This window comes from Dipodomys spectabilis, unplaced genomic scaffold (assembly GCF_019054845.1).
Source record: "Dipodomys spectabilis isolate Male_0828 unplaced genomic scaffold, ASM1905484v1 ptg000054l, whole genome shotgun sequence".
NCBI lineage: Eukaryota > Metazoa > Chordata > Mammalia > Rodentia > Heteromyidae > Dipodomys > Dipodomys spectabilis.
This window is the reverse complement of record NW_024870731.1, coordinates 927,832-993,706: the sequence shown is the minus strand read 5'-3', so window position 1 is coordinate 993,706 and position 65,875 is coordinate 927,832. Positions and strand designations below refer to the sequence as shown.

Sequence of the window (65,875 nt, the reverse complement as noted above, 5' to 3'; positions counted from 1 at the left end):
ACATGGCATGGCCTCATGCATGCAAGACAAGCGCTCTACCACTGGGCCACCTTCCCAGCCCCTTTTCACCGTTTTGAATAGACTGCTTATGGCTTAAGCATCTGGACTCTACCACCTTAGTTAGCCTCCAAACACTGCACCTATGCTGATTATATCTTTCTTTTGACACATACAGCTTTTTCTGAGTAATAAATCAGATTGTTCTCCTGTTAAAAGAAACTTTTGGAAAGGCTAGACAAAAAAGCTGACAAAGTGACAAGGCCAGTTAACATGAATGACATAGGAGAACATACACTGGCCGTGGGCCAGGAAAGTTCCATTTGGAGCATAAGCTCAGTTGTGGCCCATTACAGGGAAGGAAGAATAACTGGACTCCAGGCAGGAAGGGGGTGTCTAGAGCCTTTTGGGCAACTGGGTAGAGGAGGCATAATGGACTAGTTGGGAGTACCAGTCAGAGACTACTATAAATACAAATAGCAGGTGGCAGAGGCAAGACTGTAACTTTCTGTCCAGTTAGAAGGTAGACAGGTATGGACATTGGATGGACAGGCAACTCTTTTTCTTATCTCCTGGCTCTGATTAATTTTGAAAGGATGAGTGTAAAGTGAATCTATTTAGGATATTATGTCCCCTTACTCCTCTCCATGATTTTCTGTTGTCAGGACTGACTTTGTCTTGGCTGTGTGTGGGTGGGTGGTGGGTGTTTGGGGGGTGGGGGAGGAGGGTCCTCAGCATCCATTGCTAGGATAGCTTGTCCCAGTTGGTATCTATCAGGTTTGGATTCAAGGCTTGGGCATTGTCCTTGAACACTTTTGCTCGAGGCTAGTGCTCTACCACTTAGTCACACCACTTTTAGCCTTCGGTTGGATACTGAGAGGTAAGAGTTTCCAGCCATGCCTCCAGTCTGGCTCGTTGCTGATTAGCTGGGAGATGGAGTTTTAGAGAGATTGTGCCTGGGATGACATTGAACTGTGGCAAAAGGAGTCTTTGTCTCAAAAGCCCTTTTTATTTCCAATTAAAGCAACAAGGAGATCAATAGAGATAGAGGTGACCTATAACTTGTTAACAATTCACTAACAATTACTTATCAGAGTTTTGTAATAACAAAACCCAGTAGATATTTTTTAAACAGAAACTTATTGACAGTCTAAATACCACCCCTTGCCTCTGGGCAGCCTGCTTAAAGTGGCTTATCAACAACATTTCACTTTTAACAAATGTACAGACTTTTTCTTGAGCTAAAGCAGTGTAGCCTGTTTAACACATAATCTAAGTTCTACAAACTGTTTCCTTACCAAATGAATTTATGTGACTGGAGTCAGCTCAAGTCACTGCCAATTAGGACTTTGAACAGATACAAGGAGTTTGGGACTAAAATTATCCCTCACATTTTACAACCTTAGCTTTGACTACCCACTCTCACAGATGACTGACACGTTCCTGCCCAGTTAGACATGGGCATTAGGCATGCTTACAGACTATCTTCCCATGACATCCTGGCTCTGATCAATTTTTGAAGGTCCAAGCATAAATGACTCCAGGTTCTGACACCATTTTTGCCATCAGATGTGCTAACGTTGCTGGGGTCCCTGGAGTACCTTTCTCCATGCTAAGATAAATGCATTTTGTCATTCTCCTCAGTCAGTTGCTAGACTTGAACTCAGGGTTTGAGCACTGTCCCTCAGTTCTCCAGCTCAAGGCTAGCACTGTGCCACTTGGAGCTGCAAAGCAACTCCACTTTGGTCCTCAGCTCCACCCATTCCTGAGCTCTACCCTGCCCTGGAGTTCCTGCCCTACAGTTGGCCACTCCCTCTTTCTGCCCAGACCCACTGGAGCACCCACCTAACTTCCTGTCCCCAGATCTTCCTGCTACCTGGACAGGGAGGTGCCATGTGCTCCCTCTGGGGGGAAATATGGCTCCTCTAATATACCTTACAATAACCTTTCTCCTGTGCCTGCTTGCCTCTGGGTGGTCCCCTGGGATGGCTGTGAGGGGTCCTTTCATTGGATTGGTTCCCTGTGGGTTTGCTCCCCCCTCCACTTTGAATGGGGGTCTGACCAGCTTCCCCAGGACCTAGCCTGAGGTCCTACACTCCTGTCACCAGAGAACCACCAAGGTAACTTTCTCCTGACCTAGCACTCTACCTGGTGCCCATCAACACTGGCTAATTAAGTCCTGTCCTAGGTTTCTGATTTCTGTATTTCCATAGTAAGGCCACCTGGGCCTTCAACACTGGCTAAATAAATCCTGCCCCAGGTTTCTGATTTCTGTATTTCCATCGTAAGGCCACCTGCGCCACTGACCGCCCCCCCCCCTACCCCCACACCCCCGACTGACAGAAATCTTGGCCAAGTACTCAGAACTCACCACTAAGGCATACCGTGGCCAAGGGCCCCGTGGAGAAAATGTGTCCACGTTTCCCATTGGCCCCCACCCCAACCTGTTACCAGCCAAATTGCACTGCTGAGGATGCTCTGAGAAAGCTTTTGGTTCCAGATCACTTACTCCTATTGCTTCCTCTAATGTTTTCAGGGTGTCTGCTTTGACGTTGAGGGCTTGGATCCATTTGGAGTTGATTCTGGTGTAGGGTGATACATAAGGCTCTAGGTTTAGTTTTTTGCAGGGTGATTAACCAATTTTGCCAGCACCATTTACTGGAGAGGCTGTCTTTCTTACATTCTATTTTTTGGCTCCCTTATCAAAGATTAGGTGGCTATGGGTCTGCATGCTCATTTCTGGGTCTTCGTTGCTATTCCATTGGTCCTCGTGTCTGTTCTTGTGCCAGATTACTATGGCTTTGTAGTAGAGTTAGAAATTTGGTACTGGTATTCCTCCAGCGCTGTTCTTGCTGCTAAGGATTGTTTATGCTATTCAGCATCTTTTCCTGTTTCATATGATTTCTTGGACTAGTTCTATTTCCATGAAAAATTGGGTTGGGTAATTGATAGGTATCACATCGAATATGTACCTAGCCTTTGGAAGTATTGCCATTTTCACTACGTTAATCCTCCCAATCCAGTAGATGGGAGGTTGTTCCACGTCCTGATTTCTGCTTTGATTTCCTTTTTCAGATTTGTAAAGTTTCCATTGTAGAGGTCATTCACTTCTTAGTTACCTCCTAGGAATTGGGGCCATTACCAAAGGAGTAGCTTTCCTGATTTCATCCAAACTCTTCTCCTTGTTGGCATACAGAAAAGCCATTGCTTTTCTACCCTGCTACTTTGCCAAAGTTTTGAATCAGCTCAAGTATTTTGGAAGTGGAGTCGATCAGCTTCTTTGTCTTTCTGAAGAGTTTCTCTTGTATCCTCTGAGTGTGTCTCTTGGTGAAATAGCTCCTCCATGTTGACCAACTTTCTGAGCCCCTTGGTGGAAACACTTAGAAGGGGGCTGAGGCAGCAGCTTTGTGGCATAGTATTTTCCTTTGGTTTGTGCCAGGAGTTGGGCTTGAACTTAGGGTCTTGTGCTTTCTCTTGGATTTAGTGGCTCATGACTAGCACTAGTCATTTGAGCCATAACCCCACCTCTGGTCTTTCTGCAGAATAAATGCGGATATGAGTGTCTCAAACTTTTCTGCTTGGCCTGCCTTTGAACCTCCACCCTCAGACTCCAGCATCCCAAGTAGTGGGATTTATAGGTGTGAGTGACCAGCACCCTGTCTGTAATGTGTTCTCCTATCAGTCATGAGGCACTGTTTATTTCTGGAACTCTCTTGAGTTCTCTCTTCTGTAAAGATGGTTAACAGAAAGGATATAGGTGAGTAACATGCCTGAGCTGTGAGCATACGTAGGTCTCTGTTCCTGTTACTGGAGTTTACCAGCTATTGCACACTTCCAGGCCGAGTTAGGACAGCTGTTTTCTCTACCTAGAAGTTTCTTTATCCTTCTTAAAAAAACAAAAGAGAGAAACATTGCTGAGTGCTGGTATCTTACACTTGTAATTTTAGCAAGTCAGGAGGCTAAGATCTGAGGATATTAGTTCTTGAAGTAAACACCAGTAAAGGCAGAAGTGGAGCCATGGCCTTTATGGTAGAGAAGTAGCCTTGAGAGAAAAGCCAAAAAACCCTCAAGGAGGCCAGAAGATCCCTGCTGAGAGCTGCTGGGGTTTTCTGCTTCAACAGTGCTTGAGGGGAACCAGGTGCTGGACCACAATTCTGGCCATCTGCTCCAAGCCACCAACCTTGTGCCACCTCTTCACCGTGTCCTCAACCTGCCCGGAGGCCTCTGTTGTCAGCCCAGTGCTAACCCATTGCTACTCCATCTCTCTTAACTGCTGCCCTGAGGAATGCAGTCTCCTGCCAGGTGTGCCTGAACTGCTACCAGGACTCAGAGGCCACCATCAACCACCAGATCCATCTGGAGCTCTACCCCTCCTATGTCTACCTGCCCATGTCTTGGGACTTTTGCCGAGATGGTGTGGCTCTGAAGAACTTTGCCAAGTGTGGCTCTGAAGAACTTTGCCAAGTACTTTTTTGCTAGTCTCATGAGAGAGAGAACATGCAGAGAAACGGATGAAGCTGCAGAACCAGAGAGGTGGCCGCATCTTCCTGTAGGAGATCTAGAAACCAGAGTGTGATGTCGGGGAAAGCGGGCTGAAATTGACGGAGTGTGCACCTCACTGGGAGAGAGTGTGAATCAGTCACTGCTGGAACTGCACGAACTGGCCACTGACAAAAATGATCCCCACTTGTGGGTCTTCATTGAGACTCATTACCTGAGTGAGCAGGTGACGTCCATCAAAGAACCATGTTGGTGACCATGTCAACAACTTGCACAGGAGGAAGCCCCGATCTGGCATGGCAGAATGTCTCTTTGACAAGCTCCCTCTGGGAGAAAGTGATGAGAGAGAAGCCTTGAGCTGACCCCCAAGCCACACATGACTTCCGGTCACAAAGGCAGTGCATGCATGTTGGCGATTATTATTACCTTTTCTATACATTTTACAAAACCTCCTAAGTTCTTTCAACTTGTACCATTTCGTCAAATAAAGGGATTTGGTACAAAGCAAACAAAAAGCTCAAGGAGAGCGTGCAGGCCCTGAATGTCAGCTCTAGGACTTGTGCAAAAGAAAACCCAAAGAGAGCACATCACCCCTAAACTAGGAGAAGAGTTCAAGGCTTCATTTCTGATCTGAAAGCATCTCAGGTCTTTGAGATACACTGTTAATTGGTTGCTACTCATGGAGTCACCTTGTCCTTTTCTTAGTGTTTAGAACTCAGGACCTTGCAGTTAGCTGTGCTTAATAGGTTCAAACATGTACTGCTGGAGTTCCTCCCTCAATCCCTCCTGTGTGTGGGCAGTATTGGAGAAAGGACTTGTGTGTGTGCTGTTTCTCTTCCAGCATCAATCCTCCAAGGCCTCTGGCCTCTGAATAGCTCGGAGTACAGACAAGATGCACAAATTAGTGTCACTGTCACATTCTTGAACTCCCACCAAACATCAGTACCCAATGCAGAAATGAAGAGTACTCAGAACCTATATGATCAAATTTTGAGAAAATCAATTTAATAAGTTTGGTGAGAAGCAAAAAAATATAGAAAGCATATTAAGTATCATTTCCAATACGAAAAACAAGTCTGTGGAGCTTGTTGGAGGTCGCAGCAGAGGAAGGAACCGTTGTCTCCAGGCATGTTCAGGCAGAATGGCACGTGTTCCAGGTGAGCACCACAGCCTTTCAGCCTTTCCATTGGAGCTGAAGGAAGAAAGGGAACTCAGGACTGAATTGTACAGGACAACACCTGACAAGTCACAATCTCTTTCTGAAAGTCTATCCCTTTAGCTCCCTCTCCCTCTCCCCTTTTCTGTTTGTTTCTCCACACTTCCCTTTCACCCAGGAAACCATAGATCAGAGGGGATGAGCTAAACAAAAAAAAAAAGGACTTCCTTGAAGTATAGATAAACACAGAGCACAGCTCAGTGGCCACCTACTTTTTTCCAGGCTGTCAGGAGGAATCAGTGTGTGTAGGAAGGACTCTAGGCCTGCTGCAGCAGCAACAACATAAATTTCGAAAGCAGCTGGTGATGTTCTTCTTCCAGCGCCTCCAGCCCCTGAGTCGCTCATTTGTTGTGGATGTTGTGGGTTGAGCGGATGGTAGGGAAGTTTTGGCAGGTGCAGGACTTGGGGGCAGCTTGCTGCTCTCCTCCTCCCCAGCTTGGTCCTTCCCGCTGGGATCACATGTTTTTGGACATGGGGCAACAGATCTTATCTTCCTCCTCCTCTTTCTGTACTGTACCCATGAGTTATATACTACAGGGGGAAGAGAGTGGGGTCTGCTGCCCGCCTGCCTCTCCTGCTCAGGGGCCGAGCTGGTCATTTCATTGTGTTTGGCCATGGGGAGTGCTACTTCGGCTGCTGCTGCTGCTGCAGCTGCTGGTACCAGGGCAGCCTTGCTGCTCACAGTCTTGCCCTCTGTGTTGGAAATATGGGGTCTCCAAGGGAGGCAGGGTAGGCACACGGATCTCCTGCCTTTCCTGCCACCACTCCCCTGCTGCTGCTCAGCAGGCAGGCCTACAGCCCGGTGGCCCAAGGGAGCACTGGCTTGCTTCAAGTGTAGAGCCTGGGCTGTCCTGCATACGGGGGAGGGGCAAGGCGGAGGCGCAGGCAGTGCATGCCTCACCAGGCCCGTCAGGTCTTGGCCCTGGTCTTGCTGCTGCTTTAAGATTTTATAGGTTGCCATGGAGGCAGACAGGGCTGCCCCAACCTGGTCTGGGTCAAAACCCAGGAAATAGGCCATGACGTTTAGAATGGCCGGATCTGGCTCGGCCAGGGCACTCTGGCTGGGGCGTGGTGAGCGTGCCTGTGTTGCCTTTAACCAAGGGTGGCACAACACTTGCCTCACAGCAGGTCTCTTTTGAGGGTCAGGTGTCATCAGATACCTTAAGATATGTTGCAGTTCGGTGGAAAAGCTTTTGAATATTAGACACCTGCCCGCTAACACTTGCTGTTTTAGGACGCGCCAGGACCTGTCATCAAAAGGGATGTCGCCCATGACCATGAAGTAGAGTAGTATCCCCAAACTCCAGACGTCCACCTTGGGACCCTGGTATTTCTGCTGCTTAATCATTTCGGGGGGGCAATAAGCCATTGTCCCGCACCACCCGTCCAGCTCCTGCTGGGGCTGGAACCGCATACTGAGACCAAAGTCGCATAGCTTAGCTGTGCCCTGGCTGTCCAGCAGGATGTTTTCTGCTTTAATGTCGCGGTGAACGATGCCGTGGTCGTGGCAATAATTGACCGCCCTCACGATCTGCCTAAACAGAAACCTGGCCTCCTCCTCCCTCAGTCTGACCACCTTGTACACATAGTCTGCTAGGTCTCCTTCCTCGAGGTACTCCATCACCAAGTTCACCCGCTGCTCTGCCTCCACCACCTGGTACAGTTTGATGATGTTAGGGTGCTCCACAGACTTTAAGATGTCCAGTTCTGTGTCAACAGATGGGCAGTTCTCCTTGCTGATCGTTTTCACGGCGACCAGGCTGTCTGTAGGCAGGTGCTTGGCCAGATAGACTGAGGCAAAGCCCCCCTCGCCGATGGTTCTCAGCACCCGGTAGTGAGCCCTGAGGAGCTCCTCGTGTGAGGAACTGGCCTCAAGGCCCTGCCGGGACCTCTCCTCTCTACTCTCACTACTCATCCTACACAGCACCCTAGCGATGCTGTCTAGGGAGAAAATAGAATCAAACAATGAAATAAAATGTATAAATGTATAATAAAGGAATACAATGTAAGTAAAATATGAATAAGTATAATAAACGAGTAATAAAATGTAACTACCTAACAAACTATCTATCTAACAATATAATGTAAATATAGAAAGAATAATAAATGAACAATATGCTAAAATGCTATCTAAAATGCTATCTAGTAAAAAAGTATAAGAAGAAAGTAGAGCAAGAAAAGAAAAAGGAAAAGTGAAAGAGAAGAGTAAAAGAAGAAAAGTGAGAAAAAGAAAAGAAAAGTAGAGGAAAAAGTCAAGAAAAAGGAAGAAAGAAGTAAGATAGGAAAAAGTAAAAGAGGCAAAAGAGAAACCAAGTCCGAGAGAGTCAAAGCCAAATCGCAATCCAAATCCAAACACCGAAAGTCAAAGCCAAATCAATAAACCAAATCCCGAAAATCAATCACTCACCAGCCACCAACCACCTGAACTCCACCCCTCCAACTACCTACAAGAGTCCACCAGTCAGCACGCGATATATATATAGCCAGGGTTATTGTGACCTCATGAAGGTGTCTGTGATGTCAGAGCTGCCAAGCGTCTCTGCCCATGTGGGTGTCGCCCCCTGTGCCCATCTCAGTTCCTGGCCTTCAGGACGCTTCTTAGATGAGCATGCCTGGACTGGCCTTGCAGTCAGGGCCTGGGCACTGTCCTTTAGCATTTTGACTTGGATTGATTTCATTATTGTTTTCATTTTAGTGCCAGCCCTGGGCCTTGAACTCTGGGCCTGGGCACTGTCCTTGAACTTCTTTTTGCTCAAGGTTAGCACTCTACCACTTGAGCCACAGACCTACTTCCCGCTTTTTCTCTTTCTGTGTTACTGAGGAATTGAACCCAGGCAAGCACTCTAGCACTAAGCACATTCCCAGCCCCTGTCCCTGAGCTTTGATACTCAAAGCTGGTGCTCTATCAGCTGAGCCACAGTCCCACTTCTATCTTCTTGGTGCTTCATGGGAGATAATAGTCTCAGGGAATTTTCCAGCCCATGTTGCCTTTGCATTAGCATCCTCATATGCCAGCCTCCTGCTTAGCTAGGATTACAGGCCTTACAGTAGCCATATGCTTACAACACACTTATGTTAAACAGAACTTAGGTTCTGTTCAGTAAGAGTCTACTCTAAGTTTTCTTAGGTGGTTATGTAGATTGATATTTAATATTTCAACCGATGGCAGTCTAGCGAGAGTGCCGATATCAAGACTCCTAGAGTGCTCATATCCGTATAATCCTAGTTACGTGTGGGGTTGGAAGTGGGAAGATTGCAGTTGGAAGCCAGCGTAGGCCAAATAGTCCATGAGAGCCCATGACAAGGGAGCAGGTTGGCATCAGGGTGCATGCCTCTCATCCCAGCCAAGGTGGCAAGTGACAAATAAGATGAAGGTTCTGGCTGCTGCCTGCTACAGAAGCAAATCCCTTTCTCAAAAACTACCAGCACAACACTGTTCAGTAAGAAATGTACTCATTATCTAACTTAGGTAACTGCACCCTCTCTGTGTATCTCCTTTACAGGAAAATTTAAAAGAAAAAGAACAAATGATGACCACCAGCACAGATATGGCATGACTCACTGTTTATAAGGTCAGCTTAAGCTCAAACACTTCATCAAAACTCAAACCTCTCTTATTCCTCAATATTCTTGTTGCTTCTGCTTTAATATTGACATTATCTTGAAGTCGAATGATCACATGAGGGCTACTCTAAACACAGTATTTTTTCATTCTGTTTGGATGGATGTCAAACACGTGTCTGATATGATATTTAGAATATATAAGCAGATTCATTGTGAACTGTGCTGTATCTAGCTGAGGCAAAGATACCCTTCAGGATTTCCTAGAAGCTTACCATTAATTTTCTCATCAAAAACAAGGGAAGCCAGAGAGATGTAGGTCAATCTATTCAGCCCCGAACATACTAATGATCAAACCCAAAATCTTGTCCACAGTAGTTGTTCCAGCATCTGGGTCCCCCAGAAGTGACACAAACACTGCGGAATTTATTTCTACCTACAGTTCTGCCCTGAACAACTGGGTTCTACTTTCTTACAAGTATTTCTTAGAGGTCTGAAGGAAGAACTCTGGGAAAGGTACAGTTATGGATGTTTATGCAAAGTAGGCCTCTTCATTTTCTACATAATAAAGCAACTCATGCAACCCGAATCCCTAAACAGTAGTACTTTGAGACTCCCATTGCATTGCATGCAGTTGGCAGCTTATGGCTTCATTCAAAAGGATGAAACCCAGGGCCTTCAACATGTGAGACAATCCTTGAACCAGCCCCTGCGCAGTCCTAACCCTAACGTGCTTTTTTTTTTTTTTTGAATCCTGGAGTCCACATTCCCTGTGACAAACGCAGGGCAAGAGGCTGGCACTGCCTTAAAAATGAGCACTTTGAGTGCAAAGACACATGACTGCAGCCCTCTGTGGTTCTTCTCGGTCTGTCCAAGGGGTCTCAGAATGTCAGTTAACTGAAAAGAATCATCTCCTGCTAGGCAAGGGAAGTCCAGCTGCGGCTACCTGAACAGCTGCTCTCATGTTGAGATAATCTCCACTGTGATTATGATGCATTATGATGGACTGAGAGGGACGAGAGCACAGGGAGAAGAAGGGCTCTGGTGAGAGGCTGTGGCTCAGTCTTCAGCTCTCCTATGTGGAGGAGGGTCCTTAGATAGAATAGCTTCTAGGAATGGGGCTTGGAATAGAAGCAGTGTCTTAATCCTGTGTGGTTCTGACTGGCGATTGCTCATCTATCTTCAGTAGGGCCCTTACTTAAGTAGACAGGAGAGTTGAGTTTGGGAGATGTAGTTTGTTGTGTTGAGGTGTGTGCCAGATCTGGAGCTTGATCTCAGAGTCTAGGAGCTGCCTTTGAGCCTTTGTCCTTGATTAGCATTAGCACTCTAGTATGTGAGCCACAGATTTACTCCCCGCTTTTGGGGAGGTAATTGGAGAGAAGAGTCTTATGCCTGTCAGCCTGGCTTTGAACTGAGATTCTCAGATCTCAGCCTCCTGAGTTGGTCAGATTTTAGGCTGGAGCCACTGGCACTGGGCCCCTGTGGTGCATTTGCAGTTAGGAGGTAGCTCTCCCTGTGTCCATTCATCCTGCTTGAGAACCACTGTGAGTGGTTGTTCCTTCTCCTCAGCTAAGGAAGAAGGCTTTCTGCAGTGTTTTCATTTGCATAAGACATAATGCTTTGATCTCTTTCTTGCTCTCTCATTCTCTCATTCTTCTTTTTGCTCAACTTTCCCCTTTATCCACTCATACTTGACCCCCTCATTTTATTTATTCATTTATTCAACACACCCAAACTCATACACAAACACAACCTACACCTAAACACAGAGAGACACACACACAAAGAGAAAAACAGGGAGGGAGATGGAGAGGGAGAGAGAGAGAGAGCATCCCTTCCTGTTTTCATTCATTTTAAGTGGAGCGATAATAAAATACTCCTTCTAGAGTAGTCTTCTAGTTATATAGTCAATAAATTAAAAAACTTCTTCAGTATTCTTAACCCATGAACACTTCCTATATTAGCATTTATTTTTCTATTGGCTTCTGCTGATGAATCTTTCCAAAGATTCATTTGTATTTGTTATTTTACATTTTTCACAGATGTGGTTGTTTCCACTGAGGGTTCATGGGTTTACTTGAAGTTTCCTTAGTTTTAATGAACATGGTTGTGAAGGTAGCTTTAGTGCAGCCTTGCAGCATTATTTACCATAGCCAAGACATGGAGTCAACCCAAATGCCCCTCCGTGGATGAACGCGTCAAGAAAATGTGGTATATTCACAGTGGAATTCTATGCTTCCATCAGAAAGAGTGTTATTGCATCTTTTGTAAGAATATGGAAAGCCTTGGGGAAAAATATATTAAGTGAAGTAAGCTGGACTCAAGGAAACATAGGTTGCAGGGTTTCTCTCATTTGTGGTAGCTAGAATGTTGCTTATACCTCTACAAGTAAACACACTGGGTGGTAAGGAACGGGTTACAAATGACTTCCCAAGTGAACACTTTGGGTGGTACCTAAGGAGTTAGAAATGAAATAATTGAAGTCTGAAAGACTCCAAGGAGAGCACAGACCGTGTAATTCTGGTGAGAGGCTAGAAGAATTAAGAGGGGAAGGGGAAGGAATTTGGGCAAGAATCTCTAGTATATACAACAGCATTGAAAAATATGAGGGAAGGCACCCTGTGCCTGAACGCAGGGTGAAGATTTTGATGTGATGACAGAGATTGAGATGCATTGTACATATAAACTGCTTTGCTAAATGTCAAAAAATGTATTATATAACCTAAAGTTAAGATAAGGGAAGGGCTGGGTACGGAGGGGCTGATGAGAACGTTGAAAAGGGTAACCTTGATCAAGATTCACTGTATTCATAAACTGCTTCAATGAATGGCAACTCCTTTGTACAATTACTTAAAGATAATTAAAATATTTTTTAATGAAAGGGAAAAAAAAAAAAAAGATTGCATAGGCCTTGGTGAGTTACTGAGCCCCCTGTCAGAGGATTAAAGCTTTGGTGGGCTGCTGAGCCCTCATCAGAGTCAAATTTGGTCCCAAATTTAAAACTGCACTTCTGTGAGCTCTGGAGCAGGCAAAACTCTCTCCCTCCCTCCCCTCCCCTTAAACTCTGTTAAGGGCTAAAATTAGCTTCTGGTTACTCTCCCTTCTTCCAAATAAAGGTATTCAAAAGGTCAATTGATAGGTAAAATGCTCTTGATAATCAGGACAAATTTGGGCTCCAGGGAATCCCCACCCAGTACTCTTCAATACAAGTATTAGAAATACTAAATGCCTTGGAAAAGCCCTGGAAGAATGTCACCCAGCAATCATTCGTTTATACTGGTTGATATAAAAAAAAAAATGGATGAGTTTAAGTTTAAACTCCCCCCAAAAGGTCAACAAGTTTGGGTATTACCAAAAGTGTAAAAGAATTATATTGTTTTAAAGAAAAACAGCTTAGCTAAAAGGTTTTTGGTTCTTATTAAGCATGGGGATTATTAAATTCTGTTAAATCTTCTCTCTAGCATTGACCATGTGGTGGATGTGCCATCTTGGCATTGTGGTAGCTTAGTTGCTGTTTTGTACCAACTCGATTTTTGACTTGACTTGATTCTGTGACCCTCCCTGCCAACATGGTCAGCCCAGGCACCCTCATGCCAGGCTGCAAGTCTCTTCATGTCTTGTCTCCTGTTTACTAAAAGTTTTCTTGTTGTTGGTAAAGTTTGTGTTTTAAACTGACCACATTGTTCCATCATTCAGGCAAAGTAATACTGCTAAAATTTCAAAAACTTTAAATGGCCGATTTGAAAATCTAAGCATGCTCTGTAGTACCCTCATGCTCATAGACCCCTCCTTACCCCCCCCCCCCACGCCAAAGACCTCTAGGGGGCCCTCACTGATGTAAATATGGGAGAGTAGTTTATTAGAGCTCAAGCTGGAGGCAGCAGGCCAGAAATGTGAACCCTAACCCCTTGCCCAGCAGAGTTTTTATTGGGAACATGAAGCAGAGGGAGGGGCCATTACAGCATTGGTTGTGTGGGGTTATGTGATTGGTTGGTGATTTGAGGACCCAAAAATTTCCCCCTGCTGACGCTAACTGCCCTGGAATGTTAACACCTGGTTAATGTATCTTTTTGTCACTTTGTAGTCTGTAGCCTTTATAAACCCTGCCTGCTTTCAGCTCGGGACTCTCTGTTCCTGCCTGTTCAGTGAGCCCCATGCATGCTTGGTGAATAAATCCCCTTGCTCTTTGCATGAGAGAATGTCTCTTGGAGTCTTCCTTGTGTGCGGGGAGCTTCTCGACCCTTACAACATGTGGCTCATGCTACATATCTTCTTGACTTCTGATGCAGAAAATCTTTTCATCTGCTGATTGGTCATTCCTGTATCTTTTTTTTTTTACACACAGTATGCTCAAGCATTTGCTCATTCTAAAATATGTTCCCTTTGTCTCATATGCACACACAGCATGTGATCTTAGGGTCACTGAAAATGAACAAAAGCATTTGTGAGAACAAGAAACTGACAGGAATAAAGAAGATAGCAGTTTTCTTTGGACCAAAGAATATCAGGACCTGGGAGAAGACACAGAGAGAGCACACTCTACTCTGGATGAAGAATTGGAAAGACAGCGGCCGCTTGCTGAGGAAAGGGCGGAGCTATGGACCCCCCCAAGGGCTCTACAAGGGCAATCATGTTGGATCAGAGTGACTTGCCACACTGAATGAAACTGGACCATATTTGGATTCAACCAGACTTTGAGCATCCTATATGATATCCTTTTTTCTCTCGTCTATGTCACTCATCATCAGGGCAGTGGTTCCAAGTTTTGATACTCATATTTAATTCAGCGGCACTGAAGACCTAATGAATGGCTGGACTCTCTCTATAGGCAGCACATTTAACCATTTGTTCTCAGAGTTCTGAAAAGTACAAGGTGGTGGTGTGTTCAGAATGTCTTTTGGTTTTTATGATGTAAAGTTTTGAAAAATGTAAAAAACCTGAAAAAATAAAATATATTACCTTTCATTGACCAGTAAGAGTTCTATGTGTGTTCCACACAACAAAAGCATTTGAACAACTTGCATGCTTCATAGACTGTGCCAGGCTGAGGGTTTATGTAGGGGCTGCCAGTGGCTGGGGAGCACTGTGCCTTAGGGCACAGATGTGACAGAGTCTGTGCTGTGGGCAGAGAAGATGTATAGCAAGCTGCGGCATTCGAGTACCCATTGTGTTTTGTTCCTGAAGGAATGTAAAACAGGTGGGTGAGGTAGCCTCTTGGATATTGGTAAAGCCACTGCACATTGTTCGCAGTGTTACAAAAACTGCACTGCAGTATGGAGCTCTCTCCCTCCTGGAGAAGCAAGGTTGGAGGGACTTTGCTCCACCTGAATTCCTCTCACACCTGAGTAAAACAGAAATAATCGGAGACATGACTGTCACTTTCACTGCAAAGATCTAATATTGCTACCACAGATTATGAAGACAGATTTTTTTTGTTTTTGGTTGGTCCTGGGGCTTGAACTCTGGGCCTGGATGCTCTCTCTCAGCTCTTCAGTTCAAGGCTTGCGCTCTACCACTTGAGCCACAGCGCCACTTCTGATTTTCTGATTTTTGTTTTTGTTTTTGTTTTTGTTTTTTAATTTAAGGTAAGAGTCTCATGGGCTTTCCTTGCCTGGGCTGGCTTTGAACCGCAATCCTCAGATCTCAGTCCCCTGAGTAGCTAGGATTACAAGTGTGAGCCACAGGCTCCCGGCGAGGACAGAATCTTGTGAGAATTGTAAGCACATCTGTCTCCCTTCCCTCTATATGCTACAACTGAGAAACCCACTTGGGTGCCCTAGATGTGGAACCGCCCATCTCACAGCAAACCTGGGTGCACAAAGTCCCAGCAGAGAGCCCAACAGCTCCTTCCTGCCTGGCTGGTTATTTGAGACAGATGTATGTAACCCAACCCTGTTCCTGCAGCCAACCAGCTGAGTTCTTTCACCCCTCTGTGCAGGAAGCCCCTCCTCCTTAACACTTGAATGAGAGTCTCCATTGGAGAATGATGGAGGGGACCAGGGAGAGGGTAACTCAGTGGTCATTGCAAGGACTTTGCTAGGAATAGAGAAACTCTTGAAAAGTCTGTGATTTATGATGTCTGAGATTATTTCTGATACTGAATAAAAAATGCTTAATCACAACTCCTCAAGCTGTAGAGAGGGAAGGTTACTTGAGGTTCAATTTGATGTATAGAAAAGCCACTTTTGTTGTTCTTGTTTTTTTGGGGCCTGTCCTGGGGCCTGAACTCTGGGCCTGGGCGCTGTCCCTCAGCTCTTCAGGCTAGTGCTCTACCACTGAGCCACCTTCCCAGCCCCCAGAAAAGCCACTTTCTTTGTAGCCAACAATGCTGACTTGTAGCCAAAATAAATAGAAATACAATTGGCAATATTATAGTGAACTTTAATATCTCCTCCCTGCTCTTCCAGGGTTGAATGTCAAACTTCATGCTAAAAGAGAAAGATTTATGTTTTTGTGAATTCAAAAATTATCATGCACATTTTTGGGGGGGGGGGGAGGGTCCGGTCGTGGGGCCTGAACTCTGGGCCTGGGCACTGTCCCTCAGCTCTTCAGCTCAAGGCTAGCACTCTACCATTTGAGCCACAGCGCCACTTCTGGCTTTTTTCTTTTTTTGCTTCTGTGGTGCTGAGGAATCGAACCCAGGGCCTCAGGCATGCAAGGCAAGCGCTCTACCACTGAGCCACCTTCCCAGCCCCATCAGGCACATCTTTTAAAAGAAGGAAACTATTATGGGAAATGAATATAAAATTCTTCCTGGCCTGCTTGGAACCTTGATCCTCATATCTCGGCTCCTGAGTAGCTATCATTAGAAGTCTGTGCCACCAGCTCCTAGCTAGGTTTATGTTTCTTTTACATTTATGATAGAAATTAATGCCTGGATTTCACCTCATTCTTGTTACATGGTTAATGCAGGGTATACAATTTGTTATCAACTCGTGAATATATGAAGTCAAATACTCATACACCTTTTTGGGGGGGGTGGGTGGAAGTTAGTCCTAGGATTTGAGCTTAGGACCTGGAATTTGCTGGGCAAATATTCTACCACTTGAACATCACTGGGGCTCTTTTTACTTTTTACAAATAGAGTATAATATATTTGTCCAGGCCAGCCTCAGACTATGATCCTACTTATGCCTCCAGCATAGACAAGAATATACCACCACACCGGCCTTGTTTTTTGTTTTTAATTTTTTTTTATTGTAAAAATACTGTACAGAGGGGTTACAATTACATAGGCAAGATAATGAGTACATTTCTTATCAAGCATTGTAGCCTCCTCCTTTGTTTACTCTTCCCATCCCATCCTCCCCCCGTCCCCCCACTTAACCCTCATCCCCCCTACCACCAAAGCTGTAAAGTTCATTTTCGACATAACAAATTGTATGTCTCATTGTTGCAGTGGTCCACCTGTATCCCTATTTAAACGATTTGTTTTTTCCCTTCCCCTCCACAAATTATAACAACATCAACCCTTGCTTTCACTGTATTTGATGATGTTATAATTTGTGGACGGGCTTGTTTTTTGAGATGAAGTCTCACTAACTTTTGCCTATGCTAGCTTCAGTCTATGTTCCTAACCATCCTCCTCCATACACAGCTAGCAAGAATTACAGGTGTGAATCATTGTACCAGATTCTCAAGCACGTATAGGCCCTATCTCTTTCTTTGGGCATAACCAAAGTGAAAAGGAACCACAGAATGAACTCTGGGCCCTCAGCTCTTCAGCTTAAGGCTAGCGCTCTACCATTTGAGCCACAGCGCCACTTCTAGCTTTTTCTATTTATGTGTTGCTGAGGAATTGAACCTAGGGGCTTATGCATACAAGGCAAGCACTCTACCACTGAGCCACCTTCCCAGCCCCCAGAATGACACTTTAATGAAAGCAAGAGCTTTTCTTTCAATCTGTGTTTCTATTTACCATCATAGGATTCAGCAAAAATTTATATGAAAAATATTGTTGAAGAATGATTTAATAACATGCCTCCTGACCTAAAAATCTGGCAGGTGTGTGCCATGTCTAATAACAGTAGAGGAGAAAACACACTCATATATGTTCTTGACATGACACATGTAAACTAAACATTCAGAAACTTCCATGAACAGGTATCTCAGGTAAAATCCAACCCATGTATCAAGAAAATCCTCCTGGTTCCTTCAGAACATGCACACTAACTATAGTATACATTCAGAGAGTAAGAAAATCAAAACAGATCATTTGTAATCAGAGTACTAGAAAAGACAAGAGAAACGATATTAGCCTACCAGTAGAAGCCAAACATGTTAGCAAATACATGTTTTTCCCACACTCAGAAGATAGAAGCAGGAAGACTGAGTTTCAGAGCAGCCTGTCCAAGAAAAAAGTGCCAGTAAGATTCAAGCTCTATTGACATTTGTCTCTAGAAAAATAAATCTTTGTAATCTGAAATGAATAAACTGTATCAACCCTTCACATATACATCCATAAAGGATCACATATTTACACTAAAACCAGGTTCTTCGAGGTTTTGAATTATTATTCCTCATAAATTAATATTTAAGACAATGAATAGGTGTGTCTCAACAGTTATTTTTGGAGAATTTTAGGTTCACTTTACAAGTGAGTGATTGAAGAGAAGGTATAGAATTTTCACTCAGGGATCCTGCACCCTACATACATGGCCTTTCCCATTATCAATATACTATGCCAGAAATGTGTTTGTGATTATTGAACCCACGTAGACATATCATTGTTAGTCAGAGTCCATAGGTCACATTAGGGTTCAGTTTTGGTATTGTTTGCTCTATGGTGTAGATAAATCTCTATGAAAAGTGTCTATCATTAGAGCATCACACAGAGTGGTTTTACTGTGCTGATGCTCTGACATTAGATAATAGTGATGACTGAATATTTCTGTGAATATATTCAAAAGAAAATTTAATGTTTGTAAATTTTGTGTCTGTAAAACTATTATTTAAAATTGACAATAATGAAAATACTGTTGTGAATGATAACTGAACTGGTTTTAACACTGCAGTGGAGGAAGGAACTCAGGTGTAGGAAACCTACCAATATCATTTAAAACTGAGGCTGTAATCATCTTTCAGTCTAAAAGAGGAAGATGGCTCTATGGGGTCCCAGACAGAGGGTTACCATGATGTTACACCAAGCTTTTATGTCAGGGCCCTTTGAGATCCTAGACCTCAGAGACTTGTTGGAAGTTTGCTTCCTTTCTTTGAAGAACTTTAGAAATTAAGGCAGCTTCCAGCCTGCAAAACCTACCTCAGCACATGTAGAGCCCAGATATAGAAAGAACAGATGTTCCTAGATCTGGAGGTCTGGGGAAAAGTTGGGTAGGTTCTTTCCAGAGGAAGTGCAAGAAGGTTCTCCAAATAAGCAGATCCTTTTAGCTTCAGTCAGACTTGACCTTCCTCTGTAGAGGTGCTATGGTGTGGAGAAACACATTTACTACAGTGAACTAGAGTCCATGGGCCCCCTGCTCTTATATATAAATTCTTCCTTTGCTTCTGGATTTGACATACTGCAAGAAAGTCATAGACAGACTTGGGTCATTCTTTAACATTATAATAATTACCTCCTAGACCAAATGGAAGACCAGTGAGGTGTATCTCAGTGTGGGCTGGACACACTATCATCTCAACCTGTACTGACTACACCTGCAATTCCCTGGACAACTGGGAAAAGAGGTGTCTGTGGTCAAAATGAGATAGAAAGTACCAAATATTTTAGCAGACTTCAAAGAGGTACCTGAGGCCCAAACACTGAGTCTTTCCTCTTTTATCATCTTCAATTGTAAAGCAATATGACTACTTGAATTCACCACAAGCCCACATCTAATAATGTCCAAGCACATCGAGTTAAGATAATTTGAGACATTTTACAGTTTTCTATAAGTACAACGCAGCATGTTCTGCACACTTTTCCTGATGTACTCAAGAATACATGGTCTTCTGGAACCAGGGGATGCTGAGAAATCCTCTATTCTCTCCCCTGTCTGGTGCCTGGGTATCTCCTAGACTTTCCTATGATCCTTTCAGAATTCTCTGTGTTCTTTTTTTTAATCTGTGCTTGCTGCTTCTGAGTTCAGTTACTCCTAGTATCTATAATCCAGTGCTGCAAATATTCAAGCCATTATCTCATAAGCATTGCTCAAAATACATGAAAAACAGTGTGAGATGATATGCTCAGGCCTTAGGATGACCATCCACGTTCAGAGTAGTTCTTGTCCAGACTTGTGTGACAGGCAAATCAGTGTTTCTCAAAACTGACAAAGGTATAGATCTTCCTGTGAGGTACTCTTCAAAATGAGCATTTAATAAATTAGGTACCGGACTGGGAGGGTGGCTCAGTGGTAGACTGCTTAACTTGTATGCATGAGGCCCTGGGTTTGATTCCTCAGCACCACAAATAATAGAAAAAGCCAGAAGTGGCACTGTGGCTCAAGTGGCAGAGCTCTAGCCTTGAGCTAAAGAGCTGAGGGACAGTGCCCAGGCTAAGAGTTCAGGCCCCATGACTGACAAAAAAAAAAAAATGTACCTTCATGTGCAAAAATAAAACTACATGTAAGCCTGTCATGATTGCTACCAAATACAAATCCCAAAAGTAGTAAATAAGGAAATTTTAGACTAAAAATCTTAGCATGCTGAAGAGTCAGAGAAAATCTATTAGGAAAGAGCTATAAATAGTTGAATGACAGACCAAGTATTTTTGATATATTATTTGACATATTATTTCAGTCAAACCTTCAAATTCAAATGTGTACATTTTTGTATATTTATACATGAGAAAATCAAAGAGAACAAGATTAAGAACAGTGTTTATGCTTATAGGATTATTTATCATGACAGTTTAAACTTTCTTTAAACTTTGCAAAATGTAGAGACCACAGGTGTATACCTTTTTGTTCATAGCTCAATAAAAGCATTAAGTTGCCAGGTACTAGTAACTCAACTATACTCCTGGCTATTCAGGAGGATGAGATGTGAGGATCACAGTTTAAAACCAGTGTGGGCAGGAAAGTTCATGAAACTCTTAAACCAGAAACAGAGCTGTAGCTCAAGTGGTAGAGCACTAGCCTTGAGCAAAAATGCTCAGGGACAGTGTCCATATCCTGTGTTCACACACACACACACACACACACACACACAAGTTAGAATGAAAAGAAAAAAAACAAAGTATTTTGAGTAGATTGATATTGTTTTTAATTTATCTTAAGGAAAAATTTCAATTAAACAAACCTTCCCTGCTATTATTCTTAACTCCCATAGCATCTAAAGCATAGCAGAAATGCTCTGCCCAGGGGTTTGTGCTGCAGCTCAGGCCTTGCTGGGCTCCAATAGGTTTGGGTGCAGGCTGCAGGAGTCTGGGGAGCATTGTGGGTTCATTAAGCAGAGGCTGAGTCACTGAGCTGGGAGCATCTGATGTGCAGGGCTGGCCTATTGAGATGCACTGTGAGTCTTCCTTCATCTTTATCACCAATGGAGTATGCAGACACAAGTAGCTCAGGGCCCTTCCTGGAATACTGTCTGTACCACCTGAAGTTCTGAGAAGCACTGTCTCTGTAAGTGCAGTTGAAAGAGGTGGTGGCTTTGTTTGAAACACCAAGGGACTCAGGACTCTGCTCCACCTCCTTCTGTTCACTGCTCACCCCTGTGCAAAAAGACAAAGGTCACACAAAGGACAGTGGTGGATAGTGGATACTCCTTCTACAGAATCTATATTTCCATGGGTTTTCCACCTGCCCTTAGTATGAGGGGGAAAAAACCCTTCATGTTTCTCCTCAGAGGCTCAAGATGTTAAGCACAAACTGCATGTTCTCATAGAAATGCCACACTCATAGCTCATGGGAAGCCACAGAATCACAAGTTAGACACTCAAGGTTCTTTTCCTTTAGTTCACTGACAACTCAGATAACAAACCCTAAAAGAACCTGGGGTGATTCTAGTTATGGAGCTCTATAAAACACAGCAATAATCTAGTCTACCAATTAGAAAAAGAGAAAGTTTTCTACAGCACTCTTCGCCAAGCGCCTCCCTTCCCGTCTCACACTCAGAAGTAGTGGTTTCCTCGTTGTCCCTGAGGAGACACTGCCACATCCTGTGGCCTCCCAATCATGTTTAGAGAAATATTCAACTCGCAGATTCTTCTTGGATGGACTGTTAAAAGTAAAAACTGAACATAAAGTTAAATTAAAATTTACAAGACATTTTCTCCAAATAAATCTGAGCAGTTTCTGTGCATATGCATTTCATATCAGATGTTAGCTCTTCTTTTAGTTACAGCAGCAATTTCCAAAAAAGAAACAACAGTGTCCTGCACTGAAAAATCATTCCTAACTCTTCTACTATGGAAATCTGGTAAGATTTATGGGATTGAGAAGCATTTCACATTGCGAGGCTCATCAGGTAGCCTAGGCACCCCGAAGACACTCGTATCTTCAATTTTTAAAGTTAAACAAATCTTTTCAAAATGGAATGTCTTAAAATTTCCATCTCACCATGCAACATTTATTTTTACTTTTATATTAATTTTACAAAAGAATGGATTTGTTGTGACGTTTTCATACATGCATGCCATGTATATTGGTCATTGTCATTGCATCAGACCTTCAACCTCCACCCTCCCTGACCCCCTTCCTTCCTTGTGGCTCTCCTTCTACTTCCATATCTTTATTTTGTAGAATCCACAAATAAGTGAAAACATGTGACACTTGTCTTTCTGAGTCTCATTGAACACAATTATGTTTAGTTCTATACATTCACCTGCACATGGCTTTATTTCATTCTTCTTTATGCTTGGATGTTAAACAAGTGTGATATTTTCTTTATTCATTTATCCACTGCTGAGCACAAAGGCTGATTGCACAACTTGGTCATTGTGAACCATGTATCAATATACATGGGTGTTCAAGTCCATCTGTTGGCTGCTAACTTTCATTCCTTTAGGCATATATCCAGAAGTATAGCTTGATCGTATGATCATATTATTGGTCAGTGAGGAATGACCACACTGATTTTCATAGAAGCTGGATTAATTTACATATTCAGCAACAGTACATGTATTTTATTCCCCTGCCCACCATCCTCTCCAGCAGTTGTTGCATTTTGTTGCTTTCATGGGCATTTTAACCAGGGTAGATAGAATCTAAATGTAGTTTGATTTGAGCAACATTTTTTTAACAAGGGTAGGACTTAACAATTGCTTAGATTCTTCATTCCATTTTCCATCAATGGCACACCTTCTGGAAAGAGGACTTTGGTTGATGCAGTAGGACTAGAGCTGGTTCCAATACCTAGACTGTGGATATAACTATCTTACATGGAAATCTGTCCTGATTATCTTATTCCTTACCTTCTCTTGAATATAATTGTGTTATCTAGGAGTTGACCTCTAAAAGTTATACAGTGGATCTTTTCTGTGTGCATGTGCACATGAGCGCACACACACAAACATCTCACAAAATAATGAGAAAACCACCAGAGGGAGGTATATGTCAAGAACCTACAGAGAAACAAAGGAGGAACCTGTTGGTCTTCATTTTTCCCATGACCTGATTCATGTCCTTGCAGACGCTGGGGTAAAAGACAAACAAGGCAAAAGCCCTTGCCTACTCAAAAAACATGAAATCAGTACAAACCCAAGATTGGTTAGTTAGATCTTTCCCTTTCTCACCAAAAACTGCACTGGAAACAGAGTGAAAGGAAAGCTACTCATAGTAAAATCCTTCCTCCAAGAGTTCATCACACATAACAGAATAAATATCTGTGTCTCAGTAAATGAGCTAAGGACAGTTACCACAGCCTAGCCAAAGTGTAAAAATGAGACATAAAGTTTTAAATACGGGATATAGTACCCTTTAACGGGTACATCTTTCTAGAAAGCAGACAAAAAATAATATGAGTAGAGTAATGTGGAAGCAGACTCAATAGCCACATCAGGGCTGGCAATATAACCAACTCATCTGCCGTCAGAGCTGTCCTGCAGCACTCCTATGCCTGATGATGTGAAAGGAGATAGGACTCTTCCCAGAGTCCTAACTGCATTGCAGTTATAAACATTAAGCTGATGAAGTCTACAGGTGTCCTCCCTGTGTTAAACAGTTTGTTTTCAACAAAGGTAAATTTTCAGACACATCTTATGAACTTCAAAGTACTAAAAACCCAGTTTTGAATCCATGTCAATTATCTTCAGATAAATTCTACTACAAATGGTATAATTTGGTCCATTGAATTATATATACTGTGTTACTTTAAAAAGAAATAATGAAGATATTTATGTAGGTGGAAATCTACAATACACATCTTTTCCTAGTCTGTTATATATATATATTTTTTTTTTTGGTCGGATGTGGGGCTTGAACTCTGGGCCTGGGCACTGTCCCTCAGCTCTTCAGCTCAAGGCAAGGGCTCTACCACTTGAGCTACAGCGCCACTTCTAGTCTGTTATATTTTTGTTTCACAAATTTGTCTTTTCAATTATATAAGAAAAAGAAGACATAAAAACATAAAACAAAATACTGTATTTCTAATTATCTATGTAGCCATGACTTATTGTTCATTACTTTCTATAGTTCCAAACTGGTGCCCAGTGTTGTTTCATTTTAGCCTAGATGACTGATTCCCTGCAGTATTTCCTGTAGATAAGGTCCACACATGATGAGCTCCATAAGCCTTGAATATCTTGGGAGAGCTTAGTTTCCTTTTTATTTTTAACATTTTGCAGAGACTTTTGTTGAATTTTTTTTGTTTTGGGTATTATTTTCAGTCCTTTTCAGTCCACTGCCTTCTGACTTCCACAATATCTGATAAAAATTGACATTTTAAAGATCCCTTGCATGTCACTTCTCTAACAATGTTTTCATGATTTTCAGTTTCTCCTTGTCTTCAACTGTTGGATTACAATGTATCTCAATGTAGACTTCTTAGTCATTATCCTTATGGTACACATTGAGCTTCATGGATATTTACAGTCAGTCTTCCACAGAATTGGGAAGGTTTTGGTCATTTCTTCATTCTTCATTCTCCCGTCTCCACTCCCCTTCTAGGGTTGCTATTATTTAAGTCTCCATATCTGATATCTCCACAGTTGATAGTGCCCCAAAGTCTAAGGCTCTTCTCACTTTAAGGCTTCTCTCACTAAGGTTTACGTCTATCTGTTCCCACTTCCAGCTGGATAATGTTAATATATCTACCCCCAGGTTTGTGGGTTATTTCTGTTGAATGTTTAAAATATGCTGTTGAATCATTCTTGTTAAAATCTTTTGAGGATATTTTCCCTTCATGGTCATCTCATTGCCCTGATTGAGTTCTGGGTTATATCCTTTGCATTAGTCCTTCAAAAAAACTTTTCACAGATCAAAACAGCGAAGCTGTGCTTAGACTATGAGCCCATTCTATTTCCATTCACAGCAGAAATCTACAGTGGGAATGTGTATGCCTATTTGTTAGACTCTCTTTAAGCTGGGCACAGGTGGCTCACACCTGTAATCCTAGCTACTCAGGAGGCTGAGATCTGAGGACCAACCTGGGCAGGAAAGTACGTGAGACTCTTATCTCTAATAAATTACTCAGAAAAAAACTGGAAGTAGTGCTGTGATTTAAGTGGTAGAGTGCTAGCCCTGAACACAAAGAGGCTGCAGGGACAGCACTTAGGCCCTGAGTTCAATCCCCAGGATCAGCAAAAGAAAAAAAAAATTGTACATCAAAGGGAATGATTAACAGAATGAAAAACCATCCCATAGCATGAAAGAAAATCTTTGCCATCTATTCACCAGGCAAATGATTAATATTCAGAATATGCAAAGAGTTCAAGGAAAAACTCCAAAAGAACAAGTTATCTAATTATTAAATGAGCAGATGCATTAAACCAATAGTTTTCTAAGTAACAGTGGGTAATACAGGAAGAGATATAGTCATGTCACCATATCTCTCAAGAAACCTAGCCATAAGGAAATACAAATCAAAACTACCCTGAGATTCTTATCTCACTCAAGACAAAAAAAAGAAATCTATAAAATAAATTAGAAATATTTGTGACAATGCAGGGCAAAACAAAACAAAAAACTAGCATACATTCTTCATGGGAGTATAAACCAGTGCAACCGCTATGGGAATTAGTATGCCGGTTCCTCAGAAAGTTAAAATGAGACCTAATTTATCACCCTCTAAAATACTCTGTCACAACCTCTAAGTGTAAATCAATTTTCAACATAGATACTTAACCATCTGTTTATCTTTGCCCTGTTCACAATGGGAATTAGCCTATGTGTCCAACAACTGATGAATTGGTCAAGAAAATGTGGTAATACCTTATAGTAAAGTTATTTGCAGAGTAGAACTTGGAACTATTCAAAGTAAATGAGACAAGCTAGGCTCAAAACCAAATATCACATTTTCAATCACGTGTAACCTAGACCCAAAATATTGATGATGATAATGATGATGGTGATTATGATGATGATGATGATGATTGTGATCATTGTGTTGCTGCCAATGATAATGGGAAATGTGTGTAAAAAGAAGACTGGTAGAGATCAATGGGTTTGGGGAGGTGGAAGGAAAGTATACTAGGATGTGAGTGAAGAAGATTGAAGTAGATTACACATATACATATGAAGATAGCATAATGAAACTCACCAAATACTGTCTGATAAAGTGATATGAGAAGAAAGGAGTTAAGGGGCTATAACAGAGGGTAAACTTGTTCAAAGGACAGTGCATACAATATTCCTGCAGAACTACACCTGTAGAATTATCATACTGTAACCCTGTAACCCTGTATACTACTAATGTATGCCAAAAGATGTAGGTCTAGAAGAAAGAGAAAAAAAGAATTATATATTTAATTTAGTGATGCTGACTTATTTCTGGTCTGCAGAAAGGTAAAAAGGTCTTGTAATACTTCATTTTAAAAGAGAATTTGAGCCAGGCACTGGTGGTTCACGCCTATAATCCTAGCTACTCAAGAGGCTGAGATCTGAGGATCATGGTTCAAAGCCAGCCTGGGCAGGAAAGTCTGTGAGACTCTTGTCTCCAATCAATCACAAAATGAACAGAAAACCAGAAATGACTCCGTGGCTCAAGTGGTAGGGCTCTAGCTTTGAGTTGAAGAGCTGAGGGACAGTGCCCAGGCCCAGAGTTCAAGCCCCACAACTGACAAAAAACAAAAGAGAATATGAAATTAAGTAAACATTTTGTGTCCTATCCAAATCATAGTTTGCTAGGTCCAATTTTTTTCTGACATAGTATGAATGGGCTCTTATGCTGCGATAGGTAAAACTTACTTTTTAATATGTGAAATATTTGAATATTTAAAATAAATTTTTAAACAATAAATTAGACATAGTGATACATTCTTGTCATTCTAGCCCTTGGGAGTCTGAGGCTGGAGGATTGTGAGGTCTAGGGATAGTGAGACAGTGTCTCAAAAAGGAAACAAGATTGGGCTGGGAAGGTGGCTTAGTGGTAAAGTGCTTGCCTCGCATGCATGAAGCCCTGGGTTCTATTCCTCAGTACCACATTCACAGAAAAAAAGCCAGAAGTGGTACTGTGGCTCAAGTGGTAGCGCGCTAGCCTTGAGGAAAAGAACTCAGGGACAGTGCCCAGGCCCTGAGTTCAAGACCCAGGACTGGAAGAAAAAATAAAAAACAAATGACAAAAAAGACAAGACAACACTACAAACATGTATATACATATGTATACATATGTAGGTATGTTATTTTTAGCAAAATGTATATAAATATGTACATACATATATACATACAAATAAAGATATGTATATACATGTAAATACTTCTCCAGCTGTCACTCAAGGTTTTGAAGCCTTTACATAATGTGACAAAAATAATTCTTTGTGAGAAAGAAAATCACTGGAATGGAGGAAGCAAAAGCAACAAGATCCAAGCAACAAGATGCTAGAGAATGCCATGTGTATTTTCTAACTTTCCTTATCCTGCTGAAATTTATAGGTCCTGGGATGATCATACATATTTCCCTTATCATCATCCACAAAAGAGGACTCTTCTCTTGGGCATAAGAAGAGCTAAACTTACATTAAAGTAACAATAATGTTCAATGAACTGTTGAGCCTATTCATGTATTCACAATGTTGAAATTATGTGGATTTGCTAGCAAATCAACTTGATTTGTACACATTCCATAAAGACCAGAAGGCTCCATATTTATATGGAATAATACACTATTGAATTTCTTCAGCACACACCCAAATAGATCCTCTATAAACTTTGCATAATTGAATTCTTTCAACTAAACAAAAAATTATTTAGTCTGCAAGGCTCAAGTCCAAGGAAGATGGAAATGAAGCTGCACTAACAGTGCTTCATCCCTCCTCAGGGGCCTGGAGCTCAGTTTTGGACTTTGGGAACATAGAAGGCGATTCTCCTAGACAGTGCTTGTGCTCACTATGGATAAGAAATGGAGATGAGGGTTGTGGATGGACTACAGAAATGGAGTGGTAACACAGGATACTTTCATTAGAAGGATGAAGATGGGTGCAGAGCATGACCCACTCAGCCTGGGTTCAAAGCCTAGCTGAGCCATTAGCACCTGTGTGACCACAAGAAGGATGTAAGGTTTAAATGTGGCTTTACCACATTAAGTGGCTGGGCATTGCAGTTCACACCTAGAATCCTCTCTACTCAGGAGGATGAGATCTGAGGATCGGAAAGTCTTTAAGACTTCACTAAACTACCACCCCCAAAGAAAGAAAGAAAAAAGGAAGGAAGGAAAAGAGAAGAGAAAAAGAAAAGAAATGAAAAGAAAAAGAAAGGAAGGAAGAAAAAAAGGAGAGAGAAAGAAAGAGAAAGAAAAAGAGAAAGAGAGAGAAAACAAAGAAAAGTCTAGAAATGGAGCTGTAGCTGTAGCTGAAGTGGTAGAGTGCTAGCCTTGAGCAAAAGCTTAGGGACAGCACCCAGGCCCTGAGTTCAAGTCCTTATACTGGCGCGCGCGCCCCCCCCCCCCCACAGAATGAAAAGATTATGACCTCTAAAGAGCGAGACAATCCATGGTTAAAGATGACAAAAAATTATATTTAGCCGGGTGCCGGTGGCTCACTTCTGTAATCCTAGCTACTCAGGAGGCTGAGATCTGAGGATCATGGTTCAAAGCCAGCCCGGGCAGGAAAGACCATGAGACTCCTATCACCAATAAACCACTGGAAAACCGGAAGTGGCGCTGTAGCTCAAGTGGTAGAGTGTTCGCCTTGATCTGAAGAGCTGAAGAGCTGAGGGACAGCGCCCAGGTCCAGAGTTCAAGCCCCATGACCGACAAAAAAAAAAAAAATATTTACACTATTTACACCAGAAAGGGGGCCTGTGACTACCTTGTCCTGCACTATCCTTAAGGATCCTCTGAGTGTCTCTGAACTTGCAAAACTCTCATCTTGCAGCCTTCTCTGAATATTATTCCACTGCCTGTTTCACTTGAGAGTGATGGATCCAATGGTTTTCCTCTGACTTTAATAGCCAACGGTGTAGTTAGCACTATCGAGTAAGGTTCTTGCCACTTGGGTTCCAATTCAGGAGCATGATGCCTTTTTACCCACACCAGCTGTCCAGGCAAGAAAGAGTGTGGGGAGTTTTTCTCAGGAGGCTGGTGGACTTTGGCTATCAAAGGATACGCAAGCAAAAGAACATGTTGCAAAGCCTGCAAGATTATGGTTAGATATTTCTGTTACTATACCTTCCCCAAGTTTTATTTCAAAGGGAATGAATCCTCTAACATAAGGGGTGCATCTTGCTGGAAGGAGAGCAAAGGGGAGGAGGCTTAGCCAGTCGTGGCCAGTCTCTGTAAAGTTAGTTTAGTTAAAGTTTCCTTTAAGATCTTTTTCATTCTTTCCACCTGCCTTGAACTCTGAGGTCTATAAATATAATGTAACTTCCAATTGAAGGCCTTAGAACTTGGGCCATGAAGGCCGGGCTATTCTCATTCCCCACTGCTAAGGGTAAGCCAAATCGAGGAATTATTTCATGGAGTAATTTTTTAACTGTTACCTGAGGAGTTTCGGTTTTTGTTGGGAATGCTTCGACCCAGCCTGAAAAGGTGTCCATTAGTACTAACAGATGCCCATACCTCCATACCCCATACTCCCCCAATTCACCAGGTGAGGTTCCTTACGTATGCACCCTCTTCACATGTTCCAGCTTTCCAGCATTTTGGCAACTTTCTACATTAGGCTTGTCAGGCTGAGGCCCCACTGGTTTTCAAGACAGTTTTAGGCAGTGGCCTGGGGCAATTTATCAGGGTGCCAAATAACTAGATACAAACTGGCAGATATAAACAGACAGAAGGCTTGAGCCTATAATGATTTTTCCCAAGTGCAGTCTCCACAATTACACACTTGTTACCACTGTTTTTGCTTCTTCCTTTAATCTTAATGACTAGTAGCTCTAGAGGCCCCACTGGTTTTAGGGTGGCCTCCTGATCAGCCCAGTTGTTTCCCTGAACTTCAGAGGTCTCTAGTTTCTTTAACTCCTGTTTAGTACTCTGAACCTTAAGTCTGGAGCTTGGAGACTTCTTTTGTATCCTCTTTTTCTCTCAAGCTCACTTACATGATCCCAATCTCCTTCTCCTTAACCTGCAGGTGTTCTGCAGAAGAGTTCTTTTAACTGTCCAACTGCTGCTCCTTCTCACAGCACCTTTGCTTGCTCTTCAGCTCCTCCTTTAAATTATCAATGGTGCTATTGAGAGGTTTTTTGTTTTTTGGGTTTTTTTTTGTACCTCCACCCTTGGGACATGCTGCTTCTGCATTACAGTTATGGTGATGATCTTGGCAGTCTGTTTGGCCTTTTCCTCTAGTAGCTTCTCTTTGTTTTTTCATTCAGTATATTTTTGTGACAGATCTTTCAACTGTTTAGTTGTTCTGTTTTTCTGCCTAATGCTCCTTCCATTTCCTGGGCATTCCCCATCGGAGCATGTGTGTCCTTTAACTCTATCTGAAGAGTAACAATCTCTTTCTTGAGGCTGATGCTTTCCTGTTCACTTTTTCTTGGCCTCTTGTTCTCTGATATAGCACTTCTATGTCTGCTCTGCTAACTGCTCTTTCAATTCTTTCTCTGTTGCTTTGAATTTCCACTCACACTCTTCAAAGCTTCAGCCCAATACATTCTTTTTTTTTTTTTTTTTTTTTGGGTCCGTTCGTGGGGCCTGAACTCTGGACTGGGGTGCTGTCCCTCAGCTCTTCAGTTCAAGGCTAGCGCTCTACCACTTGAGCCACAGCACCACTTCCGGCTTTTGTTCTTTTTGCTTATGTGGTGCTGAGGAATCGAACCCAGGGCCTCAGGCATGCAAGGCAAGCGCTCTACCACTGAGCCACCTTCCCAGCCCCCAATACATTCTTGTATCATGTCCAGCTCCTTTTTCTGGGCCTTGATTTCTGCATGCAGCCTCAGGATCTCTTCCTGGCCATGCTTGTAGTCAGCAAGGATGGCAGCATTGGCATCTTGTGCCTCCCTCAGTCTCTGACTTGTGACCCCCAGCTTTGCCTCTTGCTCACCCAGGCTGATGTACTTGGATTTTATTTGATTCTGAGTGTTTTCCAGGTTCACTTTGAGGATTTGTTCTCATCTTTGACTCTTACAAGTTCCTGATTTATATCTTCAAATCTTTTCTTCATGTCAGATAATTCTCTTGGTTTTCTCCAGTGTGTTGTTCAATGTGCTTTTAACCCCTTCATGGGTTTTGACTAGCTCGTATTGGAGATTCAGAGTCTTTTTTAAAGCCAGTGTTTTCAGACAGGAGTGTGCGAATTTTTTCTTCACCACATTTTTTGTTAAGTTCAGAGAGCTGATTTTTAAGTTCAACAAGGTTGGATTTCAGAGTCGTGAGCTCCTTTCAATGTTTCTCAGGCGGTATGAACGCAGTTTCCAGGTGGCTTACTTAATCTGTCACTTTCCATCTTTCTCCTCCTTGGACATTCCTTTTTCCAATGTCTGTTTTGCTTGCAATAAGCACCCTGGTCTAGTCCTAGAGGTTCCCTATTGCCATGTACAAATGAATCATACTGTCTTCACTGAGGGTTTCTTGATTCCTGTCCTGGTGCTTCTAACTCCAATACTAACTCCCTTCTTTGACTGTTTTTCTTCCAGGGTATCTCTATGATCAAAAACCCACTGGGTGACTGCTATCAACACCTTTCCCTCAAAACCTTCTAACTTTTGAAGCTTTCTTCTAAAATCTGGGGCCAACTGCATAATGAAGGCCATATTTAGGGCTCTTTGATTCTCTGGGGCCTCAGGATCTATAGGCCGCCAAAAGATGTTCTAGAAAAGCAGCAGGGGACTCACTGGGGAGCTGTATAGTCTCATTCACCTTAAATTCGTTGGTTTCCAGGCTGCTTCCCATATCTTTGTTAACAGAGTCTGGTGATAATTGGCAAGCGCCTCCTTACTTCAGTCACTGTTGTAGTCCCAGCTTGGGCGAGTCTAAGGGAGAACCTTCTGGTCCAAGGACTGCCTTCAAGGCCCTGCGCCAGATTTGCTCCCTTTCCTTCCAGGTGATAAGCACCTGTAAAAGTTGCTGACAATCATCCCAGGTGGGCTGGTGTGTGAAAAATTCTGTTGCTAATAAGCAGATGAGCCCCTAGGGTTTTCAGAAAAGGGTGGATTTTGCTGTTTGCAGTTATACAGGTCACTAGCTGTAAAGGGAACATACACTAGAAAGGGGGCTTGCCTACCATCTGTCTCAAGAGTAATAAGGGGACTGTACCACCTTGTACCACCTCAGGCTGGTACAAGGAACCCCTTTTGGGACTTAACATCAGAGGTACTGATGGCACAGAATAGGAGGGAAAGTACACCAGTGGTCCTCCTCCGGGGGGCTCCTGTAACACTGGGGGATAAGATCTTTAGTTACAGTTTTGCTTACGAGAACTTTAGGACATTGTTCTCTAATCCTGGAAAAAAGGAGTATTCAGAGGCATATACAGGACACAGAACTAGTAACAAGCACATACAGCCTAGTAGCCATAGGCACTAACCGACATGTACCACATCTCCCAGATGACCTCCCAAGGAGGTACCAGATCATCTCTCAAGGAGGCCCCAGATGTCCACTTGAGGAGGTCCCAAGTGGCTTCTCAAGGTGGCCCCAAATGACCTCCAGTGAATACATTCTTGGACCTTGCTCTCCATCCTTACCAAGGAGAGTTTGCAGTGCCGGATCTGAGCCTACAATACAATGGATAACCTGGATGCCAGGCAGGCACCTCCTTCAGCCAGTCACATGGGGCCCCTAAAAGAAGGCGCCCTCTGCCAGAGGCCACAGACACCACTGTGGGGAATGTCCCTTTGGCATCTGTAAAGGATTCACCCAAAAAAACCTGTGCCCATGCTGACAGCTGTCTCTGCAGGGACACTGGAAATCCCCAGAAGCATGAGGACACCTTCTCAACATATATCTTTGCTTCTAATTTCAGTACCTGAGCTGCTTGTTCAAGTTGTGGTGCCAAAGATGTCTTGTGATCTCTGTCTTCCTCACCCAAGGGACACTGAGGCCAAGGCCAGGAAGATGCTGAGAGTTCAAAATTCAGGGAGAGCCTATGGATCAGGCCAATGAGAGGGATCAACCTAACAATGGAGAACAAGCACCATGTAGTGTACATGCCTCCCATCGAATGGCCATGTCATCCCCAGCTTGCAAGGCTGCATCATGGAAAGGCTGGGAGAAAACCACTTCCCCAGCTGCCCAGACCCCCAGGAGTCAGGGAAAGGAGTAGAAGATGAAAAAGCCCACAGCTTGTCCCCCAGCAAGCCATGCTACAACAAAACTGTTTGCTTGTGGAGCCCCCCCAAAAGAAAGCATCATTGCCACCCTTGCTTCCCTAGCTGCTGCTGCTGCCAGTGCCAGTACCATAGGTCCACGGTGAGTGTCCCCTGTCTGATAAACTTCCTTGTATGGAAGTCCAGAGATATTTTGACAGTTGTAAGAACACTCAGTTTTTTAAGAGTAAAATCTCTAAGACAGAAGCCTCAGCAAAGTTGGTGACAGGTGGCAGTGACAAGACTGCCTTTCTTTTTCTCTCATCTGATTCAGGGACTTGTTACTGTCTGTCCTTGCTTATCTGCACTTAAAGATTCCAGCTCTTCCTAACACCACTAATGTGGAAGAGCAGGATGCCAGGCCCTGATTCTGTCAGCACTCTAAACATTAAAGAGGGACTGACACCTACAGTTTCTAGTTCCCCTTTAGGTCTTCTTGCAGACTCTCTTCCTGCCTGTGTAACTGCTTTTAATTCCAGGGATTCTAAATGAGAATGATCATTTATTGAGAGCTGCAACTCCTATTTCTCTCTCCCTCAAACCTCCTTACCTGAACAATTACCTCTCCTGCACAAGGTAATCCCATATCCCTGTGTATTTAGATTCTCTCCTCTTCTTCTCTACTCCTCCTGTGGTTCCACTGACCAGGAAGGAACAATGTGAACAATGGCATCACCATCACTGCATTTACTATTCTCACTCCCAAGGCAGCCTCTCCTGTGACCAGGAAGCAGCTGACTAGGGATAATGACATTGCTGATATGGATATTCACACCTCTAAGGCAATGATTTTCAGCTCTCCAACAATCTACAGCATTGACCCTTATCCATTTCCCCAGATCCCTGTAGACTGCACCAGGGAAGCTTTGATGGGGCTAGCCCCCAGTGAGTAACCCACCACCACCCAGTGTTCCCTGTTCTTCCCTAGTTTTAAACCAACACTTTGTCCTTCAAAACAGTCCTTGGCTCTCAAAACCCACACTGTGCAGCAATATAGTGCTTCTATCCACATGTGTTCTGCTCCTTTTATCCTTCCCAAATGGGCCCAGCCATTTTACCCATTCCTGAATGCTGTTCCTTGCCACCAATTATGAACACAGTCCCTAGGTGATCTATTGACCAACTCCCTGGTCTTAACGCACATACCTCTCCTGTTTTTTCTTTCCCTGGTAGAGAATTTTTTAGAAACTGGAAGTCACATGCCCGTCCCCACAGCGCCGCACCTCCAGCCATGAGCTCCACGCAGTTCAACAACGTCGAACAGACTCTCGGCGGCCGAACTCAAGAACCGGCTCCTTCCAAATATGACCCCCAGAAGGAGGCTGAGCTCCGCAGCTGGATCGAAGGGCTCAGGGGCCTCTCCATTGGCCCCAACTTCCAGAAGGGTCTGAAGGACGGGGTGATCTTGTGCACATTCATGAACAAGCTGCAGCCGGGCTCTGTCTCCAAGATCAGCCGCTCCATGCAGAACTGTCACCAGCTAGAAAACCTCTCCAACTTCGTCAAGGCCATGGTCAGCTACGGCATGAACCCTGTGGACCTGTGTGAGGCTAACGACTTGTTCGAGAGTGGGAACATGACACAGGTTCAGGTGTCGCTTCTCGCACTGGCAGGGAAAGGGCTGCAGAGTGGCGTGGACATCGGGGTCAAGTACTCAGAGAAGCAACAGCGGAACTTTGATGATGCCACCACAAAGGCCGGCCAGTGTGTCACTGGGCTGCAGATGGGCAACGAAAAATGTGCCAGTCAGTTGGGTATGACAGCCTATGGCACCAGGAGGCATCTCTACGACCCAAGAACCACATCCTGCCCCCCATGGACCACTCCATGATCAGCCTTCAGATGGGCACGAACAAGTGCGCCAGTCAGGTGGGCATGACGGCTCCGGGGACCCGGCGACACATCTATGACACCAAGCTGGGGACAGACAAGTGTGACAACTCCTCCATGTCCCTGCAGATGGGTTACACACAGGGTGCCAATCACAGTAGCCAGGCCTTTGGTCTGGGCCGCCAGATATATGATCCCAAGAATTGCCCACAAGGCTCTGCGGCAGATGGCGCTCCACCTGGTGCCACTGACTACCCCCAAGAGGCCTCAGAATATCTGCCCTTCTACCAGGAGGAAGCACCCCAGAATGCCAACTCCCTATTGCACTACCCTGTCTAGGGTTTGGGGTTTTTATGGTTTATCTTTCTCTTTTCTCATTCTTCTTTTTTAAATATTTAGTACCGCCCGTAGAGAGTCTGTGGGCGATTGGGGCTGCTTTGACCCATTCTGACAGGACTTCCTTTGCAGGACTGAGCCCTGGATAGATATGAGGGGTCAATGGGTGGGGCATGTTGCCTGGCAGCAAATTTCCCAGAAGGCTCTAAGACAGTGAGGGCCAGTTAAGGACCAGCCCTCAAATGACTTCCTGTTCCTTCATCTCTTCATTAGCTTGTGGTTTCTGTAGGGCAGAAGTTTAAAGGTAGGTTTAAGGAAAGGAAACTCTGTGTGTGTGTGTGTCTGTGTCTGTGTGTGTCTGTGTGTTGGTTTTGTTTTAGGTTTTGTGTGTGTGTGTGTGTGTGTGTGTTTGGGGGGTCCGGTCGTGGGGCCTGAACTCTGGGCCTGGGTGCTGTCCCTCAGCTCTTCAGCTCAAGGCTAGCGCTCTACCACTTGAGCCACAGCGCCACTTCCGGCTTTTTTCTTTTTGCTTATGTGGTGCTGAGGAATCAAACCCAGGGCCTTGTGCATGCAAGGCAAGCGCTCTACCACTGAGCCACCTTCCCAGCTCTTGTTTTAGTTTTTTTTTTTTTTTTTTTTTTGCCAATATTGAGGTTTGAACTCAAAGGTTCTGTCCCTCAACATTTTCTGCTTAAGGCTAGCAGTGTACCACTTGAGTCACAGCTCTACTTTTGGTTATTTTGTGGTTAATTGGAGATGAAAGAGTCTCGTAGGATTTCCTGGCTGGCTGGCTTTGAGCTAGGATCCTCAGATTTGAGCCTCCTGAGTAGCTAGGATTATAGGCATGAGCCACAGTGCCCAGTTTCTTTCTCCTTCCTTCCTTCCTTCCTTCCTTCCTTCCTTCCTTCCTTCCTTCCTTCCTTCCTTTCTTCTTTTCCTTTCCTTCCCTTTCCTTCCTTCCCCTTCCTTCCTTCCTTCCTTCCTTCCTTCCTTCCTTCCTTCCTTCCTTTTTCTCTTTCTTTCTTTCATAAGGTTAATAGAGAAGGATGCTGGATAGTTGACCCCCCTGGAGTGGGAGGAAGTCCGAAATATCGTAGGCCTCTTAAGAACTGGGTTCCCCTAGGAATCTCCCTGACCATTCCCAACAGCCTAGAGTTCCGAATGTTTCAGAGCACACAGAGACTTTCACAAGTGCCTCCTCGGGCGCCTCAGGTCTTCCCGTTCTGAGTCTGACCAGCTCCATTCTGCCCTTCCAGTTCAATCTGTTCCCCCCACCCCACCCCAGCCCAGGGGGCCTTGGACTATTCAGATAATGTGAAATTCTGAGTGTGGACCAAAAGCAATAAAAACCTCCATTTGTTTAATAAAAAAGAAAAGCAAAATGGAGGAACCTGCCCAACATAAACTTAAAATAGAGTGAATACATTAAGCTCTGTACTTTTGACCTTGAGCCCTCACCTGGGTGTTTCTAAGATTATGGGTCATTTCTAGTAGTGGGCTTACAAGACTTCTTTTGGTTGTCAGTTTCAGAAGCGGTTCTGTTTTAATCACCTCAATGCAGTCCTTGCTGTCATACTACTTTACAGTGCGTAATTATTTTTACTTTAGTGCCTTCACTTTATTCTCACATGTAATCTCTGAGGTTGACATTTCAGAACAGATGAACCGGTATTCAAGAGGGTAATCATTTCATATGTTTTGACTTAAAAGGATTCATTTGAAGTCCTATAACTTCCACTTTCATTTATCCAGTGAGCAATTACAGATGCCTGTTAGTCCAGCACTTAGAAAAGTGAAATAAAAAACACAAGCTTCACTTTGGTTTTTAAATTTCTATCTTTAGTCTTTATTGTTATAATAAAAGTGATGTACAGAGGGGTTTCGGTAATGAGTATGTTTCTTCTGGGATAATGTTACCCTTTCCCTCACTTTCAGGTTTTCCCTCCCATCCCAACTCAACAATCCTCATTTTCTTTAGGTCTGGATTTATAGGGGATGCAGTTACATAATCATACAACAGTGTGGAAGTTCAAGCTCCTTTTGTGTATAAACTGTGAGAGGTGAGGTTTAATTTTCCTAATTTGTATTTGGACAGAAAAACATAATTCCATAGTCGGCACTTTGAGTACAAGGAGAAGAAAAGATGAGTATCTTGAATAATTCTTAAAAATTGTTTTTTAAAGGTCCCATTTGTTATTGTTTTCTGGGCAGAATCTTTGAATGAAAGATATCTTCTGTGAAATGGGAAGTCAAAATGAGAAGATACACTTTGGAGAAAGAGGGGAGAGAGAGGGAGAGGGAGTAGGAGAGAGAGAAAGAGAGAGAGGGAGAGAGGGGAAGAGAGAAAACGGAAGAGAGTAAAAAGAGACAGAAGCAGACCGTGGAATTATTCGAAGGCACACTCTGATCTTCCTAATCCTGACCAGAGCTGACAATGTCTAGGCTTTGGGAACAGATTTAAGACAAAAAATGTCAGGGAAAAAAATTAAAGGTACATGACTGCATAGACCGATGAAAAGAAATGTAACATTTTTATTGTTAATTATAAGAACCTATAGTGGGGGGAGAACAAAAGGAGGGGGTAACAATGTTCGACAAGAAATGTACTTATTGCCTCACTCGTTTAACTGTAACCCCTCTGTTCAGCATCTTTACAATAAAATAAAAAATACATAAAAATACAAAAAGAATCTATAGCCAACATTCTTTATGGTGGGGAAAAGAACATTTCCACTAAAATCAGGAACATGATAAGGATGTCCAGTCTCTCCACTCCTCTTCAACAGAGTACTGGAATTCCTAGCAAGAGCAATAAGGCAAGAAAAAAACAAAGAGGATCCAAATAGGGAAGGAAGAAGTAGAACTATACCTTTTCGCAAATGACATGATCCTGTACTTAAAGGAACCTGTAGACTCCTCCCCCAAGGTACTAGAGCTAATCCTAAACTTTGGCAAAGTATCAACAATGAGAAGATTGAAACTGAAACATTTGCAATAGCATCAAAAATAAAAATACCTAGGAATTATCTTTTTAAAATATATATATATTTATTGTAAAAATTATGTGCAGAGGGGTTACAGTTAATGAGTAAGGTAATGAGTACATTTCCTATCCAGCCTTGTTACCTCCTCCTTTGTTTTTCCCCTACCATCCCTTCCCTCCCCACCTCCACAACTCCTCCCTCCCCCCTACTGTGAAGTTGTAAAGTTTTTTTTCAACATAGTGTCTTGTACATCTCATTGTTACAATGGGTCAACCTGTATCCTTATTTCAGCATTTTGTTATTTCCCTTCCCCTCCCCAAATTAGAAAAATGTATATACAAGATGCAGGGCACCAGAATCATGATACTATTCAGGATGACATAAGCAAACATTAGGGTTCCAAAGCACAGTTGATACTTTCTAAGCAAAGATGCCGAAACACAACAAAGCAAAGAAAGACGATAAATGGGATTGCATCAAACTTAAAAGTTTCTGTTCAGCAAAGGACGCAGGTAACAAGCTAAGTTGAAAGATTACAGACAAGAGAAGATTTTTACCAGACATACACCAGACAAGGGCCTAATATCCAGAATATAGAGAGCTCAAAAAATTAAACCCTTAAAGAATAAGCCCTCAAAAAACAAAAACCCAATTAATAATTTGACTAATGACTTAAAGAGAGACTTCTCAAAAAAAGAAGTAAAAATGGCCAATAGACACATGAAGAACTATTCAACATCTCTGGCTATGAAGGAAATGTAAATCAAAACAACACTGAAATTCCACCTCATCCCAATTAGAATGGCCATTATGGAGAGACTAACAATAACAGATGCTGGCAGGGATGTGGCCACTGCTGGTGGGAATGTAAGCTTGTTCAACCACTCTGGAATGCAGCATGGAGGTTTCTCAAAAAACTAGACATGGTTTACTTGGGCATTTATCCAATAGAGCACAAATAAAGACATATTAAAGCTTCCAGCACAGTCATGTCCATTGCAACACTGTTCATTTACCTTAGCCAAGATATGGAATCAACCTGGATAAATGGATTAAGAAAGTTGATATATATGTGTGTGTGTGTGTGTATATATATATATATATATATATATATATATATATAATGGAATGCTACTTATCCATCAGAAAGAATGATATCATGCCATTTGTAAGGAAAAAATTGTACTAAGGGAAGTAAACAAGACTCAGAGAAGCAAAGCTTGCATGGTTTCTCTTAGTTAGAGTATAAGTAAACACACTGGATGTTACGCAAGCAGCTACAAATGAATCAACTGATGTATAATAGAGTATGGGAGAACTCAAATAGTATAATTCTTTAGAAAGACTAAGTCAAAACTCAACAAAATAAGCTTCAGGAAATGGGTAGTTGAGGGGAGGGTGAGAGGTGGCAAGGCAGAGAGGAGCAGATAAATGAAGGGGAAAGAATGCAGTGAAGAATTCATTGTATATACCACAAAATCAAGAAAAATAAGGCATAGAAAGAGGGTGGATAGAAAGGGCGTGATGAGGGGATGACAAATCAAGATGCATTATATATGTCAACTGTTTTGTTAAATGGTAAAATAATTCAATACATAGCCTACAGAATTAAGAAAGTGTGGTTAAAGGCTGTGGATTGGGTGAGTGTTGAAAAGCTGAGACTGAGGACACAATGTATTCATAAACTGCTTTGTTGAATGGCAACATTTTTGTAAAACTACTTAAAGAGAATAAAATATTTTTCAAGAAGAAAGTTTCTTCCTGAAAACAACCATAAAAAAACATGCTATGGCAGAAATAAACTAAATATTTAAACTCTTTTAGTTTTATTTTGGGAATTTCATTTTAAATTCCAAGTACTAAAAGTCAATGATAAAAAGATTAAACAGTGATATCAAAAGCCCTTTTCCTAGCTGAGCACCGGTAGCTCATGCCTACCTACTCAGGAGGCTGAGATTTGAGGATCCCGGTTCAAAGCCAGTCCAGGCAGGAAAGTCCGTGAGACTCTAATCTCCAAGTAACCACCAGAAAATTCGAAGTGGCGCTGTGGCTCAAGTGGTAGAGCACTCGTGTTGAGCTGAAAAGCTGAGGAACAGTGTCCAGGCCCAGAGTTCAAAGCCCCACGACCAACCCTCCCTCACCCCCCCCCCCAAAAAGCCCTTTTCATGTTACTTCCCTGAGTTGCTATGTTCAGTCCAGAATTTGCACATAGTGGTGACTTGGAGGTGGGGCTGAGGAGCAAAGCCAGGTGGAGCTCTGTGTACATGGTACATCCTTCTGCTTCCTTTGCATGGAATGATTTTTAGAAGATTACTGTGGGTGAAATTCCTTTCTTGACTGCCCATTGGTAATCAGAAGTAAAAGCCCTGTGCTTTTACTAACAAAAATACATATGTAATGTTTTTGTTTTTACTTTTTAGTGAAAAGGAAACATGTTATATATGTTATACTCTAATCTTTGTTACTAATTAAAAGCCATCCTTCCAGTATTAACATCAACATCAAATCTATATTTTATATTATATTTAATATTTTATTGATTATAATAATACACATTTTAGCCTTTCTACTGTTTTATTTGATAGTGTGCTACCAGAAGCTTTATACATGCGTTTTGTCTTACACATATTTTCTGATGATAAAGTCAGTATTGTTGGTTGAGAACTATGCATATTCTAAATTTTAATAAATGTTTCTAAGGTATTCTAAGTTTGTAGTAACTCATATTCAAATTCACAAAGTATGAGGACAACTTATATTCATGAGCTATGAATGTTATTTCTCTTTAAAGTTTTGTTTTAATATAATAAAGAATAGCTTGCTACTTTCCCATTAATTTCTATCCACTATTATGAAAACTTACTATTTTGTATTCTAAGATACAAACCTAAAGGATAGCCCTTAATTATAGCAGAAATGTAACTCTTCAACTTATATCTCTTTTTAGATTTACATTTTAGGATACTTGAAGATTAAATTCTATTTAGGGTATTGGTAAAGAAGTATGTTTTATGTCCTGAAGTAAGTTTTTTTATGTCCTTAAGACCTGAAGTAAGTTGAGAAATGTTCCCCCTTGAGCCTAAATCTTGCAGTTCATTTACTAAGGTAGAAAAGACTTTATTTCCCAACTGCTCAGGAATCCTTTAGTTTTTAGGTTTCTGGGAAAAGTACAAATGCTTTTAGTAATGAGAAGATGTTTCCATAATATTGTAGTTTCTGAAAACAGCATCATAAACATACCATTTTTATGACCTGGTTTTATGAGTTCATCATTCCATACTGTCATAAAAGTGGAACAAAATATCTCCAGGATATTTAAGCTTTCTTTCTCCTTACATGTAATGAAAATTACTACAGCGGATAGTTTTGATTCACTAAGCAAATTCGAAGACATGGAACTTGTCAGGGTTAATGAATGCTTACTTAGCTTTCTTTCAGGAAACAACAACAGCTATTTTACCATAGATTCAATTGCAGAGGGAATATAACAAATCACTCTCACCATTCTAGTTCCTTGCACGTGTATTCTGAGAACACTTTTGCTGGTGGGAGGCAGTCCATGACTTTAACCACTAGTGCTATTTAAAGCATCTCTCACTAGCATCATCTTTCCTTTTTTTTTTGGCCAGTTCTGGGGCTTGAACTCAGGGCCTGAGCCTCCCTACTCAAGGCTAGCACTCTACTACTTGAGCCACAGCACCGCTTCTGGCTTTTTCTGAGTAGTTTATTGGAGATGAATCTTACAGACTTTCCTGCATCATCTTTCTTTTTTAAGCGATTTTTTCAAGGTTGCATAGATTTAGTAAGATAAAATTCTGTCCCCTAGTCTGGCAGGTAACAAGGGAAATAGATTCACTCTGAGTGTCGTCACTTTAAAAAGAACAGGTCAAACATAGCTTATAGAGGAGATAGTAGGAAGTTTTAGAATCAGAAATATATGAAAAGTGGTGGAATGAAATTGAAAACTTCGGAGAAGCTACCTGTATTAGTGGGACATACTGAAGAAAGACTTTATCAGAAGGGACCAGAGGCGTTCTCTTCTGCTGTAGAAACAGACTTCTCCAGCTCTTTCCCAAAGACTGGAACCCTTATATCTTCCAAGGGATGCCTAGTCACGCACTCAAGAATATTAATCAACACAATGTATTTTTCAGGAGGCTTCAGTGGTGAATTAAACAGGAAATATCTGTTTATCAGGAAAGAAGATGAAGTGCAGGCTGAATGGCCTGCACTCTGAGGTGTTTTGGTATGATCACATTGATCCTTCTAATCTTCTTAGTTCTATAAGTTTGTGATTTTTTAAAATTCTGGATAGTTCTGTGGTAAGTGGCAGATACTTACAAAATATAGAAAATACATTTGCAAAATAGATTTCTAGCAAGGAATATAGACTCTGGTCTTGAGGTAAATTATTTTCTCCCTGATAATTCTGACGTTTTCAACTCATTAAATTCACTGACTTTCTGAATTGCAAACAGTAGTAAATACTATCAGGAATCTTTTAATCTAACTGTATGTTCACTTTTGAGAATCTCGGTTTAGAAAAAGAAAGGGACATAAAAACAAGAGGTAAATTTGATCAAATCTTAAGCTACCAGGTTTTCACAACTGATGCTAATATGGGGTCAATTTTTAATTTTTTGTCAGTTGTGGGGTTTGAACTTTGGGCCTGGATGCTGTCCCTGAGCTCTTCAGCTCAAGGCTAGCACTCTACCATTTGAGCCACAGGGCCACTTCCAATTTTCTGGTGATTAATTGGAGATAATAGTCTCAAGGACTCTCCTGCCCTGGCTGGCTTTGAACCGTGATCTTCAGATCTCAGCCTCCTGAGTAGCTAGGATTACAGGCTCGAGCCACTGGTGCCCAGCTGCTAATTTTTGGTCATAGGTTTACAAATTAAAATGTGAACTGTTATGCATCTTAGTTACTATTATAGAATCAGAAAGTTGGTATTTGTTCATCAAATGTCTTAAGCCCATTATATATATATATATGTGTATATATATATATATATATTACATATATGCATATATATAGATATATATTACCAACTATATATAGTTGGTTGTGGGGCTTGAACTCGGGGCCTGGTCACTCTCTCTGACCTGTTTTTGCTCAAGGCTAGTGCACTTTGAGCCACAGCACCACTTCTGGTTTTGTGGTAATTAATTGGAGATAAGCGTCTCACTGACTTTTCCTGCATAGACTGGCTTTGAACCACAACCTTCAGATCTCAGCCTCCAGAGAAGCTAGGATTATAGGTGTGAGCCACCAACACCCAGCTTAAACCTATTATATTTAAACATGAGACAATTTGTTCATTCCCTTCCAAAATTTGGAGGAACAGTCTTGAAACCCTTAGGCCTAGAATCAAAAGACACGTGTTTTCAGCCCTAGTCTAATTGCATCCCCGTCATATCCAATATTCCAACCACAAAACCCATCTATTTATTTTGAGTATATGTTTGCTCGTGTTATTTAAGAGAATTTCTTCCATCTCTCCATCATCATTTCCTTGCTGGTGTGGTGCTCACCAGCAGCCTCACACAAGTACAGGTCTTGTCAGGCTGTTTTCTTGGTCTCTCACCAATAGATAAGACACTTCTGTCTTTAGAGAAACTTGGAGTACCTTCTTGTCCTGTGGTTCCTACCTAGCTTCTCAGCCTAATTGTGCAGTCATTTACTGTTTTTAAAATTCAAACTAGGAGTTAAGTTTAGAAACCATATTCAGCAAAGAACTCGTTGCTGGGGAATGTTTAACATCTTGATTTTAATCTGAATTGTTCTTTTTTTTTTTTTTTTGGGTCCAGTCGTGGGGCCTGAACTCTGGGCCTGGGCACTGTCCCTCAGCTCTTCAGGTCAAGCCTAGCGTTCTACCACTTGAGCCACAGCGCCACTTCCGGCTTTTTTTCTTTTTGTTTATGTGGTGCCCAGGAATCGAACCCAGGACCTCAGGCATTCAAGGCAAGCGCTCTACCACTGAGCCACCTTCCCAGCCCATAGATATTTATACACATATATTTTATTTATTTATTTTTTTGTCGGTCGTGGGCCTTGAACTCGGTCTAGGCGCTGTCCCTGCACTCTTCAGCTCAAGGCTAGTGCTCTACTACTTGAGCCACAGCGCCACTTCCCTGAATTAAGTTCTGACTAGAAAAAAAGTATTATATGTTGTTGATACCTTTAAATTAATAATTGCACTTTTTTCTAATAGACACATAATCATTTTTAAGCACCAGGAAAAATATTTGATGGAAAGTAGGAATACATGCAGTACATTTTTTTTCTTGGCCTGTAAACATGTAATAGGCACTGGAAGCAATTGACAAGTAGTCAACCAAGGAAAGAAATGTACAGTTAAGGTGTTCAGTCTGTGATGAGGTCTTTGTTTCTAGAGGCTGCCTGCTGCTATTCCACACCTTATCTACTTGTGCCGACTCTTGCTCAGTAGCTATGTTCGGAAAGAGACGCCTGGTGGGCTGCAGGGGAAGGGGTGTGCCAGGCCGGGCCTGCGGGGAGCGATGTTCCTCTGGAGGGGTTTTCTTGGGGGCTGTAGGCACTCAGGGGCCGGCGGCACCCGGGTAAGGTGGAAGCTCCTTTGGGCGGTGGGGGAAGTCACCCGCTGGGGTCTCGGGCTGTGGGAGGGCGCGGCTGCGCCGCAGGTGGCCGGTGGCAGCGGGTGCCGAGAGGCCTGGCTGGGGCGCGGAGGGCTAGTGTGGGTGAGGCCGGGGGACCTGAGAGCCACTGGTGCGCGCGGGCCCGGCCTTACGCGGGTGGGCGGGGCCCGGGACGCCGCTCAAGTTTGGGAGGCAGAGACGGGAGTCGAGGGAGTTGTCTGGCCGGAGGGGGGTCTGCTGGAGAGACTGGCATGTCTGCCCCTCTCTGTAGCCTTAACCCCGTGGCGGCCGCGGCGGCTGGAGAAGTGTGTGCGGACCAGCGGTCTCTCAGCGGCCGGGGCGTGGCGGGCGGCGGGGCGCGGCGCAGTCCCGCGGGCGGGGATCGTGGGGCGCGCGGAGCCCCGCGCCGCGGCATGGAAGGCTTTCTGCGGTAGGGAGGGGGCAGTGGCCCCAAACCGTTTGTGAGGAGGGGAGAAGGGCTGAGGTGGGCAAAGCCGCTTGGTTGGGGTTTGGGGAGATGCAGGGGTGACCTTAGGGGGGGAGTCCAGCAGAGGCTAAGAGAAGGCACCCCACCTGGCCTGGGGGCCCCTGTCCAGCAGGGCTGTTTGCTGCTCCGCTTTGTTCTTGTAAAGGTGGTTTGGTTGTCACTAAAATGAGAGGGAACCGTGACTGGGACCCCTGAGGAAGGACCTCCCCACCCCACTCCCTTTTTTTTCTGAGCAGCACAACTCATTCCCAGTAACCGCCTTAACTCAGGGGTCAGATTTATCCTTGCCATTGAATCTATTCAGTTTTTTGGGGGGAGAGGTTCAGACTTGGGGAAAGTGAGAGCGTCTCTCAGAAGCACTTCGGGTACCTTTTGTACAGAAATAGCTGAGCAAATAAAAATCCAATGACCAAGTTTCCTCCTCGCTTCAGTCAGGTAGCCTTCCCCTGAAAGTTTCTTGTGCCCCCCACCCATGGAAACATCTTCTAATTTTCATATTGCTATCAAAACACTCCATTCCTATACGATTTCAGGATGGCAGGCCTCTTAACAAAAAAAAAAAAAATGGAGATTTTTTTTTTCCTAGAGAGATTTTCTGAGGAGCTTCATTTAGGATCTTGATGCAAATGACAAGGAATATATAAAAGGCACAGCTTTAACACTGGGTTGACAAAGAAAAGTTGCTGAAATTGAAGTTGTGGGATACAGACTAATTAATCATTGAAGAATAATTGATTACACATTAATGGAGATGAAGAAATTGTGAGGTATTGAAGTATCATTTATTTGAGGGATTAATAATTGAGAAAGCAATTTGGATCTTACCTGGACTCCCCAAAATGGGTCAGATAAAGAAGTTTGGTCTGGCATGTTAGTTCTTTCTAGCTGTAATTCTGTTATTCTGTCATGAAAACAAATAATTGCAACTTTTACTGTTAAATCTACCAAACTTAACACCAAGTAACATCCACTGTTCTAGCAAAGTGATAAGCGTACTGTTAGATGGTGATATTTGATTTACGTGTATTTCTTCCATTTGTTGTGACTGGCTTGCCTATCAATTGACAAGGACTGTTCTGGTTTGTCTTTGTATTAATTTCTATGTAAAAATTGTTTGAATCAAAGACTAACATTGAGATAGGTTCTGATTTATATTAAACTTAGCTATATTTAGGAAAAGAAGTCCTTTTAAAAATATATAAATAACCCTACTCTGAGATTACTATATGTGCTCTGTGGATCATAACTGCCATGATTTCATATTTTACTCTTTTTTTTTTTTTTTGGGTCCGGTCGTGGGGCCTGAACTCGGGGCCTGGGCGCTGTCCCTCAGCTCTTCAGCTCAAGGCTAGCGCACTACCACTTGAGCCACAGCGCCACTTCCGGCTTTTTTCTTTTTGCTTATGTGGTGCTGAGGAATCGAACCCAGGGCCTCGAGCATGCAAGGCAAGCGCTCTACCACTGAGCCACCTTCCCAGCCCATATTTTACTCTTTTTATGTTTACTAATTCTTTCCCACAATGCCTCAAAGCTACGCTTACTTAAACACTAAACAAGATTGGATAGTGTGTATGCTTTTATCATTGGAAAACAAGTCTCCAAATTCTGAAGACTTCATACAGGGGCAAAAAATGAAAATGAGAAGCACTTAGAGAAGCAATTTATGTTTCCCTCCAGTATATGGGGTTTAGTTCCTCAAAATATATTCTGGTGACCATGCATAATTTCCCTTTGTTAGGTTAATAGCCCCTAAGAATCCTAAATTTGAGCAAATGTTCTCAATTTTGGAAAAGTTTCAGTGAATAAAAAGGCAGAACTGGAGCCAAGCTGGTATATAAGACAAGATATTTCTTAGTTTATCTCTGCTCCCTGGGGCCTCATCTATTTGTGACCACACTTCTAATTGCTGCTTCTTTGTTCAAAACAAACCACTCAGTAGATATCAAACAAGCCTGGCCTTCCAGGCTGACTTTGCTCTGGCACAATAATTTTTTTTTAAAAAAAGTAATTACTTGAATTTGAGAGAATGCAGACATTTTCATAGGAATAGTATTCAACTTAGGAACTTCCAACTAAACCTTTATAAGAATGAAAAGCATAATAGAGAAAGGAATTTATCCAAGCTCCTTCCCCTAACTTTTCTTTCCTGTTTCAGTTCTTGATCATATCAATCCCTGGTTATTTTTTTCCCTTTCCTTTGGTGAGCTTTCACTGAGTTCTATGGGATTTCTTTCCCTTAAACTCATATGTTAAAATGGTGCCTCAGAATGCCTGGTGACTTTGACATAAGATTTTTTTTTTTCTTTTTTTTTTGGGTCCAGTTGTGGGGCCTGAACTCTGGGCCTGGGCGCTGTCCCTCAGCTCTTCAGCTCAAGGCTAGCGCTCTACCACTTGAGCCACAACGCCACTTCCGGCTTTTTTCTTTTTGCTTATGTGGTGCTGAGGAATCGAACCCAGGGCCTCAGGCATGCAAGGCAAGCGCTCTACCACTGAGCCACCTTCCCAGCCCCAAGATTTTTTAATTATTTAAATTTTATTGTAAAGATGATGTACAGAGGGGTTACAGTTACATAAGTAAGACAATGAATAAATTTCTTTTTGAACTTCCTCTTTCATTTTCTCCCTCTAAGTTGTAAAGTTCATTTCCAACATATTGCCTAGTGAGTATCACTGCTGAATTGGTTCATCCTTTGTCCCACCATTTCTGTGATTCCCCTGCCCTCCCCAAATCCAAAAACTTATATGTAAGACAAAGAGTACAGAAAAAAAAAAAAACAGTGGCAAAAGAGAATAAATCAAAAGAAAAAAATTGTAAACAGTACAATAAAAAAACCTCTTGTTTCTATTTCTTGGAGTTCATTTTGGTAAGCATCATTTTATATGGTGATATGCACATAGCTATTGAGCCCTTGTGATCATGAAACATTGTTTAAATATAAGTAATGAAAGTAAGTTAAGGTTATAAACATAGACTTTAACCCAATGTATTGGGTTTTGTTTTGTTCTGTTTTTTTTTTTTTTTTTTTGGATCCGGTTGTGGGGCCTGAACTCTGGGCCTGGGCACTGTCCCTCAGCTCTTTAGCTCAAGGCTAGCGCTCTACCACTTGAGACACAGCGCCACTTCCAGCTTTTTGCTTTTTGCTTATGTGGTGCTGAGGAATCAAACCCAGGGCCTCATGCATGCAAGGCAAGCGCTCTCCACTGAGCCACCTTCCCAGCCCTTTAACCCAATGTAATAGGGGATGCTGGGCATATAGGCCAACACTGAAGAGAGATGGTGTGAAAGATACAGGAAGAAGTGCCATCTACAAGTACAGGAGAGAAATCTTGGACACATTCTTCCACCCTGCCCTCAAGGAACCAATCCTGCAGAGCACTGTAGTACATACTTGTAATTCCAGAACTTGTGAGACAGGGACAGCAAGATGAAGGTTCACAAGCTACATAGTGATACCTTGTATACCAGGCACAAATCCTGGGTTTCACTACAAGCAATGGAAAGAAAAGATGGAACCAAGGCACCAATGCTCCCAATACCTTGATTTCATATGCCACCACCAGAAATGAGACCACATGTTCTGCTGTGTAAGACATGCAGCTCCTGATACTGTCACAGTTGCCCAAAGTATGCAAACACAAGTAAATAGAGAAGTTCCTTCTAAATGACAAGAAAGAGAAAACGAAGTTCAGATCCAGAAAGAAAGAGTGAATGATGCTCAGATCCAGAGAATGGTTGTCCAAAGTGACTGGGAAAGCTCTATAACCCATGCGTTCCAATCTCATAACTCTGCTCCCTCAAAATGCTTTCAGGAATCATGTGTCTGTACAGTAGTTATGTATGGCATGTCTTAGAACAAAGGAATCTAGAGACCTTGGTGGCACTTGTATTGTTACTCCACCTGTCTGCCCCTAACCTGAAGGAGTAAATGATCACAATGAGTGAGTAGATTAGAAGGTTAAACAAGGTCAATATATAAGGGCCAATTTTATTAGCAAATTTTAAAAAAAAATAATGTATTTCTATGTATGGGAGTAAATCTCATATAGGAAGTACAAGTTCTCTCCATTGAGAAAGAAAAGCATTGCTTACAGAAATAAAGGCTGGAACATTATGACTAAGGTCTTTGCAGGTATCCACTCTTCCCCACATGGATGCACACTTAATGCACTGTGTACCAAAATCCAAAGAGAAATTGAAGATAATTTTTATTATCTTAAGTAGTTGTACAAAGAAGTTCCCGTTCTACAAAACAGTATATGAGTACAAAGTGTCTGACAACATTGTCACCCATCGCTCCTAACCCATCCCTTCTCTCACTTTTTTCTTTAATTGAGATTAGGTGATTACACATATTTCACAGTATTGTGGAATAGTGATACTTAGTTAAAGTCACAAACACATTTTAACCTTCACAAGGCAAATTGTCATTATTATGGTCTATACAGTTTGTGAATTCTATGAGCTTTGACAATGCGTTATTTTTTCCACATCAGGTGATGTTTACATTTCTTTCATTTGCTTAGTGTGACCTGTTCCCACTTATTCTGTTCCTCCTCCTGACTTCCCTCTGTTCTGTGTATATATCTACCATATATATGGCTAAAAACATGGAGTCATTTAGCAATGATATGACAGAATGGATGGTTGTCCTTTGTTTCTTGAGTCCTGTTACTTTGACATATCTTCTTGTATTTTGACTTTAGCATCCACATATCAAGGAGACCGTGTGCCGTTTGTCTCTTTGTTCTTGGCTTATTTCACTCAAAATAATCCGCTCTAGTTCCATCCATTTCTCTGCAAATGCCATTATTTTGTCCTTTCTAATGGCTGCATAATATTCCACAGTATATAGGTACCACAATTTTTGGATCCACTCATCAATAGTGGTGCATCTGGGTTGTTTCCAAATCTTGGCTATTGTGAACAGTGCTGCAATAAATATTGAGGTGCATGTGTCTTTGTATACTGGTTCCTGTTGTTCAGGGTAAAAGCCTAGGATTGGTATGGCTGGGTCATAGGGGAGGTGTATCTTTAGCATTCTGAGGTACCTCCAAACTGTTTTCCAAAGTGGTTGTATTAGTGTACATTCCCACCAGCAATGCATTAGGGTTCCTCTTTCACATCCCCTCCAGCATTTGTCCTTGGCTGACTTGAGGATGTGGGCCATTCTGACTGGGGTAAGGTGATATTTCAGTATTGTTTTTATTTGCATTTCCTTTACAGCCAGGGATAATGACCATTTCCTTATATATTTCTTTGCCATTTTTATCTCTTCTTCTGAGAAGTCTCTCTTTAGTTTCCTTGCCCATTTCATGATTGGTTTGTGATTTGTGAGGGCTTAGTTTCTTGAGTTCTCTGTATATAATGGATATTAGACCCTTGTCTGATATTTTGCTGGTAAATATTTTTCCCAATTAGTTGGCTGTCTTTCTAGTTTGGTTGCTATTTCTTTGTCTGTACAGAAACTTTTTATTTTAAGGTAGTCCCATTTGTCCAGTCTCTCTCCAGTTTGTTGTGACCCTGGGACTTTGTTCAGGAAGTTCCTGCTTGTGCCTATAAGTTCAAGTGTCTCTCCTACTCTGTCCTGCAGTATTTTCAGAGATTCAGGTTTGATGCTAAGGTCTTTAATCCATTTTGAGTTGATGTTAATGCACGGTGATAGGCTAGGGTCCACTTTCAGTTTTCTGCATGTGGCCACCCAGTTTTTCCAGACCCAACAGTTGAAGAGGTTATGATTCTTCTACTGTACATCTTTGGCTCCTTTGTCAAATATCAACTGACTGTACATATACGGCTTTATTTCTGGGTCCTTTAGTCTGTTCCATTGGTCTTCAGGTCTCTTTTTATGCCAGTACCAAGCTGTCTTTGTTATTATGGCTCTATAGTAGAACTTGAAATCCGGGATCTTGATCCCTCCTGCATTGTTTCTTTTGCCTAGAATTGCTTTGGCTATTCTAGGTCTTTTGTTGTTCCATATGGATTTTTAAACTGTTTTCTCTATTTCAGTAAAGTACGTCATTGGGATTTTAATGGGAATTGCATTGAATGTGTATATAAATTTTGGAGGTATGGCCATTTTCACTATTTTAATTCTGCCTATCCAGGAACATGGGAGATCTTTCCATTTCCTGGTATCCTCTATGATTCCTGTTTTTAGGCTTTTATCATTTTCATGAAATAGACCCTTTACATCTTTGGTTAGGTTAATTCCTAGATGCTTTATTTATTTTTTTTAGGTTATTGTGAATGGGGTTGTTTCCTTGATTTCCCTTTCTGCTTGTACATTGTTGCTGTACAGAAAGGCAACTGATTTTTGTGGGTTAATTTTGTTTTCTGTTACTTTGCCAAAGTGGTTTATAAGCTCTAAGAGTTTGGGGATGGAGCCTTTGGGATTGTTAAAGTATAAAATCATGTCACCTACAAAAAGAGATAGTTTAACTTCTTCCTCCCCTAGATAGATCCCTTTAATGTCTTTTTCTTGCCTTATTACTCTGGCTAAGGATTCCAGAACTATATTGAATAGGAGTGGAGAAAGTGGGTATCCTTGCCTTGTTCCTGTTTTTAGGGGAATTGGTTGTAGTTTTTCCCCATTAAGTATAATATTGGCTGTAGGTCTGTCATATAAGACTTTTATTATTTTAAGGAATGTTTCTTCTATTCCTATTTTTTTCCAGAGCTTTTAACATGAATGAATGTTGTATTTTATCAAAAGGCTTTTCCCCATCAATGGAGATAATCATGTGGTTCTTGACCTTAGCTCTGTTGATGTGATGGATTACATTTATTGACTTACGTATGTTAAACCATCCTTGCATCTCTGGGATGAAGCCTACTTGGTCATGATGTATGATTTTTTAAATATGTTTCTGGATTCGGTTGGCTAGAATTTTATTGAGGAGCTTTGCATCTGTGTTCATCAAAGAGATTGATCTGTAGTTTCTTTTTTTTGTTGGGTCTGCCTGGTTTGGGATGAGTGTGATATTGGCTTCATAGAATGAGTATGGGATTACTTTCTCTTAAAAGCTTGAGGAGTATGGGTAGTAGTTCCTTTTTAAAGGTCTTACAGAATTCCATAGTGAATCCATCTGGTCCTGAGCTTTTCCTTGTTGGAACATTCCTGATTACTTCCTCTTTCTCATTATAGGTTATTGGCATATTTAATTGACTTTAATTGAACCAAGAAGTTCAGTTTGGGCAATTTGTATTTCTCTAGGAATTCATCCATTTCTTCTAGGTTTTCCTTCCTTAGTTAGTATAGAATCTGGAAATATTTCTTTATAATTGTTTGGATGTCTTGGAAGTTTGTTGTAACTTTTCCTGTGGCATCTTTGATCTTATTGATTTGGGTCTCCTCTTTTCTTTTTTTAGATAATCTTGCCAGTGGTACATCAACTAAACCAACTTTTTGTTTTATTAATTTTGTTTATAGTTTTCTTAGTCTCTATCTCATTAATTTCAGCTCTTGTTTTGGTTATCTCGTTCCATCTAGCAACTTTAGGTTCAACTTTTTCTTGTGTCTCTAGCAGTTTTAGTTGCATCATGAGATTGTTTATTTGGTTTGTCTCTGTTTTCTTGATGTGCACACTGAGAGCAATAAACTTGGTCCTCAGGACTGCCTTTGCTCTGTCCCATAGGTTTCTTTGTGATGTGACTTCATTTTCATTGAATTATAGGAACTTTTTAATCTCTTCTGCGATCCATGTGTTGCTCAGCAGTGTGCTGTTTAATTTCCAAGTGTTTGAGTTTTTTCTACTGTATGCCTTGTTATTGAGATCTAGTTTGATTCCACTATGGTCAGATAAAATACAGGGGATTATGTCCATCTTCTTGTATTTGCTGAAATTCTTTGTATGAACTAAGATATGATCTATTTTAGAAAAAGTTCCATGGGCTGCTGAGAAGAATGTGTACTGGGTTGTTGTGGGGGTGGAAAACTCGGTGTATGTCAGTTAAGTCTGCTTGAGATATGACATCATTTAATTCAGAGACTTCTTTGCCAATTCTTTGGTTGGTAGACCTGTCTTTTGGTGAAAGTGGAGTATTAAAGTCTCCTAGTATTATTGCATTTGGATCCATCATTTCCTGTAAATCTGAGAGTATTTGCTTAACATATTTGGGTGCACAGATGTTTGGGGCATATACATTGACAATGGTGATATCCTCTTCTTGGATTGTTCTAATTATTATATTATTGTTCTATATTATTATATAGTGACCTTCTTTGTCTTTTGTAGTGATTTTAGTGTAAAGTTAGTGCTATCAGATACCATAATGGCAACTCCTGCCTTCTTGCTGGGGGCATTTGCATGGTAGATCTTCCTCCATCCTTTCACTCAGAGTTTGCTTTTATCTTTGGCTGTGAGGTGAGTCTCTTGAAGACAGCAAATTGATGGATCTTGTTTTCTGATCCAATCTGCCATTCTTTTTCTTTTGATTGGTGAATTGAATTCATTAATATTTATGATTATTATAGAGAGGTATATTGTAACTCCTGTCATTTTCTACCTTCCTAAGTTTTTCTTTTTTTCTTTTCCTCCTGTGTTTACTAAGTTGGTCTCCTAACAATATCTATCTGGTCTGGATCCCTGTTCTATCAAGCAAACGGTCCCTATAAGGAGACTGGAGTTGCAATTCTAATATCAGATAAAATAGACTTCAAAGTAAAATTAGTGAGACTAAACTAAGAAGAACATTACATACTAATAAAGGTATCTCTTCTGCAGGGGAGTATAAAAATTCTAAATATCTATACAACAAATGCCAAAGCACCCAAATTCATCAAACAAACACTACTTACCCTAAAAAACACACATAGATCCAAACACATTGATTGTTAGTGACTAACACATCACTGTTACCTCTAGATAAATCAACCCACAAAAACTCAACAAAGAAACTTCAGAATTAAACAATAGGCCAACAACTAGACCTAACAGACATCTACAGAATGTTTCACCCAGCAGCATCATTATACATTCTTCTTGGCAGCACATGAAACATTCTCCAAAATATATATCACACTTTAGGTCACAAAGCAAATCTGTGGAAATTCAGAAATATAGAAATGATTCCTTGCATTCTCTCAGACCACAATAGAATAAAATTAGCACTCAACACCAAAAGCCACCATAAAAAATTCTGTAACTCATGGAGACTGAACAATACATTATTGAATCACAGTAGATCACTGAGGAGATCAAAAAGGAAATTCAAGCATTTTATGATATTTAATAAAAATTAACACACAAAATAGCATCTCCTCTGGACACAGCAAAGGCAATACACAGAGGAAAATTTGTAGCTCTGAGTGCCTACACCAACAAATTAGAGAAATCTTGAACCAACAATTTAATGATGTACCTTAAGCTTCTTGAAAAAGAGATACAAGCCAAACCCCAATCTAGTAGACAGAAACAAATAATTAAAATCAAATCAGAATTAAATGAATTAGAGTCCAAAAATCATAGCAAGGATAAACAAAACAAAGGGTTCTTTGAAAAAATTAACAAATTTGACAGACCCTTATCAAATCTGACCACAAAAATAAGAGAACATACCCAAATAAATCAGAGATGAAAATGGGAATGTCATGACAGAAATAAGATTCAGAAAACTATAGCTGAATCCTTTGCAAATCTTTATGCTAACAAATTCAAGAATCTGGAAAAATGGAAGAATTTCTAGCAAATTTTGATAACCAAGAAGATCTAAACCAGCTAAATAGACCCATATCAAGTAATGAAATAGAAACAGCAGTAAGAGTGTTCTTATCCAAGAAAGGCTCAGGACCAGACAGATTCACAGCCAAATTCTATGCCTTCAAAAGAGAACTCACTCCAGTACTCCTCAAACTCTTCAATGAAATTGAAACTGAAAGATCACAGCCAAATTCATTCTATGTGGCCAATATAACCCTCATCCCCAAACCAGATAAGGACTCATCTAAGGAAAAGAACTATAAACCCATTTCTTTAGTGAACATCAACACAAAACTTTTCAATAAAATTCTGACCAACTGACTTCAACAACTAATCAAAAAAGTATATACTATGATCAAATGGGATTCACTTCAGGAAGGCAAAGCTGTTTCAATATACTCATCAATTAATGCATTTCAACACACCAATAAGAGCAAGAACAAGAACCACATGATCATCTTAATAGATGCAGAAAAAGCATTTGACAAGATCCAACACCCCTTTATGATGAAGGCTCTAGAGAAACAAGGAAGCCATGGAGCATCCTAAATACAATAAAGGCTGTGGATGACATACCTACAGCCAGCATTATACTCAATGGTGAAAAGTTAAAAAACATTTTTCCTAAATTGAGGAATGTGACAAGGATGCCTGCTCTCTCCACTCCTCTTCAATGTAGTATCGGGATTTCTAGCCAGAGCAATAAGGCAAGAGACAAAAGTACAAGGGGTCCAAATAGGAAAGAAAGAAGTAAAATTCTCTCTTTTCAGATGACATGATCCTGAATTAAAGAACCCTATAGACTCCTTTCCCAAGTTACTTGAACTGATCTGAAACATTGGCAAAGTAGCAGGATATAAAATTAACCCACAAAAATCAGTAGCTTTTCTGGACGCCAACAATGAGGAGAGTGAATCTGAAATAAGGAAAGCAACTCCTTTTGTAATAACCTCAAAAAATAATATACCTAGGAATTAACTTAACCAAAGATGTGAAGAACCTCTATGATGAAAACTTTAAAAACCTGAAAAAAAGAAATTAAAGCAGATTTAAGGAAGTGAATAAACCTCACATGCTCCTGATTGGGAGGAATAACATTGTGAAAATGCAATACTGCCAGAAGCTATCTACAAATTCATTGCAATACTCATCAATATCCCAACCACATTCTTCGATGACATAGAAGAAGCAATCCAAAAATTCATATGGAATAATAGAAAACTCAGGAAAGCAGGAGGAACAGTGCTGGTGGAATGCCAAACTTCAAACTCTATTATAAAGTGGTAGGTATAAAAATGACTTGGAGCTGGGACATAAGCAGGCCTGAGAACCAGTGGAATAGGACTGAAGTCCTGGAAATAAACCCACAGACCTATGGCCACCTAATTTCATAAGGGAGCCAAAAATTCAGGATGGAAGAAAGACAGCCTTTGCAACAAATGGTGCTGGTAGAATTGGCTACACACATGCAGAAAGCTGAAGTTGGATCCTTATATATCATGCTGCACCAGAATCAAATCCAAATAGATCAAAGACCTCAACATAAGATCAGAAACCCTGGAAATATTACAGAAGGAACAGAGGAAACACTAGGGCTCCTTGAAACTTTCTTAATAAAGACCCAGAAACACAGCAAATCAAAGAAAGGTTGGATAAATGGAGTTGCTTCTGCATTACAAAGGACATAGATAGCAAGATAAATAGAAATCCCACAGATTGGGAGAAGCTTTTCACTAGCTATACAACAGACAATGGCCTCATATCTAAAATAAACTTAGAGCTCAAAAAATTAAACCCAGCAGGGTGCTGGTGGCTCAAGCCTGTAAGCCTAGCTACTCAGGAAGCTGAGATTTGAGGATCATGGTTCAAAGCTAGCCCGAGAAGGAAAGTTGATGAGACTCTTATTTCCAGTAAACTACTCAAAAGAGCCCAAAGTGGAGCTCAGGTGGTAGATCACTTGACCTTGAGCAAAAGAAGCTCATAGACAGTGCCCAGGCCCAGAGTTCAAGCCCCCGGACAAGAATTAAAAAATTAAACCCTCCAAAATCAAATCCTCAAAGAAACCACCACCCATTAATAAATGAGCTAAAGACTTAAAGAGAGATTTCTCTGAAGAGGAAATAAGAATAGCCAATAGATACATGAAGAAATGTTCAACATCTCTGGCCATAAAAGAAATGCAAATAAAAACAACATTGGGATTCCACTTCACTCCAGTTAGAATGGCCATTATCAAGAAAACTAATAATAATATATGATGGTAGGTATGTGGCCAAAAGGGAACACAACTATATTGTTGGTGGGAATTTCAACTTGTTTAACCACTCTGGAAAGCAGTTATGGAGGTTCCTCAAAGGGCTAAACATAGAGCTCCCCTATGACCCACCAATCCACTCCTGGGCATTTATCCAAATGAGAACAAAAAAGGCCACACTCAAGCTACCAGCACAACTATGTTTATTGCAGTATTATTTACCATAGCCAAGATATGGAATCAACCCAGATGTTCATCAGTGAATGAATGGATCAAGAAAATGTAGTATAGGGGCTGGGAAAGTGGCTCAGTGGTAGAGTGCTTGACTTGCATGCATGAGGCTCTGGATTTGATTCCTCAGCACCTCATAAGCAGAAAAAGCTGGAAGTGGTGCTGTGGCTCAAGTGGTAGAGTGCTAGCCTTGAGCTGAAGAGCTGAGGAACAGCTTCCAGGACAAGAAAGAAAGAAAGAAAGAAAGAAAGAAAGAAAGAAAGAAAGAAAGAAAGAAAGAAAGAAAGAAAGAAAGGAAGGAAGGAAGGAAGGAAGGAAGGAAGGAAGGAAGGAAGGAAGGAAGGAAGGAAGGAAGGAAGGAAGGAAGGAAGGAAATGTGGCATAAATACATAGTGAAATTCTATACTTCTATCAGAAAGAATGACATCACTCCATTCATGAGGAAATGGAAAGACTTGGAAAGAATCATATTAAGTGAAGTAAGCCAGGCCTAAAGAAACATAGACTCCATGTTTCCCTCGTTTGTAATAATTAGTATGTGTCTAGGATAGTTCTAGTAGAGGATCACAATAGCTCAATAGCTATGTACGTATGACCTTATAAAATGATGCTAATCAAAATGAACTATAAGATATGTAAACAAGAGATTTTTTGTTCTGTTTTTGTTGTTTTAGTGTACTGTATGCCGTTATTTCTTTTTTCTTTCATTTTTCTCTCTTTGGTTTATCCCCTGTTGTCACTTTTTTTTTGGGGGGGGGTCTGGTTGTGGGGCCTGAACTCTGGGCCTGGGCGCTGTCCCTCAGCTCTTCAACTCAAGGCTAGCACTCTACCACTTGAGCCACAGCTCCACTTCTGGCTTTTTTCTTTTTGCTTATATGGTGCTGAGGAATCAAACCCAGGGCCTCATGCATGCAAGGCAAGCGCTCTACCACTGAGCCACCTTCCCAGCCCACTTTTTTATTTTATTATTCTTTGTCTTGTATATAAGTTCATTTGATTTGGGGATGGGAAGGGGAGTTACAGGAATGTTAAGACAAAGGCAGAGGATGAACCAATGCAACAATGATACGCACAAGACACTATGTTGAAAATAAACTTTATGACTTGGGAGAAGGTAGTCAAGGGGGAGGGAAAGCAGAAGGACACCAAGTAGGGGGTAACAATGTCCAACAAGAATTGTAGTCACTCCCTGATTTATGTAACTGTAACCCCTCTGTACATCACCTTTACAATTAAATTAGATAGATAGATAGATAGATAGATAGATAGATAGATAGATAGATAGATAGATAGATAGATAGATAGATAGATAGATAGATGATAGATAGATAATGGAGCTATGGCAATCATACTGCTATTGCACACTAACACATGAAGCTGGATTTTAGGTGAATAGGAAGCCGGTAAATACTTCTCAAGAGAGCACAAAAATACTAATCTGGGAATAAAATGATTAATTTTTCTTCCTTAAAAGTCAGAACTTCTGTACTTGGAAGTAGGTCATGATGAAAGTGTGGAGTCAAACGGTAGACTGGGAGAGAATGCACAGCACATGATGTTTTTAATTTTATTTTATTGTAAGGTGGTGTATGGAGGGGTTATAATTACCTGAGTAAGGCAGTGAGTACAGTACTTACCGATCAGTTACCCCTTCCCTTGCCTCACTATCCCTCTCCCCCCACTCCTCACCACCCCCTCTCCACTCCCCCCACCCAAAGTTGTAAAGTTTGTTTCCAATATACTGCCTGTTGGGTATTGTTGTTGCAATAGGTCATCTTGTGTCTTGTTTCAGCCGTTTTGTTATTCCCCTTCCCCTCCCCAGATTAGACAAATGTATATACAAGATGGAGGGCACCAGAATCAAGTAGAGTGAAATCAGAGGATAAACAATGGGGGGAAGAACATACAAAGGAAACAACAGAAAAAAATCATATGCTACATTTAACACAATAACAACAAAGACAGAACTCTTGTGTCTATATCTTGGGGTTCATTTCACTTAGCATCATCTTATTTAGACATATGAACATAGCTTTTGAGCTTTTCAGCTCATCTGATAAGATTATCCTATATGTATACTAATTATTGCAAATAAGGGAAACCATGGGATCTAAATGTCTTTGGGACTGGCTTACTTCACTTAATATGATTTTTTTCCCAAGTCTTTCCATTTCCTAACAAATGGGGTGGTGCCATTCTTTCTGATGGAAGCATAGAATTCCATTATATATTATATATATAAATATATATATATATATATATATATATATCACATTTTCTTGATCCACTCATCTACTGAGGGGCATCTGGGTTGGTTCCATATCTTTTTTTTTTACCAGTCATGGTGCCTGAACTCTGGGCCTGGGCACTGTCCCTCAGCTCTTCAGCTCAAGACTAGCACTCTACCACTTGAGCCACAGCTTTTTCTGCTTATGTGGTGCTGAGGAATCAAACCCAGGGTCTCATGCATTCAAGGCAAGCACTCTACCACTGAGCCACTTTCCCAGCCCCTGGTTCATATATTATATATGGTGAATAGTGTGGCAATAAATATAGTTGTGCTGGTAGTTTTACTATGGCCTTGTTTGTTTTCATTTGGGTAAATGCCCAAAAGTGGGATTGCTGGGTCATAGGGGAGCTCTATGCATAGTCTTTTGAGAAACTTCCATACTGCTTTCCAGAGTGGTTGAACAAGTTTACTCTCACCAACAGTGCAGTACTATTCCCTTTTGGCCACATACCCTCCAATATCTTGATCTCTTAGATTTCTTGATTATAGCCATTCTAAAGAGGGTGAGGTGGAATCTCAATGTTGTTTTGATTTGCATTTCTTTTATGGCCAGAGAAGTTGAGCATTTCTTCATGTGTCCCTTGGCCATTTTTATATCCTCTTCAGAGAAGTCTCTCTTTAAGTCTTTAGCCCACTTGATGGGGTGATTGTTTCTTTAAGGATTTGTTTTTGGAGGATTTCATTTTTTGAGTTCTAAGTATATTTTAGATATGAGGCCCTTCCCTGTTGTATAGCTCGTGAAGATCTCCCAATCTGTGGGTTTTCTTTTTTTTTTTTTTGTCGGTCGTGGGGCTTGAACTCTGGGCCTGAGCACTGTCCCTCAGCTCTTCAGCTCAAGGCTAGCCCTCTACCACTTGAGCCACAGCGCCACTGCCTCTGTGGGTTTTCTATTGATCTTGCTAGCTATGTCCTTTGCCATGCAGAAGCTCTGCAGTTTCATGCAATCCATTTGTCCAACCTTTCTTTGGTTTATTGTTTTTCTGGGTCTTTATTAAGAAAATTTCAGCCTGTGCCAAGGAGCCCTAGAGTTTCTCTTATTCTTATAATGTTTTCAGGGTGTCTTCTTTTACTTCGAGGTCTTTGATTCTTTTGGAATTAATCTGGTGCAGGGTGATATGTAAGAATCTAGCTTTAGTTTTCTACAGATGTTTAACCAATTTTTCCAGCATCGTTTACTGAAGAGGCTGTCTTTCTTCCGTTATCAAAGATTAGGTGGCTATAGGTCGGCAGGTTCATTTCTGGGTTTTCAGTTCTATTTCATTGGTTTTCAGGTCTGTTCTTGTGCCAGTACCAAGCCATTTTGATTACTATGGCCTTTTAGTAGAGTTTGAAGTCTGGTATTGTTATTCCTCCAGCACTGTTCTTTCTGCTAAGGATTATTTTTGCTATTTGAGGTCTTTTATTGTTCCATATGAATGTTTGGATTGCTTCTCCTATTTCATTGAAGAATGAGGTTGGGACATGGCAGTGAATTTGTAGATAACCTTTAGCAGTTTTGCTGTTTTCACGATGCTAATTTTTTTGGGGGGAGGTCCGGTCGTGGGGCCTGAACTCTGGGCCTGGGCGCTGTCCCTTAGCTCTTCAGCTTCAAGCCACAGCGCCACTTCTGGTTTTTTTGTTTTTGCTTATGTGATGCTGAGGAATGGAACCCAGGGCCTCAGGCATGCAAGGCAAGTGCTGTACCACTGAGCCACCTTTCCAGCCCCTAGAATTTTTTTTAAGGTAAAGGAGAAAAGACTATTGACAATTGCAGACAAGATTGACTACAAGTCACTGGTGTTCCAGTGAGCTTCCCTTCAAAGGATTAAGAGAGGCCAAATTCAAATGGGGCTGGAGAGATGGACTTAAGGAAATAAAGGGTAGGTTTATAGATCTTTCAAATTACTTGATTTTGATTTAGAGATGGTGGCCATGGTGACCTCTATAGGACATTATTAAAATAGAAAACATTTACTTATGATTGTGTAGGGGCAATATCATAAAAGAACAAATGTTTTCTAAGGGAAGTGTGCACTTGTGCATTCTCCTTTCAACTGAACACTAGAAACCCTCCCCACTATAAAGACTAAGAACATGAGCAGAGAGCTATCAGGGATACTGGGGTGGAAGGAACATCTCTGGATGCTAAATAAATACCTCTTTCAGGAGGAAAGCAGCATTTGTGTGGAAAAAGAAATCCTTAGATGATGATAATGGGAGTAAGAATTTTTAGAGCCATTATAGAGGACAGTATGGAGCTTCATCAAAACTCTTAAAAGAGCCATATATGTTGATGTAGCCATCCCTGTTCTATATATCCAAAGAAAATATGAGCACAACAATGAAACATCAGCACACGTTGTTTGTGGGGTACTATTCACAGTAGCTAAGTTATGGAGTCAACCTATCAGCTGATGAATGAATAAAGAAAACTTGATTGAGATGAACACTGGTAGCTCACACTTGCGATCCCAGCTCTTCAGGAGGCTGAAATGTAGAAAATTGCTGTTTTAAACCAACCTAGATAGAAAAGTCCATGAAACTCTACCTCCAAAATAATCAGCAAAATCTAAACTGTTGGAATGGATGAAGTTGTAGAGTAGAAGCCTAGCAGATATAAATACATCTAGCAAATGAAAGGCCCAGACTTCAAAATTGTAACCCCTTAATATACACAAAAATTCTTAAATATACACGTTTTGTTACTTGTAAGCTTTACATAATTACCAACTAAGGCAAAAAATACAACATAAATAATATTTAAACTAAAAAAATAATGTGAATTATATTGAAACAAAAGAACCAGAGGACCATTTATTAGAGGAGACATATACATAGTTGAACAACAGGGGTGGAGGGAGATTGAGGAGTTGCATATCATGGGGCTGGAGTATAAATTATGCAAGGTGTCTCTGTCTTACAAGCAAATGGGGATTCAAGTGATTAGCATGACTGGATTTGCTCTAAAAAGATCCCCTGCACTTGAAATTGTCCAAAAAGAAATGCACTCTTTACCTGACTTATTATGTAACTGTAACCCCTCACATCACTTTTCTTCTTTTTTTTTTTTGTCGGTCGTGGGGCTTGAACTCTGGGCATGGGTGCTGTCCCTCAGCTCTTCAGCTCAAGGCAAGCGCTCTACCACTTTGGGCTGGTTTGAACCGCGATCCTCAGATCTCAGCCTCCTGAGTAACTAGGATTACAAGCGTGAGCCTGTAACAGGCACCCGGCCTCTCACATCACTTTTTTTTTTTTTTTGAATCCGGTCGTGGGGCCTTGAACTTTGGGCCTGGGCGCTGTCCCTCAGCTCTTCAGCTCAAGGCTAGCGCACTACCACTTGAGCCACAGCGCCACTTCCAGCTTTTTTCTTTTTGCTTATGTGGTGCTGAGGAACCGAACCCAAGGCCTCATGCATGCAAGGCAAGCACTCTACCACTGAGCCACCTTCCTAGCCCTCACATCACTTTTATAATAACAATTTGAAAATTAAAAAAAAACCTCCACTGTAATTCAGAGGTCTAAACATGTGCAATGTGCTGGGGAAGACAAGCAAGAGATTAAGGTGGGTTTTAAAAAGGGTGCAGAGGCAAATTAGGTTATAATGTTTATAGAAGACTTTTAGGAGGTAAATTCTACAGAACTGGGGGATCAATAAAATATAGTCATTAAAAGACAAGTAAGACAAGACTATGATCCATAAAAATCATGATATCCTAACTTGCCCTAAACCGAGGTAGTAGAAACTGGGAGCTGACCATTAATGGCCATTTTCTCTTGTTTCTAACAGAACCTAATTTTGATGTGTGTGGCACCAAAGTCAGATGAAAAATTCATCTAAATGTCCTGTCTACCTTGAAGCTGGAAGAGGCGAGAGGAGGTCAGGTCACATGTGCTAAGTGAAATGTAAGGGGAAAATTGCACAGCAACTTCAGGAAAAGATTGACACAGCCAGTAAGTACCCATGGCCCATGATGCTCTTCTTTCTGCCTGGAAGGTGGATAACATTGCAGGATCCCTAGCAGTTTTTCAGGAGTGTGAAAAACAAGCGATACCTGAAGGATGAGAAATGTTGAGCTAGAAAGATCCTGAGTTCCTCCCATACATGTCAATCTTTGAACAAAACAAACCAAAATCTTTCAAAACAGAGCATTTTTAAAAAGTCCTTTAAAGGTTTATTTATTGTTATTAATTTATTTTTAAATACTGTATTATCTTTAAACACAAAGGAGTTTCAGTTTAACATCTTAATTTTTAAAAAGTTTTTTTTTGGAGTTTTCTGTAACATAAAGTTCAGCTAAGCTCTTGCAAATACAAATAATATTCCCTCCCTCCTTCCCTCCTTTCCTTCCTCCCTTCTTCCCCCATGGTATAACCCCTGTCTTCACTGTATTTGATTCTGGTACCCTGCATCTTGTATATACATTTTGTATATACATTTTTGGGGAGGGGAAGGAAAATAACAAAATGCTGAAACAAAGATACAGGTTGACCCATTGTAACAATGAGATGTACAAGACACTATGTTGAAAACAAACTTACTGCTTGCGGAATGGGGTTGGGGGAGGGAAAGGAGGGAGAAGTTTTGGGGATGGGGAGGGAAAGGAAAGGGATGGTAGGGGAAAAACAAAGGAGGGGGTAACAATGCTCGATAGGAAATGTACTCATTACCTTACTCATGTAACTGTAACCCCTCTGTACAGTATCTTTACAATAAAAATATATATATTAAAAAATGAAAAATGGAACAATAACATTTTATTATACATGACAGCTGCAGTGAATAGAAAAATAAATTTCTTAAAATAATATACACAATATGTAGAAAATTTATCTATGTAGAGCCACGTATAGCCCACAAGCCATATTGAAGTAGGGATGCAGGATCTGGCCAGTGCCATCTTGGCTAAATAGTGGATAGCAAGGAGTTGGGTCTGTCTAGTGCCATCTTGTCTTCATGGTGGAGGCAGGAAAGTCCCACCTCCCAGGTGATGGGCATACTTGAATTCCTAGAGGCAGGGACTGGGACTTGGATAATAGTTTATTGGACTTGCCAATCTTGGATGGTGAACTCTCAAGCTCCCTGTGACCCTGCCCCCTGACCTGACCTTAATTAAGCCCAGACCAGCTCAGGCATGAGGACAGCATGGCTCCTGTCTCCATGTTCATGTGTCCATGTCTCCTGGCACTCTTTCTGGCCAATGGCGTCCCACTTCAGCACTCCATTGGAGTTGATCTGGTTTCTTGGTATTGTTTTTCTGCTCTTTCTTTCCTCTTTTGCTCTCATGGCCCAGTTTTCTGACAGTATTAAGTGTAGTCTAGGGACTGCAGGTCTTTGTGACAGGAGACCATCTCCAGTCATCAGCTTTACAATAAAGATTCCCAATCTGACCTCTCAAAATGTAGCTTCTCTGTTTCTTGTGATTGAGTTCCCTTAAAACAATACAGACCTGGAAGAATCCCATTCTCAACTCTAGTCAAGTGTCATCTTAGTCACAAGGTCATACCCCATGACCTCCTCAACCTAATGGAATTTATGTAGATCTGGACCCATCTTTGTGAGATTATCTTAAAATGGAAGAGGTGAGCAGATGACAAAACAATCAGAATTTCTGGTGATTTGACTTGATCACATGGTCTTCGATCTCTCCCCATCTCCATTAACTCTTTTTTTTTTTTTTTTTTTAATTTTGTGTACCCATTCTCGGGCTTCCCATTCAGCGCCTCAAGCTTTCCCTTAGCTCTGCTGCTCAATGCTAGTGATCTACCACTTGAGCCACACCTCCACTTTTGACTTTTTGGTGGTTAATTGGAGATAAGAGTCTCACAAACTTTTCTGCCTGGGACTAGCTTTTAACCGCAATCCGCAGCAGCGTTCAGTCTTTGAACCTCAATCCTCAGACCTCAGCCTCCGGAGTAGCTAAGATTACAAGTGTGAGCCACCAATGTCCAGTTCCCTCCCTATTCATTTTCATCTCCCCATTCACAGCTTTACACATGAATCTGGTTGTCAGCCACTTTATGTTCCTCAGGAAACCTAGTGTCCCAGGGGGATGAAACAATCACTGCAGACAGTTGAAGAATCCCTTCTAGACACAAATCATAAGGCTCTGCTTCATATTTGAG

At 41.6% G+C, this 65,875-nt stretch overlaps 3 protein-coding genes and 1 long non-coding RNA gene across 4 annotated transcripts; 2 read left to right on the top strand and 2 right to left on the bottom strand.

Moving 5' to 3' along the window:
* Window positions 1-5,485: 5,485 nt before the first annotated feature.
* LOC122108126 lies at window positions 5,486-6,583 on the bottom strand. The gene is made up of 2 exons (XR_006147475.1): window positions 5,926-6,583; window positions 5,486-5,689 (listed from the first exon to the last, which is right to left on the bottom strand). It is a non-coding gene; the product is annotated as an uncharacterized LOC122108126 (long non-coding RNA).
* A 1-nt stretch (window position 6,584) lies between these two features.
* On the bottom strand, window positions 6,585-7,848 carry LOC122107896 (sperm motility kinase 3A-like; the record flags this gene model as incomplete). The annotated part of the gene is made up of 1 exon (XM_042679764.1): window positions 6,585-7,848. A coding segment is annotated over exon 1 (1,044 nt), but the record flags the coding sequence as incomplete, so codon positions are not given.
* A 26,428-nt stretch (window positions 7,849-34,276) lies between these two features.
* Window positions 34,277-35,214, top strand: LOC122107895 (calponin-2-like). The gene is given in 2 exon segments (XM_042679763.1): window positions 34,277-34,838; window positions 34,841-35,214. Coding segments are annotated over 2 exon segments (936 nt in total).
* A 4,513-nt stretch (window positions 35,215-39,727) lies between these two features.
* On the top strand, window positions 39,728-45,246 carry LOC122107894 (glycine-rich cell wall structural protein 1.0-like). The gene is made up of 2 exons (XM_042679762.1): window positions 39,728-39,835; window positions 44,752-45,246. Exons 1-2 carry the CDS (start codon window positions 39,728-39,730, stop codon window positions 45,244-45,246), a joined length of 603 nt encoding a protein of 200 aa, XP_042535696.1.
* Window positions 45,247-65,875: the final 20,629 nt, after the last annotated feature.

Bases quoted from the DNA above. Each gene is read 5' to 3' on its own strand.
- LOC122107894 (XM_042679762.1), top strand. From the start codon at position 39,728: ATGACAAATCAAGATGCATTATATATGTCAACTGTTTTGTTAAATGGT. The intron at 39,836-44,751 runs GTGAGTGTTGAA...TGGGGGCTGTAG, and splicing joins GGTTAAAGGCTGTGGATTGG to GCACTCAGGGGCCGGCGGCA.